We start from the raw sequence: 72,089 nt of genomic DNA, 5'->3' as shown, positions 1-72,089 counted from the left end.
CATGACAAAATAAAACATCCTTAGTTTAAATTGATATCCAATTCTAATAGTATTACTTTATCAGACTCAGGAATGATCAAGTATGAAATAAAGAAACAGAATTGGGAAACTGAGTCAGAAAGCTCTCACTTGGAGCAAAAGTTCCAACTCTTATCCTATTAGACTCCTACTTGTTCAGGGTCATATTTGTCTGAGTAGCTTATGAAATTTCTCTCAAGTAATAGGTTACTATCTTAATGATCAAGCAATCAAATTCAAAACTCAGAAATGATATATCAGTTGCTGTCCCAAGAGGTTTCATCTCCCATATCAAATTCTACTAACTGAAACTTAAGACCAGATAAATTATCTCTTTTATCAAAGTTCACCAAAAGTTTACCAGACATAAACACATAAAAGATTGTTTAAGTTGTTTCATATGTTAAACTCATTTGGGTGTAAAGGATTGTTCATTAAATGAACTTACAGAATGTTTGTTGTAATTTTTCTATTAATTTTCTAGCAGCAGTGAAACATATCAAATTCCTTAGTTTACATTTACAAAATAATTTGAGATAGGATGAACAAAATTAAATAGAGTTTTCACCTTCTTGATAATTGCCACATCTATTCAGTCTCGAAATTGCTGAGCTGACAAGTTCTCAGAGATGATTTTCATTGCTTACATACTTTTACTTTTTTGTTTAGAGAGAAGACAAGGCAATGTATGTCTATATATGTAGATACATACTCGTACACACACACATGCATATATATGCATACATATATTTTTGTTTAGCTAAAACAGATTTTTGAGATTTATATAACTTTAATTCATGAAATTTCCTAAATATTAATCAAAGGTTCTGGACAAACTGAATATCCATTCTGAATATTTTCCAATTTTACACAAATCATTTTTCCTTGGTGAGCCAGGAAAGTTATGATGTAATTTTTTTGTGTTTGGACCCTGTGAAGTCTGATTTTAGACAACTCAAAACCAGATTGATTTTTTTTGCCAGTTTTTAAGCTGTGAACTGCTTTTCTGTTTTCCTAAATTTAATGCAAATAGATTATAATTTATATATTCTTATGATGGTCTTTGATTAAATTTCCTTTAAACCACTTTTATCATCATATCTCAAATAACAAATTATATTTTCTTTCTCTTCATTTTATCCTTTCTTCAGGTCAGAGAAGAAAAAAGGAAAGAGAAAGAGATTCCATACACTATTTTCCTAGGCCTAGTGAGGCCTAGTTGAATTTGTTTAATGTAATTTACACACCCCCAAAATTATATCTTTCAACATTAGCTTTGCATATTGCTCACATCTAAAAACCCATAGAGTTATCAAAGTATGAAGCAATTGAACATTCATATGTCATTTGTTTTATGTTAAGCAACAATCAACATTAGTTATCTTTACAAATCAGAAAACTGGTCAGATATAAATAAATTTGCCATAGATTACATAGCTAGTCCATTTCTGTAATTGAAATAAAGAAGTTTGTTTACAAAAAAAGAAACGATGTTGAATGTCTTACACCCTCCATGCGGCCATGCTGAGTGCCCCCAGGGGCATCCAGATTCTTCTCAAGCAACTGCTGGACAGAGGCTGATGAAGCTGGAGTGGCTGGAAACAGGATTCTGAGAATGGTGGAGTTTGATCCCCACCCCAACTGCATTCCTCCAAGCTTGGTTGGGCAGGAATTTTTGGCAAGCTTTTTTTTGAGCTTTTTTGAGCTTTTTTACAATACTCTAACACATCAGAGAAGTTAGGAAATAATGATAAGGATGACAACAATCCCATTTGCAATCTCTCCAGAATCCAACTCCCACCTGGAGTGGGAGATTACTCCAGACAAGATAAAATTCAAAGAAAAGTTAGTAAAAACTGCTATTTTCTTAATTGTTGTGTCTGACTAATTTCCAAATTCTATAACCAATTTCTCAAAATTTTGAGACTGTTACTAAGGCATTTTGCTCACAAAACTTTTGAGAATCTGTGAGATACTATTTTAATTTTATTTTCTAATCACTTTTTCTGTGCATTTTTTCAACCTTTGACCAGAGGTTTTAAATCCACAGGAAAAAGATTAGGCCCTATTTTTCAGGAAATTTTTCATCATACAAACTACAGCAGAGAGGTTTTTTCCCCTGGCTAGTTGCCTATGACTCTTTCCAAAACCTAGCTTACACACACATATGACATGGACATTATGTGCAGAAACAAACATAGACCCAAACAAAAATGACATGGAAGAGAATTGTCCCAACTTTGTATAATGCCATAAACTTGAAAAACATAAAATATGTTATCATTATTATCACTTGTGCAAGCATCAATCATTCTTTTACATACTTGCATACAAAAACTACTGTTAAAAAATCTTCTTTTAACCAGCAGAACATTCAGGACTTGGGCTGTTTCAAAAAACAGAAAATTTGCTATCTAAAAAATATTAAGATCTTGAGTGGTATACAGTGTAGTAATAATTGCATATAACTCGTACTGTGTATTTTCAAGTGAAGTATTAAAAAACATATTTAGTAATAGTGTTTAAAGACAAGGGTAGGGAGACAGAGATCTTGAATAAGTTTTCATTGTATTTTTATGCTAAGGAGGATTTTTACAGAAAAAGAGACAAAGGTCTTTGTGGATAAGCAAAAGGTTTGGTATTGCGGTGTCATCTTAAGTTTAAGGCTTTTTTCAAGCCTCTCCTCTCAAACCCATTTTTCCAGGGATTTAAGGCCCAATCTACAATCCAGATAAATGGAATACACATACAAAGGGTTAACTTTTGTTAGTCAGTTATGGAAATATCCTTTGATGTTTGGTCACAACCTTGTATTTGGTCATTTGTAATTTGGTCACTTGTAATTTGGTCACAACAATTGTAAAATTAGTAGCTAAAAATATTATCAATTGGACTTAAGTACCTATTCAATAGAACTTGCCAATCATTAAAGCTCCTTGAATCAATATCACCACCATCTGAGGGCAAACAGAAAAAGCCCTTCTGAGCCTCGTTAGCAAATACACCCATGCTGTCCAAGTAACAAGAATTTATTGCTTCTCCTACTGCTTGCAACTGATTCCAGTTTACTTGTCAATTCATGTGTTTCCAATTTCAAATACAGTTATATTCAATTAATATCCCTCACTAATTCCTGATAATCATTTGGAGTAACCAAATTATCCCCTCCAGTTTCCCTTTTAGAATTGGCCTAAAATCAGTGACAGCTTGCATCCAAAATATCTCCTTTCCTGTGTTCCCAAAACCCTTCATCTCCCCCAATTTTTTTTATTTTTTATATATGTATTTTAAATTTTTTTATTTTTTTTGCTTTTCCTATTATTTGTAAGGTATTAATAATACTGTACTATTTTTCTCCCCCTGTGTATTTAAGAAAAATTACCATGATGAGAAGTGATATAGCAAAGAATATATATTTTCTTAAAAATTCAAAATAACCTACTTGGCAATGCTTGTAAACTGCATCCTAAAATAAGACCTAGCATATCAGAAGTCAGTGGGCTCGAGTGGCTCTCTAGTGAGAAGAAAATGTATTTCATGTTAAGTTTTTCTGAATTTTAAGCAGTTCCTTGAAAGGTGGAAGTAAGATATTTTGATTTTCCCACAGCTAATGCCTCCTTAAATTAGCATTATCATTTTTAGAGACAGGTTGTTTCAATCAAATTTTAAATTGCCTCCCTTTACTAATAATTAAAAAAAACTGGCTATGGTATTTTAATTTAAATTGGATTATTTAGATCAGGAGCTAGAAAGACTTTGTATTTTGAAAGGAATAGCTCCCTCTCCCTCCCTCTCCCTCCCTCTCCCTCCCTCTCCCTCCCTCTCCTTCCCTCTCCCTCCCTCTCCCTCCCTCTCACTCTCTCTCCCTCTCCCTCCCTCTCCTTCCCTCTCCCTCCCTCTCCCTCCCTCTCCCTCTCTCTCCTCTCTCTCTCTCTCTCTCCTCTTTTAAAGTGTTTCCTGAACTAGTTTCCTAGGTAAAAGAATTTGACTTTTCTTCAGGTCTGTGTCTCTGAGAGAGATTCAAATAGCAAGCCTGGGGAGGGGAGAAGATGCTACTTCTTCTCCTTTCCCATCAGATTTCAATCTCTGCCCTACTGTCTTCCTCCAAGGTACTGATAAAAAAAATTTATTTTAAGGATTTAAGGGAACTATCTCTTGAGTGTTGGAGAAATATATCAAAATAGGGAATACAGAAATTGGAAGATCTCTCAGTCTTTTTCCTTTTAATTAATTAATACTTTCAGATACTATTCTCAGTCCCTGTTATGTGATTGATTTTGCCTTATTCCAAATTCAATGTATATACTGTATTGTATATAGCTGGACAATAACCATTCATAAATTTTATTTTATTATATATATTCTTATATGATATCTGATATGGATTCTTTCCCCCATGTCAACCTGGCGATAAACTATTTCTAATGCCAAATTATTTCCAGTGATAAAGTGCCTGTTGGTGATCACCTTTTTTCCTACTTTATCCTCACTTTTTGTTATTTAATTTCCCACTTACCTGAATTGTACATATGTGTGTAAGTGGGCACCCTTCCACAGAAGCTCTATCCATGTTCCATCCCTAGTTCGGCCACCACTATTAAGAGTCCAGCTCCTGTAGTGATGAAGGATGTGACATACCGGGCCAGGCGGAGAAGTCCTGGTTATGGACTCTTCAAAGTTTATTGATCAGAGACACAAATATATATATACCACAAATGCTCATAGGTTTGATACAAAGTACACTCTTTTAAAATTCCTATAGCCTAACAAAATCGACTAAGACATAAATGATTAATCCCCTTAAGCCGCAGATCTTGGTTACTGAGACAGAGATGTGAATAGTTGAGATACACATCAGAGTAAAGTTTATTATAACATTCTCTCATGTGTCTTTCTCCCAAATTCCTTTATTCTCCTTGTGGACATTCTTTCCTGTCCTAAATTCAAAGCTTTAACTTTTAATGCAAAGAGGAGTGTTTGCATTTTGATTCAGTCACTAGATTATTAATTTATTGTGTTGACAAGCAGTCTCTGCTGTTTCAATAAGGGAGTTTTGGTGAGCCAAATTACTGTAAGACTCAAAACCTGCAATGGAGTCCTACCTCCTGGCCTTCTACAGTGGAAGAAGGACAAAATTTACAACAAAAAGTAATGCGAGCATTAATGTTGGAAAAAATTACCCATGCATATGCTTTGTAAATAAAAAGCTTTAATAAAAAATAGAAAAGAGCCAAGTTCATCACAGTTGATCATTACATAATTGTATTGCTACTATGTACAATGTTTTCTTGGTTCTGCTAACTTACTCAGCATCAGTTCATTTAAGTCTTTCTAGGCAAAAGGCTCTTTTTCAATAAGGTGCTTTCAATTTACTTTCCAGAAAAATAATAAACACAATGACTTAAAAAATGGAAATGGTTATTTTTTATTACTAATATTTTTAGAATTTTATCACATAATAGCAAAGAGAGTGGACAGCCTTAATATACTTCTACATTTGCTGATAAACCTCATATATTCCCAATACATATGATGCTTGCTTTTTGTTTTATATAGATATTTTTATGACATCAAAAATGTTTTCTTTATGCTTATTAAAATAAGGGAATGAATGAATGAATAAATTAATAAATAAATAAGAATTAAAAAGTTCTCAGGGGCAGCTGAGTGGTGCAGTGGATAGAGCAACAGCTCTAAAGACAGGAGGACCTGAGTTCAAATCCCACATAGACACTTAACAATCCTAGCTGTGTGTCCCTGGGCAAGTCATGTGACCCCAATTCCCTTAGCCAAAAAAAAAAATCTTTTTAATTTATAGGATAAAACTAATATTTCCATAAAAGTACAATAAAAAACACAATTTTTACAGGAAACTACAAAACTGCCCTGCATAACCTTCTATTACTTTCAAATACACAAAATCACTGCATAATATTTTCCTTTTTTTTCCTTTCCTCTGACACTCCTGCCCTAAATATTGCTACCATCAGACACAAAAAGTCATGCATGTAATGTATGTAATATATGTAAAATTCTATAACTTTTTTTTATCAATTCTATCTTTATATATAGTGTCTTTCTTAATATGTCTTTTATGGTTAATCTTTATATAATTTATAATAATATGTGATATAATATAATAATATAATATAGTTTATATGTGTAATAATATAATTTATAATATTAACATAATATAATATAATATAATAAAAATAAGCAAAATCAATTATTTTCTCAAAGTCATTTAAAAATAATGTTGCTGTTCCTCTTGGTTCTGTTCATTTTGTTCATCATTTCATGCAAGTCCTTCCACATTTTTCTAAAATCATTGATTTCACCATTTCTTATAGCACAGTAGCATTCCATCAAAATCATATGTCACAATTTTTTCAGTCATTCCCCAATCGATGGATACAACTACAATGTGTAGTTCTTTGCCACCTCAAAGAGAACTGCTATAAACATTTTAGAACATTGAAGTTCCTTTCCTTTTTCCTTAATCTTTGGAAACAGACCAAGTAGTAATATTGTTGGGTCAATAGACATAGTTGGTTCAATAATTCTTTGGCCATAATTCCAGATTGCTTTATCTCCTGGAAAGGAGATCTTACCTGTTGTAGTAGAATTCAAATGAGCATTCATCAAGCACCTTCAGTTGCAAGGCATTTCTTTGGATACTAAAAAGAGATTATCTTGGTTGGTCCTCACCAGAGCCCTGTGAGATAGCTGCTGTTATGATCTCTGTTTTACTCTTGAAGACACTGATACTGAGATTGAAGGACTTGCCCAATCTCACAGAGACACTACGTGTTTGAGGCTGGAGTTTGCCTCAGGTCTTCCTGCTTCCATTGCTCTGTCCATTGTACCACCTAGCAGCCTCTTGGAACTAGGTAGAAGAACACTGCAATCAGAATGCATTGCCCAGGACAGAGAAATCCCATAATCAATTTTTGATTTTGGTGCAAAAGTTTAGGACTCTATAGGAGCTAGCGTTCCATTCTTCAGGATCTTCCAAATGAGGACACAAAACACCTTTAGGGACACATGGATAGACAGTGCATCAGGACCTTCCTTGTACCCCCACAGTCTTAAACACATTCATCATCACCCAGGCAGGAGCTCCCTTCTTCCATCATGTTCATGTTGCTGCACTTCCCAGACTGCCCAAGATAGTGCTGGAACAAAGTCTTGGGGGAGCGGGGGGAGGAGGGGGAAGGTGAGGCTTCAGAAGGCTGCCTCAAATGCTCCATTCTTGGATTTCTTAGTGAATACTTTTGTTAGTCACAAAAACCTCATTTTCATCTCTCAACTCTCAAATTACAGCAGGGATTTCTAGCCTATGTGGCCCCCGGGAGCATGCAGATACACACACTTCCACACATCCAGTAGAGGGAATCTCTGAATCTCACACTTCAGGACTTCAGGCACTTGGGATTTTGTCCTTGTGGCTCTTGCCTATCCTGAGCACAATTTGATGGCTGACTGATAAGTCTTAGAAGGAATGAAAATTCAACCCTCCCCCATCTTTCCATCCCCTTGTGGCCAACCAGGAATTAAGGCTGGCTTCACAAAGCTCAGGGAATCGTCAGTCAGTGTCACACAGTCAATTAGTGGATATTTCTTTGCCACATTGGGGGCAAGTCCAATACCTATACAATGATATCTTTTGTAGGGATACCCTGAGAACTCCCAGGGCAGTATCTAGGCTTTAATGAGATAGCAGCTTAGCAACCTTTTGTCAGATTTGGAGATAATTAGTCACATTTATAAACACAGTTCTACCCTCATGTGAACCCAGACATATGCACAAGAGAACTCAGGGAAGAGTATCCAATTTGATAATTAACCAAGTTGTGTCATAAAAGTCTTTGAAAGAGAATTCTAAGGAAAGCCTTTGAAAATTTGGCCAAAGAAAAGACAAATTGGAGACAATTCTTAAGAAATATTTAGAGGAGAGCAAAAAGAATTTCATCAATATCTGGAATTCATTGGTTGGAGTAAATATAAATATCCAGTCAAATGAAGAGAAACTACTGTCTTATTAAGAGCTGGAGAGGAATCATGCTGTGTTTAGAGCCAAAATATGAAAAATAATTATATGTCATTAAACTAATTAATATTAACTGTTAAAATATATTCTTGACAAGCTTCTATTTTATTTAAACATAAAATGAGGTTTTCTATTGGCAAGCAGGTAAATGGCAGAGTGGATAGGGTTTGGCACTGGAAGTCAGGAATCCCTGAATTCAGATACTTATTGGGTGGTTCAAATGTTTATTTTCTGTGGAAGTCACTCTACTATCCAAGTGTCAGTGTCTTTATATGTAAAATAGAGAAAATAAATAGTTTTCATGCTTGGTATAAGTAATAAATGAGATAAAAGATATAAAATAATTTCAAAATTTGATGTGCTAACCAAATATTTATTGTTGTTATTATTCTTACTCTTAGTATTAGGCAAGGGATCATAACAGCGGCTATCTCACAGGGCTCTGGTGAGGACCAACCAAGAAAATCTCTTTTCAGTAGCCAGGGAAATGCCTGGCAGCTGTAGATGCTTGATGAATGCTTATTTCTTTTGTAGGAGCAAGAAACTGGAAACTGAGTGGATGCCCATCAGCTGGAGTATGCCTTTTCCTTGAGAAATTAGAACTATGCCTTAACCTATACTTGGATAAGGAGGATAGCATTGGATATAAAACTGAATTAAATTGCAAATTGGACATAGATGACTTGGAATCTCTTGAACCATTCTTTGAAGATGGTGAATTAGTAATGAGATAATTCTGTCACTCAAATATCTGTTGGAGATCTATTTGCCTGATTCACACTCACATCCATAGAATGGGTACCCAGAAGTTGGCTGTTACTTCATGTTATAGGAATATTCTTAAATGGGGCTGCTCCTATGGTATACTTCCCTTTAAGAATGAACAAGTAGATTTACATTGCTTTTAGCAAAAGTATTTAGGAGGAAGACTCTCTCCACAGCAAAGTATGGTGACATATTCTCCCACCAATAGGCACAGCATCCATGGAAAAAGTGGGCTCAAATTTAGCATATTATGGTAGTGGGTGATAGTCTCATCTATACTCTGCAGGCTTGATCTGTTGTATAGGAGACTGGGTGGAGGATTTGGTGAGTGGAGGGAGAAAACCAGTTACTCCTGGCTGGATTCGCATCGTGTTTTGCACTCACTTCGTATTGCCGTTCTGTTCACCTCCACAAAGAATAAAGATCAAGGACTTTTGCTGATCCTGACTCCAGCTGATTCTAAAGTATCCAGATTGCTAATGCGGTCATCACAATATAAATTGTCCAGATAAACAGAACAAGAAATAGAATAATGAAATAACCCTCTCTTAGGGAAAGAAATTGAACATTGGACTGGAGGTTCTCCACATCCCATTTCAGAGATGGTGGAAGTTGCCTTTTGCTGAGACAGGTGGAAGTGGTTGTTCTTGGACTGGGGGATCATGCTAGTCATGGACCCTTGCACTCTTCTCTCAGGAGATATCATATACCTCCGAAGGAAATGAAAGTAGTTATGGCTACTCTTTTCACCTGAGGAGACTGGCATTGAGATGACAACAGGAAATAGTTTATTCCCTTTATAGGGATTGTGGGGGGAGGTAGATGTCAGATGTCCAATCCCTTGAAACCTTCCTTCAGGATACACATTGTCCAAAGAATGGTTGGTTCAAAAGTCTCCAATGGGTTCAGAGCTCCAGTTATTCTGCTTTGTTTACTCCTTCCAAAATCAATGTTAATCCCTGTTTCCAAAGCAAAGGGAAGCTTTGCAAGAGGGTCTGGAGAAGGCATGTAACTCATTAAAAGAGAGAGTGGAAAAAGAAAACAACTCCCTGAACAACAGAATTTGTGAATTGGAAAAAGAAAATAACTCCTTCAAAACTAAAATTGGCAAAATGGAAAAAATTCCTCAAAACAACTCATTTAAAAACTCAATTTGACAAATACAAAACGAAATAAAAAATGTAAATGAAGAAAATAATTCCTTAAAAATCAGAAGTGAATAAATAGAAAAGAATGACTTGAAGAGACACCAAGAATCAGTCAAGCAAAACCAAAAAAGAAAAAAATAGAAAAAAATTTTAAATACTACTTAGGAAAACAATAGTCCTGGAAAATAGATCTAGTAGAGATAATCTAAGGATGATTGGACTGCCTGAAAATCATGATAAAAAAAGAGGTTAGACACTATTTCAGAAAATCATCAAAGAGAACTGCTCACATGTCATAGAATCAGAAGGTAAAAAAATAGACATTGAAAAAATTCATCAATCACTTAATGAAAGAGATCCCAAAATTAAAACTCCAAGAAATAAATTCCAGAACTATCAGACCAAGGAAAAAATAATACAAGCAGCCAGAAAAAAATTCAGATAGTGAGGCTACACAATAAGGATTACTCAGGATCTAGTAGCATCCACATTAAAGGAATCAAAGGGCCTAGAATCTGATATTCCAAAAGGCTAAGGAACTTGGTATGTAGCCAAGAATAACTTACCCAGCCAAATTGAGCATTTTCTCCCAGGGAAGAAGATAGTCATTCACTGAAATTGGTGAATTCCATTTATTTTTGATGAAAAAAAACAGAGGTAAACAAAAAGTTTGACCTCCAAATATAGGACTCAATTGAAGCATAAAAAGGTAAAAAGAACTGTTAAGAACTATATTTCTGTTATGGGTATATATAAAGAGTACATGTAAAATTTGGTTTTACTATTATAATATTAAAAAAACGATCTAGAGGTGGAAAGGAAATTGTACCAGAAAAAGTGAAAAGTAGAGGCATTATATCTCATGAAGAGGCAAAGGAAACCTATTATATCTGAGGGGGAAAAAGGAGGGGAATGAACACAGTGAGAATCTTACTCTCATCACGATTGGCTCAAAGGGAAAGTATTAGACATAGTCAGTGTATAGAGAAACTTCTCTGACCTCATTGAAAAGTGGGAGGGGAAAAGTGAAAAGGGAAGGGGTGGGCCAAATAGAAGGGAATACAGAAATTGTAAGGGAAAGGTTTAAGAAAAAGGGAGAGGCTCTAAGGGTAAGGGAGGGATTCTAAAGAGGGAGGGGTGTGTGAAGCAAGTGGTGCTCATAATTTTAATACTGGGGAAGGGGGGAAAGAGAAAAGGAAAGAGAAAAGCATAATCTGGGGCTAACAAAATGTCAGGATAAACAGAATTAGTAGTTTTAACCAAAAAATAGTACTGTTAAACATAAAATTAGTAGTTTTAATGATAAATAAATATAGTATTAGTAGTTTTAACCATAAATAACCATAGTAAAAACCATAAAAGTAGTTTCAACCATAAAGTTCAATGGGGTAAACTCCCCCATAAAGCAAGACAAATAGCAGACTGGATTAAAAGCCAGAATCCTACAATATGTTGTTTATGAAAAACACACTTGTAGCAGGGCAATATATACAGAATAAAGGTAAAACCTGGAGCAGACTCTACTATGCTTCAGGTGAAATCAACAAAGCAGGGGTAGCCATCCTGATTTCAGATCAAGCAAAAGTAAAAATTGATCTAATTAAAAGAGATAAGGAAGGAAACTATATCTTGTTAAAGGGTAGCATAGATAATGAAGCAATATCAATACGAAACATAAATGTACCATGTGATATAGCATCTCAATTCCTAAAAGAGAAGTTAAGAGAGCTGCAAGAAGAAATAGACAGCTAAATTATAATAGCGGGAAATCTCAACCTTGCACTCTCAGAACTAGATAAATCAAGCCACAAAATAAATAAGAAAGAAGTTAAAAAGGTAAATAGAACATTAGAAAAGTTAGGTATGATAGATCTTTGGAGAAAATTAAATGGAGACAGAAAGGAGTATACCTATACAAACATTGAGCATATATTAGGACATAAAGACCTCAAATTCAAATGCAGAAAGACAGAAATAGTAAATGCATCTTTTTCAGATCACAATACAATAAAAATTACATGCAATAAAAAGCCAGGGGAAAATAGTCCAAAAAGTAATTGGAAACTAAATAATCTCATCCTAAAGAATGAAAGGGTGAAACAGCAAATCATAGACACAATCAATAATTTCACCCAAGAGAATGACAATAATGAAACAGTATACCAAAATGTATGGGATGCAGCCAAAGCAGTAAGGAGGGCAAATATTATATTGCTAGCGAGACTTGCATAAAATAGAAAAAGAGAAAATGAATTAGGCTTGCAACTAAAAAAGCTAGAGAAAGAACAAATTAAAACCCCCCAATCAAACACTAAACTTGAAATTTTATAAATAAAAGGAGAGATTAATAAAATTGAAAGTTAAAAAAAATATTGAATTAATAAATACAACTAAGAGTTGATTCTATGAAAATACCAACAAACTAATTAACCCCTTGGTAAATTTGATTAGAAAAAGGAAAGAAGAAAATCAGATTGTTAGTTTTAATCACTGCCCCCAGCAAACCATGTCCTTAATCTTTTCTCTTCCAATGTTCTATGCTGCATGCTATACCATGCCACAGTGACTATCTCACCATTTCCCCCACACACCCATACTTTGAGTTTCCCAATGTGAGTTGTTTCCCACTCTATTAGAAAACGTCCTTTTCCTTTCTGCTTCTCTGTGAATTCCCAGCACATATCAGAATGCCTAGGACCTAATAAGTACTCAATGGGTATTTGTAAATAACAATAACAAGATACTAATTGCATGCTTATTTGATTTTGTCCTCTGGAAAGATGCAGGCTTCTCCACAATAGGCATATGTTCTAGCCTTCATGTCACTGAGGTGGGCAGGCATTGAAGTGACCTGTTGGATGTTGTTGTGTCGATGGTCTGTTGCATATGTTGTTTCTGGATCTTTTTCCTTTTCCATATGCATTATCCTAAGATGATTCCTGGGATGTTGCTTCTTAAACTAATAATCTTTTCTGTTATTTGGCATTATAGAATAAAATTCCAATTTCCATCTGATTTTGGAAAGGATTGTCAAGTTCTAAAGCTGAGGAAGAGTGTGATGATCTTAGCTGGACACAGACTGTGAGTTTTCTAGTTCTAAGCTTGAGAAGAAAAAAAAGTTGAAGCCATATCCATCTCCATAAGTTATAGCCAAGATTTCTCACTTATGGAGAAAGGAAGGTTTTGAGAGATTCTTGGGTTAGACTGAGGAGAGAAAGGAGAGTCTCATGCAGTAGTGAGACTGTGGCCACCAGTGTCATTGAAATCTGTAGCTCCTGTGATCAAGATCATGAGAGGTTATGGGTAAATGATACAGCTTAGAGTTATGTGGCTTTCTTAAATAAAGGCACTGCTAAGAAGAGTAGGAGGTTCCATGTCAGGACCACCCTCACAGGATGGAACTCTCAGAAGATCAGATGTGTGAAATGCCTTTAAAAGCCTTTATTGATATACAAATGCCAGCTAGATAGCATTGAGAAGATGAGATGCACCACAGGGATGAGAACAAGTCCAAGGAGCAATGTCAAAAAAAGGACAGGAGTAAAAAAGCTTTGAGGAAGTCCATGAAAGGGAGGGAAGCTGACTTGGTCCTTTGGTAAGCCTGATTTACAGCAGGTGGTATTCCTGCAATGTCAGGGAGTGTGCTGGGGGACCACCTGTGACTGATTTACAGGAGGCCCTGCCATGAGTTATACGGAATAAGCAGGCTTGGAGGGGCTGCAATCTGTAGCAGGGGAGGAAATAACCAAAGTGATGAGGTCACAGATGCACATGATTTTAGACTAAGAAAAGATTTTCCTCTTATTCATGGGGGTGATATGCTAATTGCAATCACACCACTAATTAGCTTCTCACACCCAGCCTTCTGGACCTGGAGTCGAGAGCTCTCTACTCCCCACTCCCTACTTCCCACTGGGAGAGAGCATCCTTCACTAATATTGATGAATCAACCTCGGGGTCCTGTAACCTTCCTCATATGCACTAGGATTTCTTTTATTCAAGCCCATCTCATGAGAATCCCATTGGAGAGGGAGGATTGGGAGGATTGGGAGGCTCACTGAGACCCACTGTCCACCACAGATGAATAGCCTCAGGCAGGGTGGCTCCCCACTGCTCAGTGCTCAGCTCTTGGCCATGTCAGGAGCTGACAACACATCTCCCAAGTCTCCAGCTGCTGGCTGAGCACTGTCATTACTCAGCCTAATTGCTGATCAGGATTGGCTCCAGGGGCCAATGTTCCTCACACACCCAAGAGACATCATTGACTCCCTACTCAAATGGTGCCATATCTGTCATTGACATGATAACCACAGCTCTAAGGGGAGATGAAGTCAGACTTCAGAACCTATAACAGTAGCCGGGACTGTCTCCTTTGTGCTCCGATAGATGAAACCCAGGTATCTTCAAGCCTTTTTGGGGTTCTTTCTAAACCCTTTTGATGGCCTTGTGCAGGGAGAGTCTGACACTGCCGGCCTGATTTCCTCCTTGTCAAGGTAAGACCCCCCCCCATTTTTTTCTCCCTCATTCCTATAGCTGCAACACCCCAACCAACTAGGAGAAGGCTTGTCTGGGTCATCATGAGCTCCACATAAAGCAAATAATCCTTGACTTGGGATGCCCATTCTTGGAAATTCTTGTGACTTTAGACAAAGTTCCTAGGCAACCTTTGCCACCCTTCCACCTTCTCTGGGATGCCAGAGGAGACAAAATGCTATAGGATGGATTTTGGCAAAGAAAATTTAAAGGTGACACTGTCCTCTTTCATGTCACTTTTATCTGTTTGCATCTCTGTGCAGAACATCTGTGTCATGTTTGTTCTCTAAGCTAGATTTTGTTACCTGGAAAAATTTAAAATGTAACCAGCAAGAAAATAACTTCTATGCTGTAATTAGAATGCTGAAAAGATTTCTTAACATCCTTGATTCCCATCTGAAAAAAAGAAAAAGCCTAACTTTTTCCTGGGGACCTCAACTCTGGACAATCTGGGGGCTACAGAAATAAAGTTAGCTAATTAAAATCAATTTATGCCATGCTGAAAGAAAAGAAAAGAAAAGAAAAGAAAAAAACAGACTAGTTAATAGCAACTTTTTGCTAACTCTTCCTTGACTTCTGTCTCATCCAGAGTCCCCTTCTACTCCTTTGAGAAAGCACTGCAGCAGTATTAAGGAATCCTCTCCTCTTCACTCCCCAGACTCCTGAGTGTATCTCAGTCCTGGAGACTGCTAACAAGATGGAGATAGCCCAGGTCTCTCTGTTTGCTAAGCCATCTTATATTAGATCAGATTAAGAGAAGAGAATGCTAAGGAATTGTAGGAGAACTTGATTTATACCTCATCTGTAGAAACAGGGGAAACAGCAACAGGCATGGGGACCCCACATAACCTTGCCCAAACAACTCCCAAACCCAGCTTGTGGGAAGAGGGATGAAGTCGGGGTCAGGCTCCATGGTCAGCATTTCCTGAGTCCTGGCACGTAAATCTACCCTTACAGGGAGATTGAGGCAACAGACCCCAGACTTCCACAGGTTCTGTCCAGCAACTGCCTGGGAAGAATTGGGGTGCCTGTGGCAGCACCCAGCATGGCAGTGTGAGGGGAGAAATACAATCAGATTCTGCATTTGGTAAGCCCACCATTCTCTGTTTTAGATGCAGAAATGCATTACTTATGTAATTTATGGCAAATTATTTTATCTCTGCCCAGTTTTCTGATTTGTAAAGAGAAATAATTGTTGTGAAGATCGCATGATTGCAAAAGTGCTTAGCATAAAACATGCTAGGTGAATGTTAACGCTCTTTTGGATATAATTGCTTCCTATTTGATAATTTTATGAATTGTTAAATGTGATCAACATCCAATGTCAGTGTTGAGATATATGATTTCTATGTGTGTGTGTAAACTAGGAGGATAGTACATTGAGAAAAGAAAGTCTCTTTCTTCCCCCTTGCCTCCTTCCCTGACTGAAGCAAGGATACATGGACTTAGGTGAGAGGGAAAGAATCAAAATACACCCCATTCAGTGAAATTTGTTATTTGAGATATGATGGTAAAAGCAATTTTGAAGGAGTCCTTTAAAGCGATATGTAAATGATAGTGTTTTTGCACAGATCTTTAACAGAAAATTTAAGAGTGTAGGAACTTTAGGAAAACAGAAAAGCAATTTGCTGCTACTTTAAAGACTCTGGCAACAAACAGCCTGCTTCTGAGTTATCTAGAGTCAGATTTCTCAGGATCCTATCAATAAATAAATATATATAAATATAGATGTAGATAGATAGATAGATAGGCATTTTAACCCTTTGTTGGCTCTCAAAAGAGAAATGGTTTGCATGAATTGGAAAATAACTAAATGGAAATTCAGTTTGATGAGCATTTAATTAGAATTTAGGGAATCTCATTAGTTAAAGTAAAGTTAAATGAATTTTAAAATCTGTTCAAACGCAGTCTTAAGAATTGTCTTGTTTTCAATGTTAAAAAAAAGGGAAAGTTATTTAAGATAATATGTAATATTCTTCTCTAAAATAGATTGCTCTCTGGAAGCAGGTTTCTTGGGGGGCTTCTGGAGGCAGCCTTCATTTCAGTTCAGTGTAATAATCACCTCAAATGCAGCCAGGAGTAAAGTCCAAATCCTTTATTGTATCCTTCCTTGGGCCCGGTTAGCTTTCTGAGAGGCCTCTCTCCTTGGTTCCAAGAGCTCCTGCTGCTAGTCCTTTGCCTCTGCCAGCTTCTGCCTCTAGCTCCCTCCAAATGTCTCCAGCCAGCACAAGGGTGGAAGATGGAACGAATCTGTCTCCACCTCCCAGAGCTATAGTAAGTACTAAGTACATGTAAATGAGAATCATTATCTCATCAATTCCACTGACTTAGCTCCTTGTAAGAATTCTAATAGGAATAGAAAGTACAGCTAAGGCTATTTGGTATTACTTAGGAAAATTCTAAAATTGTTAACTATTATTTGGAGTTATTGTCATCATGTTAAGTCTTATCAGTTCACTTCCAAGTATGAGATGTGCAACTCTTCTTTCCCCTTTCCAGAGTTGGAGAGGAATCAAACAGCATCACTCATGAAAACATTGAGAATAGTTGGGGGGCAGGGAAGAAGTAGCTCAGCCCTTTCTCTGGGGTCTCTGTCAACTCCCCTTAATTTGTAAGCTTGCCATTTTTCTTGAAACCAATAGGGTAAACAAGGTCATCAGGCCTGAGAAACGAGCCTGTTTAAAATGTATAGTTCCTAAACAAAAACTGTGTTTACTAAAAATTGATAAGCTTGTTTAATGATTGTTCCTTTTCACCAGGATAAGTTTAAACATACAAAACATGTTAAACAAAATCTCCCCTGTATATAAGTTGTGGCAAACTTTTAAAAATAAAGTATCTGGCCCTAAGAATCTGCTATTAGAGATAAAATCTCTTGGAACGGCAAGTGATATTTTTTTTTCTCCTGACTTTGATTGCCTGATCATTAAGTCAGTAACCCACCATTCCAGAGAGATGCCATAAGTTACTCAGGGGAATTTTTTCCTAAACTATTGTCATAGGTGAATATCTTATCTTGGCAAGAATTGGGAGGACAACCTTAAGTTCTGCTCAGGGTCAGACTGACTCAGTTTCCATTCTAACTCTATTTCCCAGCTCTGTTTTTTTTTTTTTTTGTTTTGTTTTGTTTTGTTTTTCAATCTGATTATTTCTGAGTCTGGCTATGAGTTGGAATTGTTACTGAATGATCAATTGTCAAACAGAGCTAAGGATGCTATTATTATGTCTGTGCTCTCAGGCCGAAGCCCAAAGAACCTGTTCTGACACTATTATAGTAATACGACCATAATCTTATGGCAAATTTCTATAATCAGAGCAGATGGTCAGTAGAAGCCATGAGCCCAGTACGAGTATCCCAGGGGACATAATGGTTTTCTACCTGAGATCTTAAAGATGCTGTCTTTGCCATACCATTGCATAAAGACTCAATTTCTTTTTGTCTTTGAAGGGGCAAATCCAGGGGAATATAATTAACCCACAATTAACCCACTAATTATCATGGGCAGTCATGTCATAATATGGAGGAAGCTCTAACAATCGGTCAATGTTTCTAAAGACTTCTGGCCTTAGGATAGTTCTGCAAACATTGCTGATTGTCAGATAGTTAATCTGCTGGACAGTGATGATCAAATTCCTGAGACCACACTTCAGTTCCACCTTTAGGCCACAAAATTAGCATATCGGTGACATGAAGAGACTTCTGAACTTTCCTTGCACCAGATCCATGAGACTGGAGACAATGGGAGTGGGCTGTGACAGGTTAAGTTGAATCCACTAGACATTGGGTTCAGTGGGTGGTGGCTGGAATTACATGGGTAGATGATGGCAGAGAGGAGATACAAATTCCAAGAAGAACATTGAGAGTCAAATGGTCTAGATGCTACCCGAGTAAGGGGTGCAAGTAATTACAAGACAAAAGCTTCATCTTTGGGGAAATTTCTTCTGAGCCTAAGTGAAGGTTAGATTCATCCAGCATGGAGGGTATTAAACCTGTGCTTAAGTGGGATCAAAATCAATTTATAATTTTACAAAACCCAGGAGCCTCTGTCAGATCTATAACTGAGACCTGAGAAGTACCCAAGTTTCCCAAGAGAAAGGTTCCCTTTGATGACTTTAGATCATGAGGTTGGAGATGAGTTCAGCACCCTGAATGTGTCAGTGTTGTGGATCTGAGTAAGACATCTGGACTCCTGGTTCCTGAAGTCAACTTCTTCAGGAACTATATCACAGTATATCCCAATATGTGCTCATAGAGCAGGAAGGCCCTAGCCTTGTGGTAACCCATTTCTCTAACTATAGTTCTACCCAATTCAAAGAAAAAACACTTCTGGTGACAAAATAAGCAAAAACACATTAGCCTTTAAAAAAACCAGAATTCTGTGTTTCATCTGATGCTTTTGTGCTTCTCCCATATGAAATGAACTGGTCATCAGAAGGGATCATGAGTCAGGCAACTTCATTGGCCAGTTTCTACAGAGCTCCTCTAAAGATTTTTTGAACAATGAACACAAAAGAAGTTTTAGGGGCATAGACCTACAAGCAGTTGTTAAATGGAAGTTACAAGGAATTTTCTAATCTTAAATCACATAGTTGTTTGGACTTATTGTCCTAGCTCACTATCCAACAAAAACAAATAAAAGAATAGATTTAATCTTTTCCTAGACATGTCCTGCTTGTGTTTTAAAACTCTTCCTGGCTCAATGTGCTGACTCATATCCTCTCTATGCAGTAAAACAACTCAGATTTACCTTGTCATGGAGAGGCATTATAGCTACTAAACTTTAGTAGATGTGAGCATCTAGGTGAGCACAGGGCACGGAAGAGTTGAGACCAGTAAAAGAAGAGCTTACAGAGAATCCCAACAGATACAAGGTAACAGGCAACAGAGAATAATAAATCAATGATGACAGAAATCATTCTGCATCCTATGAGAAATGGAGATTCAGGATTCAAGAGAGAAAACTGTGACCATAAACCAAGGGTTAATGTGATTTTTAAAAAAAGAAGCAAATCACTAATATCAAAAATGACAAGGGTGAATATACCATTAATGAAAACAGGTTTTTGTGGGTTCTGTTGCTCCTGAATTCAAGACTTGATTTAAAGTTGTTTCAAGGGAAACTGGGGAAAACTCAGGCAAATTTCTGTCATTTCTTTGCCATCCTGGCTCCATCTTGTGACACTTAATGGGAAGTAACATGTTACAATATTGCAAGGTAGAGAGGAGCCAGTTTGTGGCTGAATCTCAACACAAAACAGAAAATTTTCTATTTTACCTTCATGTAATAGTGTCTTGAGTAAGGTTGAAATAGCATTTATCTCCAAGGATTGTATTGGTGATCAGATAAGATCATATTTGAAAAGTGCTTTGCAAATCTTAAGAGCTATCATCCTTATTATCTTATGCACAATTCCCTTTACACATACTACATCCCAATCATGCTGTTAAATTTTATTTATCCTGTTACTAAATAGCATTTTTAGCATTTTTTTTTTTTTGCTCTCTTCTCTGGTATCCAAGATTGCGCCAAATCAAATATTTCAAGATCTTCTGAATTTGAAGGGTTCTTCCATCATTCACTATCTCTATTGACTTTTACCTTTGGTATGTTTTCCCCCAGGCTTCATGAAGGATCAAGCTGTGGAGGTAATGTGTTCCAACCCATTATTTGTAGAATTCGATTTCTGTTCTAAACAGAAATATTGAATTATTAATTAAATATTAAATCTACAAAATGGAATAGTTAGAATCAAAGCTGACCTTCCATTGATGCAAGTTGTGTTTTGGAAAACCAAAAAATCATTTTATTGATCCTAACAAGATCGTCTGGGAATTCAAAAGTGATTTTGATTTATCCCAGGTATTCATAGTTCTCTCATTCATTCCTTGGTTGGTTGGTACTTTCATCAAATGTTTCTTGTAGATTGATTGGAATATTATGTCATTTGTGCTCTACTTCCTAGGAAAGTAATGAAGATACATTTTCAATTTTCATAGTCATGTGCACCAATGTACTTTAAAAAGAGATAGTCCCATGTGCATAACAGCTCAATGTGTGACGTAGTCCTGTCCCTCATCTGTGGCATGGAGGAGTGTGGCTCAAAGGGATCTTTAGCTTCTTTGCCCCCCACTCCATCATGTTCCAAGAGGGACTTTAATTCTTCTCAAGATGAGATGCAGGAAAATGGGACCAGAAGTCACTACTCTATTCTCCTTAGAAAGGAGCTATCAGCCTATCTGCTCCCTTAAATATCATTAGTCTAGAAGATATGCATAAATTCAATCCAAATTCTTATTCTTTTCATTATTTGGAGGAAAGGGGATAGCAAAGCACCAAATCAAAGGCTTGCCCTCTGTCCCACCTAATACCAATTCCTCTTTGATGACACATAGGGAATGGCAAGAGAGTCTCTACCAGAGAGAGTCCTAGATCTCATCCAAGTGGAAATTCCTAGCAAACAAGAAAAAGCAAATGATGGAGCTTGCTGGCTCCTCTTAGATCTTAGTCTTTTCTTTCAGCAAACTGAAGTAGAATGGTCTATCTTTCATTTAGAAATTATAAATCTGAAGTGCCCAACGTAGTTTAAAGTTTAAAATATCTGACGGTTTACTAAAGAAGTCTGGACTTTTGCTCTTGCCAACAAATTAAAGTTAAAATAAGTTCCAGTTATGATGCTCTATATAGATAGATCATTTAAGACAGGCCACTCCATAGTTCTATAACTACTTGGGACATTCAGGTCAAGTCGTTGTCCTTAGAAAGTAATTCTCTTCTTGCTACCATCCTGTATAAATTGTTATCCCTTCAAGGTAGAAGGGATAATAACCGTTTCAAGACAGAAATTGGGTGGACATTTTTCTTTCACCAATTTTTTTCCCAACATGATCACTGCTCTTGTCACTATTTGGTCCTGTCCATAGAACAGTTTTCACATGGACACATTTTAAGTAGATGATTTCAGGGTTTCATTCTGTTACATGCTCCAAGATCTCAAAAACAGAATCTTTTAGGAGTCTTATATTGTCTCTGTCAGAGACTTACTATCCTTGAAACCAATCTGTTGCATGCCAAGCTCAGTCCTTTCTACAGATTTCAACAGGGGAATCTGGGATCTTCCCAGAATTTTTTCTTTCCTGGGCTTATCATTGCTTTCTGGAATAATATGCATATTTTGCAATTTATCTCCAGTAGAACCTTCTCTGTGCATTTCAAGACACCATCTAAAGTTCTGGTAAGGTAAGTCTGATCACCATTTTGTAACAATTGTTGAGTCTTTCCAGAGCTAAACTGCCATTTAAATTATGCAAGCTTACTTTCAGAGAATGGACCCTAGCCCTATAAATATTTTACCTAATGTTATTACTCTGATCTTTATGAAGTTTATAGTTGTAATCATTAAACTCACACTGTTGTATGTGTCAGTAGCCCATTATTAATATAATCCTTCATAAAATAAAATCTTTTTCAAATATTATTGTTATATGCTCACAACTCTGTTCCATATTGCCAAAATGTACTTGTCCATCAAATACTTTGGTTGATTCCAAGAACTCAAATGAAAAACAGTATTAAAAAGATCAACCAAAGTTATCAGGATATTATAATTATTATAAAACATTAATTGTCCTATTAGACATCAACCAAAGCTAAGATTTTTATAATAAGAAACCCTAAAAATAATACTTAAAATCCAATGTCTCAAACAACAACATAGTAAGTCCTACTTAAAAGGCAACCTGGCTAAATATCAACAAAACAAATTTAATCTTTTTAGGACAATATTTAAACTCATGCAAAAAATACATACGTGTGTATACATATATACCTATGTGTGTATGCACAATATCTATGTTGAAATTACCAATCTGAACATTTCAGTAAATGATCAGCTTATTTTAAGCTTAGGGAATCAACTAATTGACTCCTAATACCTATGTGGTTTATTCTCTTCAGACAGAGGAGACTTATTTTAGATGAAAGTCATGAATTCAGGCAAAATCACTATGTACCCATACTTGGCCAATATTCCTTACACCTACATAGAGACTGGTTTCTCTGTGTAACATTGCTATTATATATTCTAATTAATTTCTGAACTCTTTGTGTTTCAGACAATTCCAATGAACTAGAAATCTTTGGATAACAAAACGAAGATTCTATTATAGTTTCTGCAGATGGATAAGCACAGAGAGGGGAAATTGGAGAAATAATTAATTTTGGGGGAAAAGTCCCTTAATTTAGATTCTCCCTGCCATGATGCCCCCAGAAGCAAGGACAATTCTTGGCTCTCTCTTCTCTGCTATAACCCAGTCCTCCCTTTATTTCATTTTCACTTCAAATTTTAGAATCTAGACAATGAGAGTCTTTTCTCAGATGGTTTTTCCTTTGTTATAAAAAGTGACTAGAGTGCAAGAGAATCTCTCACAGAATATCTTTGAAAGAGTTGGGAAGCATTTAGGGTTAGAGTTGATTCAAAGAATTATACAGATCCTGCTCATATTGAGGTCTAGTTATTGGACTCCATTTAAAAAAGTTTTTAATGTAATCAAGACATGAAAAATAAATGAGATGATCTTGACATCCCTACACATGTATGTTCAGATGGGTTATTTAAATATTGCAATGTGACTCATAGGCAGCATGCTTAGAAAGCATTACATCTAACTCACTTCCCTCCAAGGTTATCTTTACTCTATTGATTGCAAGTCAACAGACTGTAGATTCAAAGTTTTCACCCCTCCTACCAAACCAAAACATTAAAAATATTAAATAGTGAGTAAATCTGTTCAAGTAAATGTGAATCTGTGAAAAACAGTTTGAAATTAAGCTTTTATGGACTCAATTCCCAAGGAAACATGTATGTATCCCTCTTGGATGGCACAGTTAAGTTCCTGGTTTTTGCCTCTCATTCATAACTTTTTATTAGGCAATTTTAAAACTATCTTTCTATTACTGGTCCCCATGGATGATAAAATCATGATCTACTCTTTGTAGCCTGTTCTTTCTTTAAAAATCTATTTAAATTTCAGGTCTCAATGGTTATGAGACTGCAACTGGAATTTTAATAGTCACACATTATTTTGAGGGAATCAGCTTTTTAAATGAAGGAGAAAGAACTACTCAGCCAAAAGAAAAGAGAAGACCTATTTTCATCAAAGGAGAAATTCTCCAAAGGCTCTAGGGTGTCATGTTGGAAACAGACATGTTAAGAAATCATTTCCTAAATATTTGCAGTATCCTTTATCTGTTACCCCAGAAAGAAATGTCCTTTTGCTAATTCAAAGATTTTTATTCAAAGATATTTTATTTTCTTGGAGAGGCAATTGGAATTGTGCCTTGTTTAGGGTCATTAAAGCTAAAAAGCATTAAGTGTCTAGAGGCAGATTTGAACTCCTGACTTTTGGGTGGATGATCTGTCCACTGTGCCATCTAGCTGCCCCTATTTCAAAGCTTTAACACAGAGTTTTTATCATTAACTAAGAGTCAATTCTCCCTCCACAAATATTGAATTATCCAAAAGATACCTGAGCTGTGGTTGGAAGCCCAGTTATACATTACTTCACTACTAGTGTCAATGTGTCACATGGAATATTTGGAAAGCCATAAAGAATATGGGGAGAATAAGAAGGTTGTTAAAGAGCCCTCAAAAGGAGAATGAAAGAGTAAGAAAGAGGGATACACTGAGAAAAAGGGGTAAGTAGAAGAAGAATGGGGGGAAATTATCTCATTATTTGGACACACAATGGAAGAGTTCATGCAATAAATAAAAGAATGGGGAAAGAGCAAGTAATACTTAAACTGTTAATTGTATTAGTTCCAGAATGGAAGACTAAAGATACATATACAATTGGGTACAAAAATTCCTCTTATTCAGCAGGAAAGTAGTACTGAAAGGATTAAAAGAAAGAGGGAATATAAGTATATAAGTTGTGGTAAACTTTTAAAAATAAAGTATCTGGTCCCAAAGTGTGATTAGTATAATTTGCTATTAGAGATAAAATCTCTTGGAACAGCAATTGATATTCTTTTGAGTCCTGAATTTGATTGCCTGATCATTAAGTCAGTAACCCACCATTCCAGAGAGATGCCATAAGTTACTCAGGGGAATTTCTTCCTATACTATTGTCATAGGTGAATGTCTTATCTTGACAAGAACTGGGAGGACAACCTTAACCTCTGCTCAGGGTCAGACTGACTCAGTTTCCCAGCTGTTTTTTTTATTTTATTTTCCATCTGATTATTCCTGAGTCTGGCTATGAGTTGGAATTGTTACTTCATGATCAATTGTCAAACAGAGCTAAGGATGTTATTATTATGTCTGTGCTCTTAGGCCGAAGGCTGAAGGACCTGTTCTGACACTATTATAATCATATGGCCATAATCTTATGGCGAATTTCTATAATCAGAGCAGATGGTCGGTAGAAGCCATGAGCCCAGTACCAGAATCTCAGAGGACACAATGGTTTTCTACCTGAGATCTTATAAATGCTTTCTTTGCCATACCACTGCATAAAGATTCACAATTTCTTTTTGTCCTTGAAGAGGCAAATCCAGGGGAATATAATTAAGCCCTAATTAACCCACCAATTACCACAGGCAGTCATGTCATAACATGGAGATAGCTCTAACAATCTGTCAATAATTCTAAAGACTTCTGGCCTTAGGATAGTTCTACAAACATTGCTAACTGATCGATAGTTTATCTGCTGGACAGTGATGACCAAATTCCTGAGACCACACCTCAGTTCCACCTTTAGGCCACAAAATTAGCATATCGGTGACATGAAGAACTGGACAATTTGTCTCCTTGCTTCTGGAACTTTGCTAAACTCTGTTGGAACTTAGCCTGCTTCAATTGGCATTACACTTACAATAAACTTTGTTCCTTGGCTTAGAGAAGGTTCAAACCTGCAAATTCTTTTGAGATACCATGTGACACCAATCTGTGATACCCAACCTTTTGGGGTCCCTTCTGAACCCCCACAAGATCAATTACTACTAAGCAATAGTCCAGTTATAAAGTAATGAGGATCAAACCATGATGTGGACATGTTAGAGGGGAGAAGACTATATATTCAAGACATGACAAAATGGTGAAGTTGATAGACATTGGCAAGATATTCGATTTGAGAAGATGGTAATAAAAGCTTGAGGAGTCCAGGGTGACAAGACTGGAAAGGGGCTGATGTCCTCAAAAGTAATAATGAAGCTTGGAAGGGTCAGGGGAATATTTAGAGGGAAAGAGAATGAGTTCAGTTTTAGACAATGCATTTAAGATGTCTACAAGCCACACACTTCAAGATGTCTGAAAGGCAGTTGGAAGTGCAAGACTGGAGGTGAACAAAAAGACTGCGGTAGAATAGGTACATATGAGAGTCATCCATGTAATTAAATCAATAGAAGCTAATGAGACCATCAAATAAAGAGTCACATATTGTCACTGTCAGAGAACTACTATCCTTGAAAGCAATCTGTTGCATGCCAGGCTCAGTCCTTTCTACAGATTTCAACAGGGGAATGTGGGATCTTCCCAGAACTTTTTTCTTAGCTGGGCTTATCATTGCTTTCTGGACTAATAGGCACAATTTGCAATTTATCTCCAGTAGAACCTTCTTTATACATTTCAAGACCTGAAGTTCTGGTAAGGTAAGTCTGACCACGATTTTGTAACAATTGTTGAGTCTTTCCAGAGCCAAACTGCCATTTGAATTGTGCAAGTTTACTTTCTAAGAATGGTCTCTACCTTTATTAAATATTTTCCCTAATGTTATTATTCTGATCTTCATGAAGTTTATGGTTGTAATCGTTAAACTCACGCTATTTTATGTATCAGTAGCCCATTATTGATATGAACCTTCATGAAATAAAATCTTTTCCAAATACTGTTATTATATCCTCATAACCTTGTTCCATATTACCAAAATGTGCTTGTCCACAGAATTCTTTGGTTGATTCCAAGAAGTCAAATGAAAAACAGTAATAAAAAGACCAACCAAAGTTATCAGTATATTATAGTTATTATAAAATATTAATTGTTCTATTAGACATCAACCAAGTTAAGATTTTTATAATAAAAAACCCTAAAAATAATACTTAAAATGCAATGTGTCAAACAATAACATAGTAAGTCCTATTTAAAAGGCAACCTGGCTATATCAACAAAACAAATTTAATCATTTTAGCAAAATATTTAAATTTGTGCAAAAAAACCCACACACATGTGTGAATACATATGTGTGTGTGTGTGTGTGTGCGCAATATCTATGTGGAAATTCCCAATTTGACCATTTCAGTAAATGATCAGCTTATTTTAAGCTTAGGGAATCAACTAATTAATTCCTAATACCTATGTGATTTATTCTCTTTAGATAGAGGAGACTTATTTTAGATGAGAATTCTGAATTCAGACAAAATGTTGCCAATATTCCTTACACCTGCATAGAGGTCAGACTTGCTGTTATGAATTCCAATTAATTTCTGAACTCTTTGTGTTTCAGACAATTCCAATGAACTAGAAACCTTTGGACAACAAAACAGAAGATTCTATTATAGTTTCTGCAGATGGAAAAGCACATAGAGGGGGAATTGAAGAAATAATCAATTTTTGGGAAGATGTCCCTTAATTTAGATCCTCCCTGCCATGGTGCCCCCAGGAACAAGGATAATTCTTGGCTCTCTTCTCTGTTGTAACCCAGTCCTCCCTGGACTCCATTTTCGCTCCAAATTTTCTAATTTAGACAATAAGAGTGTTTTTTCAGATGGTTTTTCCTTATAAAAATTGACTAGAGTGCAAGAGAATCTCTCACAAATGTCTTTGACTGAAGAGTTGGGAGACATTTAGGAGTAGGGTTGATTCAAACAATTATACAGATCCTGCTCACACTGAAGTCTGGTTATTGTATTCCATTAAAAAAATTTTTTTAATGTAATCAAGACATGAAAAATAAGTGTGAGTCTGTGAAAAACAGTTTGAAGTTAAACTTTTATGGACTCAGTCCCCAAGGAAACATGTATCCCTTTTGGATGGTACACTTAAGTTCCTGGGTATCTGCCTCTCGTTCATCACTTCTTAGGAAATTTAAAAAATATCCTTCTCTTACTGGTCCCCATACATGAGAAAATCTTTATCTGCTCTTTCCAGCCTGCTCCTTCTTTAAAAATCTATATAAATTTCAGCTCCGAACAGTTATGGAACTGCAATCCACTTAATTGTCACACATTATTTTGAATGAATGAGTTCTTTAAGTGAAGGAGAGAAAAAGTCTCAGCTGAAAGAAAAGAAAAGATGTATTTTCATCCAAGGAGAAATTCTCCAAAGCCTTTAGGGAGTCACTTTGGAAACAGACATTTAAGAAACTCATTTCCCCAAATCTCTATGATATCCTTTATCTGTTACCCAAGAACTAAATGCTCTTTTTACTAATTCAAAGTATTTTATTCAAATATATTTTATTTTCTTAAAGAAGCAATTGGAGTTGTTTAGGGTCATTAAAGCTAAAAAGCATTAAGTGTCTAGAGGCAGAGTTGAACTCAGGTCCTCCTGACTTTTGGCTGGGTGCTCTGTCCCCTGTGCCAACTAGATGCCCTGAGTTCAAAGCTTTAACACAGAGTTTTTATCATCAATTAAGAGTCAATTCTCCCTCCACGAATATTGAATCATCCAAAAGATTCCTGAGCTTTGGTTGGAAGCCCAGTTATACATGACTTCACCACTAGGTGTCAATGTGGCAAATGGAATATTTGGAAAGCCCATGAAGGATAAGGGGAGAACAAGAGGGTTATATGCCCCCAAACATATATGTATATAGGACTGTGTGGTTGGGAAAAAGGGTCTGCTTCTCTGTGTATAGGAGGGTTTGATACGATCTCACCTGGGAAATTTTGAAGGCATTTGTCCATCAGCTGCCACTTCCTCACAAGCTTCCATCACTACGGCCACAGGTAGATTATGGGCCTTCATTGTGCTCAACAAGAAAGATTTTTGAATATTCTTTCTTCTCTTTCATGATACCTCAGTCTACGTCTTCTTAATGCTCCAAGAACATGTCTCTATACAACACAATATTGGGGATCATTTTCTTTTTTCAGACTGGAGTTGGGGTCCTTGGTAACTCCTTCTTCTTCTGTTTTTATGGCTTCCCTTCATTGAGCAGCCACAGATCAAGGCCAATGGACCCCATTCTGGTCCAACTTTCTTTGGCCAATACCATAATGCTCCTCCTCCACGGGTGCCCATTAGCAATCTTCTTTTTAGGGAAAGGACCCTTCCTGGGAAATGCAGGTTGTAAAATGGTATTTTACCTTCGCCGTGTCAATTGGGGCTTTTCCATTGGTAGCACCTGCCTCCTGAGTGTCTTCCAGGCAGTCACCATTACTCCTTGCAGTTTTAGATGGGTCAAACTCAAGGTCAGAATTCTGAAATCTGTCAAGCCCTCATGTCTTGTCTGTTGGATCTTCTCCCTAATCATAGAAGTTTATGTGCCGATATATATAACAGAATTGAAGAGCGATAACAGCAGCCTCAGAGATGGATTGGATCTCTTTTATTGCTACTGGGTACAGACATTTAAGGAACTTTCTATCCTGCCCACACTGAGAGACATCTTCTTTGTCGTGGGCATGATCTGCACCAGTGGCTACATGGTGTTCCTCCTGTGCAGACATCACCAGAGTGTGCGGCACATTCACAGCACCTGCCTCTCCCCAAGGCCATTCCCTGAGGTCAAGGCCACCCAAAGCATCCTGCTGCTGGTGGAAATCTTTGTTTCGACTTACTTTGTGAGTTGTGGCTTAACATTGTACAAAGTGTACATGACTGGCTCTGATGCCTGGACAATGATTGTGAGCACTTTTATTGGATTGTGTTTCCCTGCCATCAGCCCCTTTTTGCTGATTTATAGGAACACCGAGACTTCCCAGGCCTGGTGTGATCCCTGGCAAAGTTCACGTCTCTATTCTATAATAACTGACAGGATTTGTGAGTCAACTCATCTTCTCTGTGCAAGATTCCTTTGAAGATTTCTGTCTCACCTATTCCGGGCCCAGAAAATAAGTCCAAATGCACCAGGATCTGTGGCTGTGGGAGACAGCAACTTTGCCCAACCTTAAGGATACAGGAGAGAGCAACCAGAATGAGGGGTCGGGACCACTAGGGGTTTATACTTGGCTTCTCTGTTAGCTTGTCCCCACCTGATCCAAACTCTCTTTCCAAGATCATCAGATGTCTCTCTTCCTCCAGCACTCTGCATTCCACCCTAATCTTTTCCCTCTTTGTTCCTTATGCACATTTCCTCTCAATCTTGATGTTTTTCTGCTGACTTTCCTTTTTCCCAAGGAAAGTTTCATTACCTCTCCCTTTCATAAGGTCTCTCTTTCTTTAGAATGTAGTGAGATACTATCAGACTGCTTTATAGTACTGTGTAATATCTGGCATTTGGAGAGCATGTTCCTTCACATTTTGTTTCATTAATTTTCTAGAAATCTTTGATTTTTGGCTTTTCTAGACAATTTTTTAAAAAGTTTTTCTAGCTCCCCAAGAAAAGTTTTTTGGTAGTTTAATTGGTAGGGCATTGAATGAGTAAATTAATTTAGAAAGAATTATTATTTTTATTATATTGAAACAACTTACACAAAATTTATAGTTTTACAGCTGTTCCAACTTGATTGTGTGTGTTTTGTATAAAGTGTTTTGTAATTGTGCCCATATAATTTGTGAGTTTTCTTAATAGGCAAACTGCCCAGTGTGTTCTATTATCTACAATTAATTTAAATGAAATTCCTCTTTTTATCTCTTTAGCAAATTTTTTTTATCTCTTTACTGAATTTATATACAGAAATACTAATGATTTGTTTCAGTTTATTTTAAAGTTCAAATTATTTCAAATAGGGTTTTTTTTTTTTTGTTGTTGATTCTTTGGATTTCTCTAAATATACCATCACATCATCTTCAAAAAGCCAATAGCTTTGTTATGGCAAAATCAAACCAGAAGTGACGTTCAACCTAATCTCGCGCTAGCAACGCACACTTCTGGCACTGGGCTGAGACAGCAGAGACAGAGTGTGAGGCGATACCAACGTCAGGAGAGTTCCCAGGCTGGGGCATGTGGTGTGGCTAAGGGAGAGAGATGCAGAAGATGGAGAACTGACGGCCCATGGCCTTGTACAGTAACGGCAGCCACCACAACAGACAGGAGCAGGGGGTGTACAGTGCATGCTGCGCATGTCACGGCCGCTGCAGGGGGAATTTACTGCAGAAGTGAAGATCGGAAGCAGGAGCACGAAGAGCGGGAGAGCGAGTGTGGGAAACGGAGGCATCACAGCGCAGAGGCAGCTTGGAGGAAGTTGGGCATTGCAGTCTGTACCTCTCTCTGTGGGCAAAGTTATTGCTGGTATACTGTTTTTGTAGCACTGTATATATATATATATATAGGTATTTTACTGATAGCAATTTGGAATCCCTAGTAAATAATGATGTCAAGAAAAAGAAAAATTGACTCAGAGTGTAGGATATTTGAAGAACAGTGGACTTATGATTACTTGTTCATGCAGTGTCGGGGGCCAAGACCTAGTCGCAGGGAACCTTAACAGAGACTGCCTCTTCCAGCTTCCCCGAGCCAGACGGGGCTTCGGATGTCTCCGGTCCTCCTCGTGGAGATGGGAGGAGGGAATCACCAGACAGAGAGCCGAGGTGGATAGAACGCAGTGATGTTTATTGATGTTACAAGTCAGCGGTGTCTCCCGCAAACCGTCCCGTGTCCATTCTTTTTATAGTTCTTTTCCCTCCACCTGTCCTTCATCAATCGGGGTAGAGACTCCTCCCCAATCCCTCCCCGAAGGAGGAGCTCATCCTTTCTGTGCCTCCCCCACACCCGACCAGGTTCCGCCATGTCAGCATTGTTAGCGTGGTAATCCAGGAATCCTGGGTCAGGGTAGGTCCTGACACAAAGGAGTCCTCAACTCACTCCAGGAGGTTCAGGTCCAGAGCCTCTTACAATGCAGTACAAGGAAAGAGCGTATATCTGATATTCCAGAATATAGTATCTATGTTCAAAGAATATAATTTGCGTGGACACTATGAAATTCAACATAAAGATAAATATGATTGTTTGGTTGGAGAAGTGAGAAAAGAGAAAATATTAAAACTGAAAAATATATTGACAACTCAGCAAAATACTTTTGTGAAGCAGAAGCAGCTAAATATTTCATCACTGCGAGCAAGTTTTCAAACTGCCAAGCTAATAGCACGCACTGGCAGACCATTTGTGGAGAGAGAATTTGTTAAAGAATGCCTTCTTTCTGTTGCCAAAGAGATGTGTCCAGAGAAGGCCGATTTATTTAGTATAGTGAGTCTTTCAGGACCTACAATTACATGGAGGATTGAAGAAATGGGAGACAATCTGTATCAGCATTTGCAAAACTTCATAAAAAGATTTCATATTGTTCCTTGGCACTCGACAAAAGCAATGATTCAACTGATTGAAGCACAACTTCTAATTTTTATTCATGGGAGGAATGATTATTTTGAAGTCATAGAAGAGCTTGCTGCACTGCAAAACATCAAAGGAACAACTACAGGAGAGGATATCTATGGAAAGGTTTGCCAAACTATGAATGGTTTGGAATGGAATGAATGGAACTGGGCTAAACTAGCCAGTGTGACAATTGATGGTGCTCCTAGCATGGCGGGATCTAAGAAAGGAGTAATTGCTCGCATTAACCAAGAGATGGACCAACATAACCATTCTCATCCAATAGCCATACACTGCCTCATCCACCAACAAGTGCTGTGTAGTAAATCACTGAAGTGGGACTCTGTTATGAAAACTGTGGTATCTTGTGTTAACTTCATTAGAGCTAATGTACTAAATCACAGACAATTTCAGGAATTCTGTCTGAGCTAAATGTTGAGTATGAAGATGTTCTATATCACACAGAAGTCCATTGGCTGAGTCGAGGGAGAGTTTTGAAGTGTTTCTATGACATACTTCCACAGATTACAACTTTTCTGCTTTCAAAAAACAAAGAAGTACCAGAGCTCAATGAAGCAGAATGGAAACGGCACCTTGACTTTCTGACATGTAACAGAGCTACTCAACAATTTCAATATGCAACTTCAAGGAAAGGGGAAGCTCATCTGTGATATGCAATCACATGCCAAAGCATTTGAAGTAAAATTAGGCCTCCTCATCAAACAAGTGAAGGAGGAAAACTTCTGCAATCTCCCCACAACTCAAAATCTGTTAGCGGAAAAACTGCTGATTGCATTCCCAAACAAAACATGTGTGGATTCACTGGAAAAATTGCAAAAGGAGTTCCAATTTAGATTTAAAGAGCTTCATCTCCATGAACAGGACATACAGCTTTTCCATAACCCATTTTCTATTGACACTGAAAATGTAGATACAATTTACCAAATGGAACTGGCTGAACTGCAGAATTGTGACTCTCTGAAAGACGCATTCAACTCAAGCAGCCTTCATAATTTCTATGCATCTCTCTCCTCTGAGACATATCCTCATCTCAGGAACCATGCACTCAAAATGGCAACCATCTTTGGCAGCCCTTATGTCTGTGAACAGACTTTTTCTAGAATGAAACATTTGAAATCTCCAACCAGATCAAGACTAACGGATGCACACAAGCATCACTTGTTATAACTAGCAGTGACAAATATGGAACCAGACACTGACCATCTCATTAGCCAAAAGCAGGCCCATAGTTCTCATTGAAATACTGGTAACTTTGTTGATTTAACTTTACTTCATTTTAAATATTGTATTTGTTTTGTTTCTTCACTTCAAAATAAGATATATGCAGCATGCATAGAAATTTGTTCATAATTTTTGTTTTTACTATAGTCCAGCCAGCCCTCCAACAGTCTGAGGGACAGTGAACTGGCCCCCTATTTTAAAAGTTTGAGGATCTCTGTTCTAGTTCATTCTCACTATAGGTAAAGCTTGTTGATGGTTTTTAAGATGACAAATACTTATCATTTTAAAGAAAGTTCCATCTATTCCTATGCTAACTGGTGTATTGGATATTGTATTTTGTTAAAGGTTTTTTCTGTATCTGTTGAGATAATCGTAGAATTGTTGTTGTTGCTGTTGCTATGGTCAATTGTACTGACAATTTTCATAACACTGAACCAGCCCTGCATTCCTGGTATAAATCACATCCATTCATAGTATATGATCTTTATGACATATTGTTATAGTCTTCTTGTTACTGTTTAATTTAAAATTTTTGTATCAATGTATACATATAAATTTCCCCCAAAATTTATTTTATTTAAAGAAATAGAATAAGAAAAAAGAAAAACAGAAAAGGAGTATAAAACAAAATGAATCAAAATAAAAAAGAACATTGTCATGTACCCAAAAGAACATCAGGGAGAAATCAAAATGTATAAGAATAATTATCAGTTCAAGAAATCATATATATTAGTAGAAGAAATTATATTGATGAATATCCATCTTTTCTTTACTTCCTTGTAAATTGTTCCTTTGTTCTCTGCTGTTCACTTTTTATACTTCATTTTTTCCCCTTTCATACCTCCACCAAGCAGGCTATAGTTAAGAAAGGATGTATTTATATATGCATAATGCATGTATATATCTGTATATACACACAAACATGCACTCACACATTTCCCCACACATACACATATACATATCTTTCTTATCCTTCCTGACCCTTTGCTTCAACTTTGCTGATAAGTTGTCTTGATATTATTTAACTGCTCCCCACCTTTGGATCTTTTTTTTTCTTCTTCTTTTTGTTTCCCTGTCCTCTCATTCCTCCCCCTGCCTTATTTCTTTGTAGATTTTGAAGAGTACTATACCCTTTATGGTATGTATGTAGTGTTGTTTATTTAACCCACTTATTTAAACTCACATTCCCTATGTGAGTAGGTTTTTAGAACCACAAGCCCTCTTCCTTTTCTAATGCCTCTATGTCTGCTCTTCCTCTTCACCTCATTTGTATGACACAATTACTACTTTTTACCTTAATTCTGTCCCAATTTTTATTTTCAGCTGTCATATAGTTCATGTCAGTCTTAAAATATAGGCTATAAATTTCCATGGTGGGGAAAAAACACAAACAATTTGAGTTCCTTAAAACTGATCTTTGATATGGGATCTTCTATGTCAAATTTTCTATTGTTTTCGTTTAGTTGATGGAAAGTCCTGAAAATCTGCAATATTATTGAATGTCCATTTGTCATCATTCAATATTATAAATAATTTGTTGGATATGATATTTTTGGCCACAGACCTAGTCCTTTTGATTGTTGTTAGACATGATTCCAGCACCAGCGGTCTTTTATTGTAGCTGCTGATAAGTCCTGTACAGTTGTAAAAGTGGCACCATCATATTTAAATTGATTTTTCTTGTTTGTTGCCAAATGTTCTCTTTGATCTGGGGTTTTTGAAAATTGGTAATAATCTTGTTATGTATTTTCCACAAAGGATCTCACTGAGGTGATGACAAGTGGATTCTTTTCTATTTCTACTTTCCTCCTCATACTCTATCTCTCACTCCAGGACTTTTTTTTTTTTTTTTTTTGGTTTATTTCTTACATTATTGCATCAAGGTTTTTTTTTATCACAACTTTCAGACAGTCCATTTATTCTTAAATATTTTTCTTCTTGATTTGTTCGCCACATCTTTTGTTTCACATTCTTATGTTTCACATTCTGTTCTATTTTTTCATTCTTTATAATCTGTTTTGTTATTTCGTGGTCTCTCATGGCTTCTCTGGCTTCCTCTTGCCCAATTCTGATTTTCAAAGAGTTATTTTTGTCTTTGGGACTCTGTATATTCTTTTCTAATAGGTTTTTTTTTTTTTTTTGCATAATCTTGTTTTTCTTGGATAGTTTTTTTATTATTTTATTCTTTTCTCAATGTCTCTCATTTGATTTTTTAAATATTTTTTGAGTTCTTTTCTAAATTGTCTCTGGGCAGGGAGCCATTTCATGTTATTCTTTGAGGTAGAATTTTTTATTACTTTATTGTCCTCCTCTGAAGATGATCCCAGGCCTTCCTATTCCCATAGTATTTTTCTATAGCAGGGTTCTTTCTTCTTGTCTTGCTTATTTGTTTTTTTTTTTTTTTTAAGAGCTATTAGTGTAAGCACTACCTCTGTCAGTCATATAGGCTTAGTGATTATCGCTGCCCTCATACAATCCCCTCTCAGCTTTATAGGAGCAATAGTACTAATAATCGCCCATGGACTTACCTCTTCTATACTATTCTGCCCAGCCAGGTTAATGTGGATAATAATTGCTATTCAGCCTATATGAGCAATGGATGAGTAAGCTAGGATTTTTTGTAGGTGGGTTTGGTTGAGTCCTTCTCATCCTCCTAGGATAATAATTGATAAGATTGCAAGAGTAATGAGGATTTTTATATTTAAGCATGGGGCAATTTGGAATAGGATAGATGTGGGAGCAATCTCTCTGACTTCCATTCAGCTCTCTGCTCTGACCTGGAACCCCAGACAAAGACCTCCCACTTCTTGTAAGTGTTCATAGCCAGTAGCATCTTTGCCCCACTGTCTCTGCACTCCTAGTGTACTGTTTCCTTCTTGCCCAAAGCTATATCCCTGTAGTTCATCTGGGCTTGGGGATATTAATCAGCTGAGGTTCTCTCAGTCTGCTTGGTCTCAGACTGTGATTTCACAAGCAACATGGGAGGTTCACATCTTTGGGGTTCCTGCTTTGGCTGCAGTCACACCCAGCTACTCCCAGGGCTCCCCACATGGCGTTTCTACTGAGTTAGCACTGGTTTGCACTTCTCTTGGATTAATCCTGGTAGCCTTGAAGTCTCCTAGGATTGTAGCAAGAGAACCCCTCTTTTACCCCAAGTCTTTTTTATTTTTAAACAGTCTATGGTCGCCCAGAAGAGCAAATTTGTTCTATTTGTGGAGGAAATTGGGGGAGCTTGAAATTTACCAACCTATTCCACCATTTCCCTCCAAAATGTTTCTTTTGTTTTTGCTCTTTGTGATTTAGCTATCAGAATCATATCTGATACAAATATGATGCTGATAATTAATTTTTTGTCCTATTTTGCCTTTTTTTTTTCAAAATAATTTATCTAGTTTTGGGCTTAATTGTTTTTTAAATCTTTAGTAGAGTTTATTCCTGAATCTATCTGAAACTATAAATTTTTTTTTTTTAATTCTTGAGGGCAGCTAGGTGGTGCAGTGATAAAGGCCTCATTTCTAAAATATAGAGAGAATTGACTCAATTTTCTAATAGTTCAAGTCAGTCTCCAATTGATAAATGGTCAAAGGATATGAACAGACAATTTTCACATGAAGAAATCGAAAGTATTTGTAGCCACATAAAAAGGTGCTCCAAGTCACCATTGATGAGAGAAATGCAAATTAAGACAACTCTGAGATATTACTAAACACCTGCCAAATTGGCTAAAATGACATGAAAAGATAATGATTAAATGTTAGGGGATGTGGGAAAACTGGGACACTGCTACATTGTTGGTGGAACTGTGCATGGATCCAACCATTCTGAAGCGCAATTTGGAACTATGCTCAAAAAGTTTTCAAACTATGCATATCCTTTGATCCAGCAGCGTTCCTACTAGGATTATATCCCAAAGAGATCTTAAAGGAGCATAAGGGACCCACATGTGCAAAGGTGTATGTAGCAGCCTTCTTTGTAATGGCAAGAAACTGGAAACTGAGTGGATGCCCATTAATTGGAAAATGGCTGAATAAATTATGGTGTATGAATGACATGGAATATTATTAAATAATCACCAAAAAAATTAAATCAAATTATTCTTGAAAGAAAACTTCAATGGGATATGGATAGTAAAACTATACTAGAGGCAGCCAAGCCCTGAAGTCAGGAGGACTCAAGTTAATATCTGGTCTCAGACACTTAGCCCTTTCTAGCTGTGTGACCCTGGGCAAGTCACTTAACCCCAACTGCCAAATTAAAAAAAAAAAAAAAGAACTATACTAAGGCAGGATTTCAATTTACCCCGCTTAAACTTATAAAAATCTAAACATTTAATAAACAAGGAAGAAGGTAAGAAGATGAATAGTATCTGAAAAAAGATAATTATGATAGATCTCTGGAGAATACTGAGTAGGAATTAAAAGAAAATATTTACTTCTTGAATGTGGCAAATTTATGTTTACAAAATATTACCATATATTAAAACAAAAAAAACTCTCAAATGTAGAAAATCAGAACTATTACCTACATCTTTTTCTATTCAAAATACAACAAAATTGCATTTTAAAAAAGCCTTTGAAGCATATGAATTAAAAGCTAAGTCAATCTTAAAGTATAAGTGAATTAAAGAGCAAATCTTAGAATTGATCATTAATTCCATTAAAGATAAAATCAAAATTGAAAAAAAAATGTGAAAATATGTGGGATTTAACCAAAACGTTGCTTTAAGGAAGATTTACGTCAATAAATGCTTACATCAATAAAAGAGAAAAAGAACAAAGTAGTGCATTGGGCTTGCACCTAAAAGAATATCTTGGAAAAATAAGTTAAATATCCAAATAGAAACGCTGAAAACAAAATTGAAAGATGAATACAATTCCAAGTATAAATATTAAACTAATAACTAAAATGAAGAGAAAATTTTAAACCAATAAAACAGATAAATCATTGGTGAATTGTATTTTTTTTAAGTAGGAAATCAAGTTACCAAGATCAAACTTGAAAAAAAAATCAAATTTACAATCAATAAAGACAAAATAAAAGGAATTATTAGCAGCAATTTTGCTCAATTATATTCAAATAAAACTGGCAATCCCTTAAATAAAATAAACGAACATTTACCAACATATAAATTGTCCAGATAAACAGAACAGGAAATAGAATAATGAAATAACCCTGTCTTAGGAAATAAATTATGTATTGAGCTGGAGATTCTCCATATCCTATTTCAGAGATGGTGGAAGTTGCCTTTTCCTGACAGGTGGAAGTGATTGTTCTGGGACTGAGGGATCATGCTTGTCATGGATCCTTGCACCCTTCTCTCAGGAGATATCGATACCCTGAAGGAAATGGAAGTAGTTATGGCTTCTCTTTTCACCTGAGGAGACTGGCATTGAAATGACAGCAGGAAATAGTTAATTTCCCATATAGGGAGTTTTGGGGGACAGATGTCAAATGTCCAACCCGGTCCCTTGAAACCTTCCTTCAGGATACACATTATCCAAAGAATGGATGCCTCAAACGTCTCTAATGGGCTCGGAGCTCAAGTTATTCTGCTTTCTTTACTCCTTCTGGAAACGATGTTAATCCCTGTTCCCAAAAGAAAGGGAAGTTTTGCAAAAGAGTTTGGAGAAGGCATATAACTCATTGAAAGATAGAGTGGAAAAAGAAAACAACTCCCTGAACAATTGAATTTGTGAATTGGAAAAAGAAAATAACTACTTAAAAACTGAAATTGGCAAAATGGAAAAAAAAATTCCACAAAACAACTCATTTAAAAACTCAATTGGACAAATACAAAAAGAAATAAAAAATGTAAATGAAGAAAATAATTCTTTAAAAATCAGAATTGAGTAAGTGGAAATGAATGACTTGAGGAGACACCAAGAATCAGCTAAGCAAAATTAAAAGAAACAAAAAAATAGAAAAAAAATGTTCAATACCTACTTTGGAAAACAACAGTCCTGGAAAACAGATCTAGGAGAGATAATCTAAGGATTATTGGATTCCTTGAAAATCATGATGAAAAAAGAGGCTAGACACTATTTCAGGAAGTCATCAAAGAGAACTGCTCACATGTCATAGAATCAGAAGGTAAAATAAATATTGAAAGAATGCATTGATCACCTGCTGAAAGAGATCCCAAAATTAAAACTCCTAGAAATGTTGTGGCTAAATTCCAGAACTATCAGACCAGGGAAAAAAATACTACAAGTAGCCAGAAAAAAACCAATTCAAATATCAAGGAGCCACAATAAGGATTATTCAGGATCTAGCATTGTCCACCTTAAATGAAATGAAGGTCCTGAAATCTGATATTCCAAAAGGCTATGGAATTTGGTGTGCAGCCAAGAATAACTTACCCAGCCAAACTGAGCATTTTGTTCCAGAGCAGAATATGGACATCACTGAAATAGGTGAATTCCATTTATATCTGATGAAAAAACTAGATTTAAACACAAAGTTTGACCTCCAAATATAGGGCTCAAGTAAAGCATAAAAAGGTAAAAAGAACTGTTAAGAATTATATTTCTGTTATTGGTATATATAAAGAGTACATGTATTATTTGATTTTACTATTATAATATAAAAAAGGATCTAGAGGTGAAAAGGAAATTTTAACCAGAAAAATAGAAAAGTGGAGATAATACATCTCACAAAGAGGCAAAGGAAAACGATTACATCTGAGGGAAAGAAGAGAGCAGAATAAACATACTGTGAATCTTACTCTCATCAGAAGTGGCTCAATGAGAAAATATTAGACATATTCAGTTTACAAAGAAACTTCTCCCACTTCATTGAAAAGTGGTAGTGGAAAAGTGAAAAGAGAAGGGGTGGGCTAATACAGAAATTGTAAGGGAAAGGTTTAAGAAAAGGGGAGAGACTCTAAGGAGGAGGGAGAGGTTCTAAAGAGGGAGGGCAGTTTGTGCCAAGTGGTGCACATAAGTTTAATACTGGGGAGGGAGGTAAGGGGGAAAGGAAAGAGAAAAGTATAATCTGGAGATAACAAGATGGCAAGAAATACAGAATTAGTAGTTTTAACCATAAAATTAGGAGTTTTAACCATAAATAAATACAGAATTAACCCCCCCAATCAAACACTAAATTTGAAATTCTAAATAAAAGGAGAGATTAATAAAATTGAAAGTAAAAAAAAAACTATTGAATTAATAAATACAATTAAGAGTTGATCCTATGAAAATACCAACAAAATAGTTAACTCCTTGGTAAATTTGATTAGAAAAAGAAAAGAGGAAAATCAGATTTTTAGTCTTAATCACTGCCCTTATCAAACCATTTCCTCAATCTTCCCTTTTCCAGTGTTCTATGCTGTACTCTATACCATGCCACAGTGACTATCTCTCCATTTCTCCCACATACTCATATTTTGAGTTTCCCATTGTGAGTTGTTTCCCACTCTATTAGAAAATGTCCTTTTTCTTTCTGCTTCTTTGTGAATTCCCAGCACATATCAGAATGCCTAAGACCTAATAAGTACTCAATGGGTATTTGTAAATAACAATAACAAGATACTAATTGCATGTTTATTTGATGTTGTCCTCTGGAAATATGCAGGCTTCTGCACAATAGGCATATGTTCTATCCTTCATGTCACTGAGGTAGGCAGACATTGAAGTGACTTGTTGGATGTTGTTCTGTACATGGTCTGTTGCATAGGTTGTTCCTGGATCTTTTTCCTTTTCCATATGCATTATCCTGAGATGATTCCTGGGATGCTGCTTCTTAAACTAATAATTTTTTCTGTTATTCAGCATTATGGAATAAAAGTCCAATTTCCATCTGATTTTGGAAAGGATTGTCAAGTTCTAAAGCTGAGGAAGAATGTGATGATTTTAGCTGGACACAGACTGTGAGTTTTCTAGTTCTAAGTTTGAGAAGAAAGAAAACTGAAGGCATATCCATACTCATAAGTTATGGCCAAGATTTCTCATCTTTTGAAAAAGGAAGGTTTTGAGAGATTCTCAGGTTAGAATGAGGAGAGAAGGGAGAATCTCATGCAGCAATGAGACTGTGGCCATCAGGGTCTTTGAAATCTGCAGCTCCTGTCATCATGATCATGAGAGGTTATGGGTAAATGATACAGCTTAGAGTTATGTGGCTTTCCTAAATAAAGGCACTGCTAAGAAGAGTAGGAGGGCCATGTCAAGCTTGTATCCCAAAGAAATCTTAAAGAAGGGAAAGGGACCTGTATGTGCATGGCTGTTTGTGGCAAGTCTCTTTGTAGTGGCCAGAAACTGGAAACTGAGTAGGTGCCCATCAATTGGAGAATGATATAATTGTGGTAAATGAATATTATGGAATATTATTGCTCTGTAAGAAATGACCAGCAAGATGATTTCAGAAAGGCCTGGAGAGACTTATATGAACTGATACTGAGGGAAATGAGCAGGACCAAGAGATCATTATATACTTTAACAATACTATATCATGATTAATTCTGGTGGATGTGGCCATCTCCAGCAATGAGATGAACCAAATCAGTTCCAATAGAGCAGTAATGAACTGAACCAGTTACACCTAGTGAAAGAACTCTGGGAGATGACTATGAATCATTACATAACCCTAACCCAATCTGTTGGAATCTTTACAAACTGCTAACTCATTAGAGTTTATAGATTATTGATCTGATCTTACAAGAAGATGTTTTGGGCCAGAACCTGAAACAAGGCACTAAGTAGAACTAATTGATATAATGCTTGTGTTTATACCTTTACTCACTGGAGTTCACAAGTATGAGAGATTCACAAAGTAAACTTTGTAACTTTGTGAATTCCCACCTCCCTTGAAGTTCTTAGGGCCAGAGAGCACTCTGGGAGAAAACCCATAATCCCATTCTCTCAGAAGAGTCATATATAAACCAGTGAAGAGTGATTCATTCGAATATTTTCCACTTGGCTGGCTGGTAGCAGAAGAGTTTTGAGAGGAAGAAGCTAGGAGTCGAGAGTTGAGCGGGAGATTGAGAAGGCTCTCTGTGGTGCCTGGGCTCCTGCACTTCCCCCACTGAGACCAAGCTGGTCTGAAAGACTCCCCAGAAAGCTAGCCAAGCCCCAAATGAAGGAGACAAGAGATTCATTCCATCTTTGTGCTGGCTGGAGGCTGAAGAAAGCAGAGGCAGAGGCTGAAGGACAAAACCTTTGGATTTGGAGACATTCCGAGGGAGCTCTTAGAACCAAGCAGAGAGATAGGCCTCTAAGAATCTAGCTATCCGGGCCCAAGGAAAGAGACAAGACTTGGAAGGAGAAATAAACGTTTGTATTTTTACCAGCTGGCTGCATTTGGGGTAATTATTGATCCGAACTGATACTAAGGCTGCCTCCAAGAAAACCTCCCCAAGAAACCTGCTCTTTCTCCCAGAGAGAACCATCATCCTATATTATTATTTTAAAGAAGAAAAAGAAAACCAACCACAATCCTTCTATTTTTGTCCACCTGCATTTTTGATTTCCTTCACAGGCTAATATTACACGATTTCAATGACCGATTCTTTTTATACAGCAAAATAACTGTTAGGACATGTATACTTACATTGTATTTAATTTATACTTTAACATATTTAACATGTATTGGTCAACCTGCCATCGGGGAGAGGGGATGGGGGGAAGGAGGGAAAAAATTGGAACAAAAGGTTTGGCAATTGTCAATGCTGTAAAATTACCTACGCATATATCTTGTAAATAAAAAACTATAATAATAAAAAAGCCTTTATTATATACAAATGCCAGCTAGATAGCATTGAGAAGATGAGGTGCACCACAAGGATGAGCACAGGACCAAGGAGCAATGCCAGAAAAAAGATAGGAGTAAAAAAGCTTTTTGGAAGTTCATGAAAGGGAAGGAGACTGACTTGGGCCTTTGGTAAGCCTGATTTACAGCAGGTGGTATTCCTGTCAGGGGAAGCATGCTGGGGGACCACTTTTGGCTGACTTATAGGAGACCCTGCCATGAGTTATACAGAATAAGCAGGCTTGGAGGGGCTGCAATTTGCAGCAGGGGAGGAAATAACCAAAGTGATGAGGTCACAGATGCACATGATTTTAGGCTAAGAAAAGATTTTCCTCTTATTAATGGGGGTGATATGCTTATTGCATAGAGTGATACACTAATGTTTAGAGAGGAAGAATGGATGCCCCAAATCACACCACTAATTAGCTTCTCACACCCAGTCTTCTGGACCTGGAGTCCAAAGCTCTCTACTCTCCACTCCCTGCTTCCCACTGGGAGAGAGCATCCTTCACTAATATTGATGAATCAACCTTAGAGTCCTGTATCCTTCCTCATATGCCCTAGGACTTCTTTCATTCAAGCCCATCTCATAAGAAGCCCATTGGAGAGGGAGGATTGGGAGGCTCACTGAGACCCACTGTCCAGCACAGATGAATAGCCTCAAGCAGGGTGGCTCCCCACTGCTCAGTGCTCAGCTCTTGGCCATGTCAGGAGCTGACAACACATCTCCCAAGTCTCCAGCTGCTGGCTGAGCACTCTCATTACTCAGCCCTAATTGCTGATCAGGATTGGCTCCAGGGGCCAATGTTCCTCACACACCCAGGAGACATCACTGACTCCCTACTCAAATGGTGCCATTTCTGTCATTGACATGATAACCACAGCTCTAAGGGGAGATGAGCTTAGACTTCAGAACTTATAACAGCCGGGACTGTCTCCTTTGTGCTCTGATAGATGAAACCCAGGTATCTTCAGCTACCCAGCAGGCAGCCAGGTGAGTGTGATGTCTGTCTCAGGCTTGCATCCAGGGAGTGGGGGGTACAGGGAATGGCTCTTTTCTTCAGCCTGTGGGTCAGGCAGGTGAGGATGGAATCCTGGTCAGTTCTCTGTGTGTGCAGAAATGGGCAGAGAAGTCTCAACCAGGGACCCCAATCGGCAGGAGAGTTTTCTTCATGTCAGAGAATTTTCTCAGCCTCTGTGCTGAGATCATGGTTCTGCCATTAGTTATATGTTGACATTGAGAGATCTCTAGTTTGTGAGACTTCACTTAAAAGAGGACACCCTAATCACAGTTTTCTGTCTTGGGCAAAGGAGTCAGTTGAAGCAAGGACTTGCCACTGACCTTGTCCCCTTTGATTTCAGGGAGTCATTTCCCAAAATCAGGAGTAAGAGATAAAGGAAGAATTATGCAGTTAAGTGGATTTGGAAGAGGGAGAATGATGGGGCCCAAAGAGTCTCCAAAAAACAGTGGATGATAAGTTGGATTCAGGTTTTCAATCTGTAATATATTTCCAATATTAATAAGAACATGCAGTTAGTTGTCTAGAAAGAGGATGTTGTCAGAGAGAGAACTATGGAGACTGAATGGGGATCAAAGTAGAGTGTTTTCACCTTTTTTATTGTTTGTTGGTTTTTTTTCTCATGAATCTGATTTTTTAAATTTTTTGATTTGATGTGATTTTTCTTGTACAACATGGCAAATAGGGAAATATATTTAGAAAAATTTAGAAAATGTTTAACCTATATCAGATTGCTTGCTTTTGGGGAGAGGTAGAAGGGGAGAGGGAGGAAGAAAAATTTGAAACACAAAGTTTTGCAAGGAAGAATGTTGAAAAGTATCTTTGCTTGTATTTGGAAAAATAAAATACTATTGAAAAAAGTCCCCCACCCCAGAAGAATATTGCTTAATCATATTTGGTTGCGTCTGTGAGCTGTTTCACATAATAAATGGCAAAGTTTTGTGACCTGTTAAAAAAGAAAAGAAAAGAAAAGAAAGAAGATGTTAGAACTCAGTAACTTTTCCCTGATTCCAAGACCAATGCTCTCTCCATTAAACAAATATACCTCATGGAGTAGAGCAACAGCCTGCTTCTCTCTGCTTCCAAAAGCAGAACAATTACTTTATGGGTCAGATAATAAGCACCTATTAAGTTCTTACTATAACATTTAGTAGGTGCTGGGTTAAATACTAGGGATAAAAATAAAAGTCAATAAAAATTGGCATTTCAACCCTTTGCTGGCTCTCAAAAGAGAAATGGTTTGTGTGAATTGGAAAATAACCCAATGACAATTCAATTTGTCTAGAGCAGGGGTCCTCTAACTATGGCCCGCGGGCTAGATGTGGCAGCTGAGGAAGATTATCCCCTTCACCCAGGGCTATGAAGTTTCTTTATTTAAAGGCCCACAAAACAAAGTTTTTGTTTTTATTATAGTTCAGCCCTCCAACAGTCTGAAGGACAATGAACTGGCCCCCTATTTAAAAAGTTTGAGGATCCCTGGGACTCTAGAGCATTTAATTAGAATTTAGGGAATCTCATTAATTAAAGTTAAGTGAATTTTAAAATTTGTTCAATCTCAGTCTTAAGAATTGTCTTGTTTTCTCCCTAAAAAAAGAGAAAGTTATTTAAGGGAATAGAAAGGGCAGCTAAGACTATTTGGCTATTACTTAGCAAAATTCTAAAATTGTTAACTGTTACTTGGAGTTATTGTCATCATATTAAACCTTATCAGTTCACTTCCAAGTATGAGATGTGCAACTTCTTTTTTCTCTTCACAGAGTGGGGAAGAGATCAAACAGATCACTCATGAAAACATTGAGAATAGTGGGGTGGGCAACATCTCAGCCCTTTCTCTGGGGTCTCTTGTCAACTCCCCTTAATTTCTAACTTGCCATTTTTCTTGAAACCATTAGGGTAAGCAAGGTCATCAGGCCTGAAAAACGAGCCTGTTTAAAATGTATAGTTCCACAATGTTGTAAAAAATTACCCTGGCATGGATTTTGTCAATAAAAAGTTATTTTAAAAAAGAAAGAAAGAAAGAAAGAAAATCCCTAAATCATTAAAAAAAAGTATAGTTTCTAAACAAAAACTCTGTTTACTAAAAATTGATAAGCTTATTTAATGATTGCTCCTTTGCACCAGGATAAGTTTAAACATATAAAACATGTTAAACAAAATCTCCCCTGTATATAAGTTGTGGTAACCTTAAAAATAAAGTATCTGGCCCCAAGGTGTGATTAGTAGAATTTTCTATTTGAAATAAAATCTCTTGGAACAGCAACTGATATTCTTTTGAGTCCTGAATTTGTCTGATCATTAAGTCAGTAACTCATCATTCTAGAGAAATAGCTTAAGTTACTCAGGGGAGTTTCTTGCTTAAACTATTGTCATAGATGAATGTCTTACTTGACAAGAACTGGGAGGACAACCTTAACCTCTGCTCAGGGTCAGACTGACTCAGTTTCCATCCTGACTCTGTTTCCCAGCTCTGTTTTTTTTTTTTTTTTTGGTTTGTTTTGTTTTCCATCTGATTATTTCTGAGTCTGACTATGAGTTGGAAGTGTTACTGCATGATCAATTGTCAAAGAGAGCTGAGAATGCTGTTATTATGTCTGTGCTCTTAGGCACAGACATAATCCTTCCCACAATTCTCTGTATACATCAAAAGATTGGATCAGCACAGAATAGTGGGGAGGGCCATTTTTCAAGCATATGCTAAGAGCATATTGTCCAATCAGTAGTTAATCTTAAGTGATTAGTTGTCCTGACCTCAGTGCATCAACTCAAGAATTTCAGCCCTTTATAGTCAATGATTCTGAAGACTTCTGGCCTGAGTATAGTTCTACAAACATTGCTGACTGTCATTAATCTGCTAGACAGTGATAACCAAATTCCTGAGACTACACCTCAGTTCCACCTTTGGGCCACAAAATTAGCTAATCAGTGGCATGAAAAACTGGACAATTTGTGTCCTTGCTTCTGGAACTTTGCTAAACTCTGCTGGAACTTAGCCTGCTTCAATTGGCATTACACTTACAATAAACTTTGCTCTTTTACTTGGAGATGGGTTCAAACCTGCAAATTCTTTTGAGATACCATGTGACACCAATTGGTAGCACCCAACCTTTTGGGGTCCCTTCTGCACCCTCACAAGATCAATTACTACTAAGCAGTAGTCCAGTTGTAAAGTAATGAGGGTCGAACCATGATGTGGAAATGTCAGAGGGGAGAAGAGCATATATTCAAGAGATGACAAAATGGTGAAGTTGAGAGACATTGGCAAGATATTCAATTTGAGAGGGTAGGAAAAAAGCCTGAGGAGTGCAGGGTGACAAGACCGAAAAGGGGCTGGTGCCCTCAAAAGTAATAGGGAAGTTTGGAAAGATCAGGGGAATATCAAGAGGGAAAGATAATGAGTTCAGTTTTAGACATAATGCATTTAAGATGTCTACAAGCCATACACTTTAAGATGTCTGAAAGGCAATTGGAAGTGCAAGACTGGAGGTGAGCAAAGAGACTGGGGTGGAATAGGTACATATGAGAATCATCCATGTAATTAAATCCATGGAAGCTAGCAAGACCATCAAATAAAGCATTTATATTGTCACTATCAGAGACCTACTATCCTTTTTTTTTTTTAAATTTTATTTTATTTAATAATAACTTTGTATTGACAGAATCCATGCCAGGATAATTTTTACACGACATTATCCCTTGCAATCACTTATGTTTCGTTTTTTCCCCTCCCTCCCTCCTCCCCCCCCCAAGATGGCAAGCAGTCCTATATATGTTAAATATGTTGCAGTATATCCTAGATACAATACATATTTGCAGAACCGAACAGTTCTCCCGCTGCACAGGGAGAATTGGATTCAGAAGGTAAAAATAACTCAGGAAGAAAATCAAAAGTGCAAATAGTTCACATTCATTTCCCAGTATTCCTTCTTTGGGTGTAGCTGTTTCTGTCCATCATTTCTCCAATGAAACTCAGTTAAGTCTCTTTGTCAGAGAAATCCACTTCCATCAGAATACATCCTCATACAATATCGTTGTCGAAGTGTATAATGATCTCCTGGTTCTGCTCATCTCACTTAGCATCAGTCCATGTAGGTCTCTCCAAGCCTCTCTGTATTCATCCTGCTGGTCATTCCTTACAGAGCAATAATATTCCATAACATTCATATACCACAATTTACCCAGCCATTCTCCAATTGATGGGCATCCATTCATTTTCCAGTTTCTAGCCACTACAAACAGGGCTGCTACAAACATTTTGGCACATACAGGTCCCCTTCCCTTCTTTAGTATCTCTTTGGGGTATAAGCCCAATAGAAACACTGCTGGATCAAAGGGTATGCACAGTTTGATAACTTTTTGGGCATAATTCCAGATCGCTCTCCAGAATGGCTGGATTCGTTCACAACTCCACCAACAATGCATCAGTGTCCCCGTTTTCCCGCATCCCCTCCAACATTCATCATTATTTTTTCCTGTCATCTTAGCCAATCTGACAGGTGTGTAGTGGTATCTCAGAGTTGTCTTAATTTGCATTTCTCTGATCAATAGTGATTTGGAACACTCTTTCATGTGAGTGGTAATAGTTTCAATTTCTTCATCTGAAAATTGTCTGTTCATATCCTTTGACCATTTATCAATTGGAGAATGGCTTGATTTTTTATAAATTTGAGTCAGTTCTCTATATATTTTGGAAATGAGGCCTTTATCAGAACCTTTAATTGTAAAGATGTTTTCCCAGTTTGTTACTTCCCTACTAATCTTGTTTGCATTCGTTCTGTTTGTACAAAGGCGAGACCTACTATCCTTGAAACCAATCTGTTGCATGCCAAGCTCAGTTCTTTCTACAGATTTCAACAGGGGAATCTGGGATCTTCCCAGAACTTTTTTGTTAGCTGGGCTTATCATTGCTTTCTGGAGTAACATGCACAATTTGCGATTTATCTTCAGTAGAACCTTCTCTGTACATTTCAAGACACCATCTGAAGTTCTGGTAAGGTAAGTCTGTCTACCATTTTGTAATAATTGTTGAGTCTTTCCAGAGCCAAATTGCCATTTGAATTGTGCAAGCTTACTTTCTAAAAATGGTCCCTACCTCTATAAAGATTTTCCTTAATGTATTACTCTGATCTTCATGAAGTTTATGGTTGTAATCATTAAACTCACACTATTCTATTTATCAGTAGCCCATTATTAATATGAACCTTCCTAAAATAAAATCTTTTTCAAGTACTATTCTTATATCCTCATAACCCTGTTCCATAATTCCACAATGTACTTGTCAATCAAATGCTTTGTTTGATTCCAAAAACTCAAAGGAAAAACAGTAATAAAAAGATTAAACAAAGTTATCAGCATATTATAATTATTATAAAACATTAATTGTCCTATTAGATATCAACCAAAGCTAAGATTTTTATAAAAAGAAACCTTAAAAATGATACTTAAAATACAATGTCTCAAACAATAACATAGTAAGTCCTACTTAAAAGGCAATCTGGCTAAATATCAACAAAACAAATTTAATCATTTTAGCATAATATTTGAACATACAAAAAAACCCCACACACATGTATAAATACACATATATCGATGTGTGCATGCACAATGTGTATGTTGAAATTCCCAATTTGAACATTTCAGTAAATGATCAGCTTATTTTAATGTTAGGGAATCAACTAATTGATTCCTAATACCTATGTGATTTATTCTCTTCAGACATAAGAGACTTATTTTAGATGAAAGTCCTGAATTCAGGCAAAATCACTATGTACCCATACTTGGCCAATATTCCTTACACCTACATAGAGATTGGTTTCTCTGTGTAACATTGCTATTATATATTCTAATTAATTTCTGAACTCTTTGTGTTTCAGACATTTCCTATAAACTAGAAAACTTTGGATAACAAAACAGAAGATTCTATTATAATTTCTTTGGATGGATAAGCACAGAGAGGGGAAATTGGAGAAATAATCAATTTTTGGGAAGATGTCCCTTCAGTTAGATCTTCCCTGCCATGCTGCTCCCAGAACCAAGGACTATTCTTGGCTCTCTCTCCTTTTCTACAGCCCAGTCTTCCCTTTACTCCATTTTCCCTCTAAATTTTAGAATCTACTAAATGAGAGTATTTTCTCAGAAGGTTTTTCCTTTGTTTTACAACTAACTAGAGTGCAAGAGAATCTCTCACAAAAGGTCTTTGACTGAAAGAGTTGGGAGGCATTTAGAGGTAGGGTTGATTCAAAGAATTATACAGCTCTTGCTCACATTGAAGTCTAGTTATTGGATTCCATTTTTTAAAGTTTTTAATGTAATCAAGGCATGAAAAATAAATGAGGTGATTTTGACATCCCTACACATATATGTTCAGATGGGTTATTTAAATATTGCAATGTGCCTCATGGGCAGCATGCCCAGAAAGATTACATCTAACTTCCTCCCCTCCAAGGTTATCGTGACTCTGTTAATTACAAGTCAGCAGATTGAAGATTTTAAATCCTAGTCCATCCTACCAAACCAAAGCATTAAAAATATTAAATAGGGAGTAATCTGTTCAAGTAAGTGCGAGTCTGTGAAAAACAGTTTGAAGTTAAACTTTTATGGACTCAGTCCACAAGGAAACATGTATCCCTTTTGGATGGAACGCTTAAGTTCCTGGGTTTCTGCCTCTCATTCATCACTTCTTAGGAAATTTTTAAAATATCCTTCTCTTACTGGTGCCCATACATGAGAAAATCATTATCTGTTCTTTTCAGCCTGCTCCTTCTTTAAAAATCTATATAAATTTCAGCTCTAAACAGTTATGAGGCTGCAATTGGAGTTCTGATAGTCACACATTGTTTTGAGTAAATGACTTCTTTAAGTGGAGAGAAAAAGTCTCAGCTGAAAGAATAGAAAAGATGTATTTTCATCCTAGGAGAAATTCTCCAAAGGCTCAAGGGAGTCACTTTGGAAACAGACATGTTAAGAAATTCATTTCTCCAAATTTTTGTGGTATCTGTTACCCAAGAACTAAATGCCCTTTTTGCCAATTCAAAGTATTTTACTCAAATATATTTTATTTTCTTGATGAAGCAATTAGAGTTGTGCTTTGTTTAGTGTCATTAACGCTAAAAAGCATTAAGTGTCTAGAGGCAGATTTGAATTCTGGTCTTCCTGACTTTTGGGTGGGTACTCTGTCTACTCTGCCATCTAGATACCCCGAGTTCAAAGCTTTAACTCAGAGTTTTTGTCATCAATTAAGAGTCAATTCTCCCTCCACGAATATTGAACCATCCAAAAGACTCTGGAGCTTTGGTTGGAAGCCCAATTAAACATTACTTCCACTACTAGGTATCAATGTGGCAAATGGAATATTTGGAAAGCCCATAAAAGATATGGGGAGAATAAGAAGGATATATGCCCCCAAATATATATATATATATATATATGGGACTGTGTGGTTGGGAAGAAGGGTCTGCTTCTGTTTATGTTTCTGTGTGTATAGGAGGGTTTGATACGATCTCACCTGGGAAATTTTGAAGGCATTTGTCCATCAGCTGCTACTTCCTCACAAGCTTCCATCACTATTGCCACAGGTGGATTATGGGCCTTCATTGTGCTCAACAAGAGAAATTTCTGAATATTCTTTCTTCTCTTTCATGATACCTCAGTCTACATCTTCTTAATGCTCCAAGAACATGTATCTATACAACACAATATTGGGGATCATTTTCTTTTTTCAGACTGGAGTTGGGGTCCTTGGTAACTCCTTCTTCTTCTGTTTTTATGGCTTCCCTACATTGAGCAGCCACAGATCAAGGCCAATGGACCCCATTCTGTTCCAACTTACTTTGGCCAATACCATAATGCTCCTCCTCCACGGGTGCCCATTAGCAATCTTCTTTTTAGGGAAAGGACCCTTTCTGGGAAATGCAGGCTGTAAAATATTATTTTACCTTCGCCGTATCAGTCGGGGCTTTTCCATCTGTAGCACTTGTCTCCTGAGTGTCTTCCAGGCAGTCACCATTACTCCTTGCAGCTCTAGATTGGTCAAACTCAAGGTCAGAATTCTGAAGTCTGTTAAGCCCTCATGTCTTGTCTGTTGGATGGTCTCCCTAATCACAGAAGTTTATGTGCCGATATATATAACAGAATTGAAGAGCGATAACAGCAGCCTCAGAGATGGATTGGATCTCTTTTATTGCTACTGGGTACAGACATTTAAGGAACTTTCTATCCTGCCCACGCTGAGAGACATCTTCTTTGTCATGGGCATGGTCTATACCAGTGGCTATATGGTGTTCCTCCTGTGTAGACATCACCAGAGTGTCCGGCACATTCATAGCACCTGCCTCTCCCCAAGGCCATTCCCTGAGGTCAAGGCCACCCAAAGCATCCTGCTGCTGGTGGGAATCTTTGTTTCTACTTACTTTGTGAGTTGTGGGTTCTCTTTGTACAAAGTGTACATGACTGGCTCTGATGCCTGGATGATGATTGTGAACCTATTTATTGGATTGTGCTTCCCTGCTATCAGCCCCTTTTTGCTGATTCACAGGAACACTCTCACCTCCCAAGCATGGTGTGTTCCCTGGCAGAGTCCATGTCTCTATTTTATAATAACTGACAGGATTTGTGAGTCAGTTCATCTTCTCTGTGCAAGATTCCTTTGAAGATTTCTGTCTCACCCACTCCTGGCCCAGAAAAGTACGTCCAAATGCACCAGAATCTGTGACTGTGGGAGCAAGAAACTTTATCCAGCCCTAAAAATACACGAGAGAGAAACCTGAATGTGGGCTTGGGACCACTAGGGGTTTATGCTTGGCTTCTCTATTAGCTTGTCCCCACTTGATCCAAACTCTCTTTCCAAGACCATCAAATGTCTCTCTTCCTCTAGCACTCTGCATTCTACCCTAATCGTTTCCCTCTTTGTTCCTCATGCACATTTCATCTTCAATCTTAATGTTTTTCCACTGACTTTTCCTTTCCCCCAAAAAAAGTCTCATTACCTCTCCATTTCATAAGATCTCTCTTTCTTTAGAATGCAGTTAGATACTACGAGACTGCTTTATAGTACAGTGTAAGATCTGGCATTTGGAGAGCATTTCCCTTCACATTTTGTTTCATTGCTTCCCTTAATATCTTCGATTTTTGGTTTTTCTAGATTAACTTTTTCATTTTTTCTAGCTCCACAAGAAAACTTTTTTAGTGATTTGATTGGTATAGTACTGAATAAATAAATTAATTTAGAAAGAATTATTTTTATTACACTGACACAACTTACTCATGAAAAAGTAATTGTATTACAACTGTCCAAATCTGATTGTGTGCATTTTGTGTGAAATGTTTTGTAATTGTGCCCATAGATTTCTTGAGTTTGTCTTGACAGGCAAACTCCCAAATGTTTTCTATTATCTACAATTATTTTAATGAAATTTCTCATTTTGTCTCTTTACTGATTTTTTTTATCTCTTTAGCAAATTTATATACAGAAATACTAATTTTTTACGGTTTATTTTAAAGTTTAAATTATTTCAAATAGATTTTTTTGGTTGATTATCTGGGTTTCTTTAGCCATACCATCACATCATCTGCAAAAAGCCAATAGTTTTGTTTCTTCATGCCTATTTTTATTCTTCTATCTTTTTCTTATATTATTTCTATAGCTAGCATTTCCAGTATAATATTAAATAAGTAGTTTTGATAAGGGGCATCTTTGCTTCGCTTCTGATCTTCTAGTTCATTCTCACTATAAATAAAGCTTGTTGATGGGTTTTAGATGAATAATACTTATCATTTTAAAGGAAGTTCCATATATTTCTATGTACGCTAGTGTTTTGGGTATTGTATTTTGTCAAAGGCTTTTTCTGTATCTGCTGAGATAATCATATAATTTCTGTTGTTGTTGTTGCTATAGCCAATTGAACTGACAATTTTCCTAACACTGAACCAGTCCTGCATTCCTGGTATAAATCACATCCATTCATAGTGTATGATCTTTATGACATATTGTTGCAGTCTTCTTGTTACTGTTTTATTTAAAATTTTTGTATCAATGTATATTGTAAAAAAAATTTCTCCAAAATTTATTTTATTTAAAGAAACAGAATAAGAAAAAAGAAAAACAGAAAAGGAGTACAAAACAAAATGAATCAAAATAAAAAGAACATTGTCATGTTCCCAGAAGAACATCAGGGATGATTCAAAATGTATAAGAACAAATACCAGTTCAAGAAATTATATATATATATTTGTAGAAAAATTATATTTATCAATTTCCATCTTTCTTTTACTTCCTTGTAAATAATTTCCTTTGTTCTCTGCTATGTACCTTATATACTTCATTTTTTACCCCTTTAATATTCCCACTAAGCAGGTTATACTTAAGAAAGGATGTATTTATATATGCATAATCCACATATATATATTCATATATATACACACACACACACACACACACACACACACACACACACCCAGAAACATGTACCCACATCTTTCCCCACATATACACATACACATACATTTCTTATCTTTGCTGACCCTTTGCTTCAGTTTTGCTCATACGTTGACTTGATATTATTTAATCTCCCTATCCATGGATCTTTTCCTTTTTGTTCTTTTTGTTTCCCTGTCCTCCCATTCCTCCCCCCTTATTTCTTTATAGATTTTGAAACATGATATACCCTGCATAGTATATATATATAATGTTGCTTATTTAACTCACATTCCCTATGTGAGTAGGTTTTTAGAACTATAAGCCTCTTCCCCTTTCTAATGCCTCTATGTCTTATCTTTGTCTTCACCTCATTTGTATGACACAAATACTATTTTTTACCTTAATTCTGCTCTAATATTTATTTTCAGGTGTCATATTGTTCATGACAATCTTAAAACATAGGCTATAAATTTCCTATGGGGGAAAAAAACCCATAAACAATTTATGTTGAGTTCCTTAAAACTGATTTTGATATTGGATCTTCTATTCAAATTTTCTATTGTTTTCATTTAGTTGGTGGAAAGTGCTGAAAATCTGCAAAATTATTGAATTTTTTTATCATTCAATATTATAAATAATTTTTCTGGATGTTATTTTTGTCCACAGACCTAGTTCTTTTGATTGTTGGTAGACATGCTTCCAGCACCTGTGATCTTTTATGGTAGCTGCTGATAAGTCCTGTACAATTGTAATTGTGGCACCATAATATTTGAATTAATTTTTTTCTTGTTTGTTGCCAAATGTTCTCTTTGATCTGAGGGTTTTTGAAATTTGGCAATAATGTTTCTATGTGTTTTCCACAAAGGTAATGATCAGTGGATGTAATGGGCTGAGGCTTGAGTTGATGCACTGAGGTCCCAAGCACATGAGGCTAAATAGTAATTGGACCATACTCTATTAATAGATAAGCTTGGAGAGAGAATGGCCCCCACCCACTCTTTGTGCAAGTCCTGATGTGTTGTATAGGAAATGACGATTTTGGTGGGTGGAGGCAGGGGAGTGGAAAAGAGAAGGGGAGGAGATGGCTCAGTGGATAGAGCACTAGCCTTGAAGTCAAGAGGACCTGAGTTCAAATCCAGCCTCAGACACTTAACAAACAGAAAAAGTGAGTGGAGGCAACCGTGGCAATGGCAGTCCCAAAAGTCTCTCCTCCCCTTCCCTTTTCCACTCCCCTGCCTCCACCCACCAAAATCGTCATTTCCTATACAACACATCAGGACTTGCACAAAGAGTGGGTGGGGGCCATTCTCTCTCCAAGCTTATCTATTAATAGAGTATGGTCCAATTACTATTTAGCCTCATGTGCTTGGGACCTCAGTGCATCAACTCAAGCCTCAGCCCATTACATCTACACCAATACACAAATTAATGTGTGTTGTGAGACCATCCCAGAGTGGCAAATTTTATTAGCCATGGCTCCTAATTTTATACATGGGTCTCCATTAAAGATAACCAGACTTTTACATAATTGGCGATGGATTCTTGAAGAAAAAGTTTCTAAAGTTCCTCTTAAAGGACCAACTATCTTTACAGATGCATCCAAACACAATATTTGTGCTGTATACTCTCATGATTTAACCATAAAGAGAGTAGTCAGAACTCCTTTTCAGTCCACTCAGCAGAACGAATTGTATGCGATCATGTTAGCTCTCACTTATTACCCAGGAGACATAAATATAATATCTGATTCAGCCTATTCAGTAGGTGTGGTACAAAGAATTGCCACAGCCCAAATAAAATTTGCAGCTTCTAATATATATCAGCTCTTTAAGGAACTTCAGGAGCAAGTGAGAAAACAGGTAAGATTTATATCTTGCATGTCCACTCACATAGTGGACTCCCAGGCCCTATTTTTGATGGGAATTCAAAGGCAGATAGCCTTTTAACTATGTTAGCCAGTACACCTTTATTTCAGGAGGCCCAGGAATCCCATTCTAAGTATCATCAGGCTGCTCGAGCTTTGCGTTTACAATTTGGGATTACAAAAGAGGAAGCTAGGAGCATAGTAAAAAGCTGTACAGCTTGCCTTCCTTTCCATGCTCCTACACTGCCTCCAGAGAAGAACCCTCGTGGTTTGAGACCCAATGAAATCTGGCAAATGGATGTGACCCATTATAAATCTTTCGGTCGTCTGTCTTTTATCCATGTTGTGGTAGACACCTTTTCAGGATTCACTTTTGCCATACCAGCAGCAAAAGAGACAGCCCGAGTGGTCACTGAATTCCTCATGCAAGCATTTGCCATTATGGGTGTGCCACAAGCAATAAAAACAGACAATGGTCCTGCATACACCTCCAAACATTTTGCACACTTTTGTGCACAGTATAAGATTTTACACACCACTGGCATACCCTTTAATCCTCAAAGACAGGCAATAGTAGAGAGGAGAAACAGAGATATTAAGACGCTGCTCCAAAAACAAAAGAAAGGGGGAGCCACAGGTAACCCTAGAGAGCTTCTAAATCTAGCACTTTATACTATTAACTTCTTGATTTTTGACAAAGATGCACTGGCTCCGGCAGACAGGTTTTATAACCCACCGGAAGGGCAGTGTCCAGTGCGAGCAGCTCCACTATCTTTAGATAATCGCCAGGTGATGTGGAGAGACCCAGAAAGTGGTGAATGGAAGGGACCAGATAGGCTAACTGCTTGGGGGAGAGGGTTTGCTTGTATCTCTACAGGTGGAGAAGGAATCAGATGGGTGCCAACGAGCCGTATTCGCCTTGTCCATCGCAGAGAGACGGAGCAGACCCTTGAAACGAAGAAGACCCAAGAAACATCGGGTGGTTCTGTTGCTGATTGTGCCCACCACTGAAAGAGCGTGGCAGTTATGGCGTTTGACTTATGGACATAGAAAATCATTGGACTTTAAAACCCTCAGAAATCATTGGATTCTCTGAGACATAAGATTGTTGTAGGACTTTAAATCCCTCAGGAATCATTGGATTTTCTGAGAAATGATAAGACTATTACAGGACTTCAAAATTTGCTGGAATCATTGGATTCCCTAAGACATAAAAAGACTTTTGCTGGACTTCAAAAACTTGGGGGGATCATTGGATTCCCTGATATGTGAAGCAATGGACAATAGACTGGTTTTGGACTATCTCTTGGCTGCTGAAGAGGTGTATGTGTGACTGCTGTTTACATACTCTCCTTCTAGGACTTTTGGCAATCTTTTACAACACAATGTTGATTTATATTGTTTGTTATACCGTTAATTGGGTGTATAATTCATGTTTGTTACACCACATCAAGCCTGCACTGACTGTGGGGAGAGACATCACTAATAGTCTCTGCGTTGTTGCTATGTGCTATGTGCTATGTGTTCCCATGCTGATGGGTTTGTGCATAATAAGACCCTTGAGCCCAGAAACCTGCTAGCAACCCCCACTTCCCTTTGGTGCTTTTCATCTCCCTTCCTGAGATGTCAGGGAGGGCGTGATTATCTCCTTTTTAGTGCTTTCACCTCCCTTCCTGAGAAGTCAGGGGGGTCGTGATCACTTCCTTTTCGGTGCTTTCACCTCCTTTCCTGAGAAATCAGGGAGGGTGTGATCACCTCCCCTTGGGGGCTCTGACCTCCCTGAAGAGTCAGGGATGGCATGATCACCTGTGTTCTAAAACAAAAGAAAGCGGGAGATGTAATGGGCTGAGGCTTGAGTTGATGCACTGAGGTCCCAAGCACATGAGGCTAAATAGTAATTGGACCATACTCTATTAATAGATAAGCTTGGAGAGAGAATGGCCCCCACCCACTCTTTGTGCAAGTCTTGATGTGTTGTATAGGAAATGACGATTTTGGTGGGTGGAGGCAGGGGAAAAAAAAAAGTGAGTGGAGGCAACCGTGGCAATGGCAGTCCCAAAAGTCTCTCCTCCCCTTCCCTTTTCCACTCCCCTGCCTCCACCCACCAAAATCGTCATTTCCTATACAACACATCAGGACTTGCACAAAGAGTGAGTGGGGGCCATTCTCTCTCCAAGCTTATCTATTAATAGAGTATGGTCCAATTACTATTTAGCCTCATGTGCTTGGGACCTCAGTGCATCAACTCAAGCCTCAGCCCATTACAAGTGGATTTTTTTTTTCTATTTCTACTTTCCTCCTCACAATCTATCTCTCACTCCAGGACAATTTTCTTGGTTTATTTCTTGCATTATTGTGTCAAGGGTTTTTTTTTTTTAATTACAACTTTCAGGCAGTCCAACTATTCTTAAATATTTTTCTTCATAATCTGTTCTCCAAATCTTATGTTTCATATTCGGTTCTTTTTTTTTTCATTCTTTATAATCTGTTTTGTTATTTCTTAGTTGCTCCTAGCTTCGCTGGTTTCCTCTTGCCCAATTCAGATTTTCAAAGAGTTATTTTTCTCTTTGAGACACTGTATATTCTTTTCTAGTTGGTTATTTATTTTATTTTATTTTTTTGCATAATCTTGTTTTTCTTGGATAGTCTTTTTTTATTTTATTTTTTCTCAATGTCTCTCATTTGATTTTTAAAATCTTTTTTGAGTCTTCTATAAATTGTCTCTGGGCAGGAGCCATTTTATGCTACTCTTTGGGGTAGAAGCTTTTTTTACTTTAGTGTCCACCTCCTCTGAAGATGAGCCCAGGCCTTCTTTGTTCCCATAGTATGTTTCTATAGAGGTTCTTTCTTCTTGTCTGGCTCATTTTTTTTAAACAAGAAGTATTAGTGTAAGCACTTATACTTATTGGATGGGGGTGTGAGCTAACTTCCCTTCAGCTCTCCTTTCTGACCTGGAATCCCAGACAAAGGGCTCTCCCCCTTTCTGTAAGTGTCCATATGCAGCAGCATCTTTGCCCTACTGCTTCTGCACTTCCAATGTACTGGTTCCTTCTTGCCCAAGGCTGTGTCCCTGTAGTTCACCTGGGTTTGGCAATCCTAATCACCTGAAGTTCTCTCAGTCTGCTTGGTCTCAGACTGTGATTCCACAAGCAGTGTGGGAGGTTCACATCTTTGTGATTCCTTCTGAGGCTGCAGCCACAACCACCTACCCCCCAAGGCTCCCCATATGGTGTTTCTACTGAGCTAGTCCTGGTTTGCATTTCTCTTGGGTTAATCCTGGTGCTCTTCAAATCTCCTAGGATTGTATCAGGAGGACCCCTGTTTTACCCCAAGTCTTCTTGATTTTTAAACAGTCTTTGGTCACCCAGAGGAACAAATTTGTTCTATTTGTGTAGGAAATTGGGGGAGCTTGAAATTTACCAACCTACTCTACCATCTTCTCCCAAAATATTTCTTCCATTTTTGCTCTTCCTGGTTCAGTTATCAATCATATATGATACAAATATGTTGCTGATAACTAATTTTTGTCCTATTTTTTCCAAAATAATTTATATAATTTGGGGATTAATTGTTCTTTCAATATTTAGTAGAATTTATTTCTGAATCTATTTGAAATTATAGATTTTTTTTCTTTAAAAAAATTCTCAGTTGGCAGGGTCTTCTGGTCAGTAAGGCAGAGAGGACATACACATCTATCTAAACTCTTCCTTGCCCTCGGATGACTTTTTTTCATGATATGGCCTCAGAATTAGTGCTTGGTTGAAAAAACCCACAAATATATTACCAACAGAAGATATTCTTGAAATTCACCAGAAAAGGTCTGTTTTTACTCACAAGAGGGGATGGTTAGACCAGGCACAGACCGCACGGAGGCAGAGAGAGCATGGAAGGCAGCTCACACTGAGCAGACTGGAGGAAGGCAGGGTAAAGTCTGAGCCTTGGAAAATTTGCAGGGAGAACAGCAGGGAGAAGCTGTAAACACAGGGGGTAAAGACTTCAATCCGAAAGCACTGGGGTTTCTCAGGACCTGACCACACCCACCCAGCACCCAGAGTAACTCAGCACACTCTCAGAATCTCAAAGAGTGGTCACTGTGTAGGCAGCACAGCCATTACTATTCCACTGCTACTTCCTATATAGTCTGTAGAGGAAGCATGGTAAAACCACAGTGCCCAAAAAGCAGACTGCATTTGCTTTTTTGTTTGTTTGTTTGTTTTCTTTGATTCTTTTTTGTCAAAGTGAGTAAAAAATTAAAGGGTGCTCTGACTATTGATAGCTTCTATATAGATAGAGAGCAGACTTCAAACCCTGAAGAGACAAAAACAGATTGAATCCAAATGAATCCCCAAAGAGGGATATGATCTGGTCCCCACCACACAAGACTCTCAGAGAAGAAATTAAAAAGGATCTTACAAAAGAGCTAGAAGAAAAATGGGGAAAGAAAAGGGAAACTTGACAAGAAGGTCTGGATAAATCATTCCACTCATTTAAAGATAGAGTGGATAAAGAAATCAAGTCCTTAAAAAACAGAATTAGTGAATTGGAAAAGGTAAACAACTCCAAGACAAATAGAATTAGTGAATTGGAAAAAGAAAATAGCTCTCTAAAAAAAATTAAAGTGACGAAATGAAAAAAAATCCATAGAACAAAACAACTCATTAAAAAAAAACTCAATTGGACAACTACAAAAAGAAATAAAGAAGTAAATGAACATAATTCACTAAAAATCAGAATTGAACAAGTGGAAATGAATGACTCAAGGAAACACCAAGAATCAGTCAAGTAAAACCAAAAAAAAAAAAAAAATGAAACAATGGAAAAAATGTTAAACACCTATTTGGGAAAACAACAGACCTGGAAAATAGATCTAGGAGAGATAATCTGAGAATTATTGGACTTCCTGAAAATTATGATAAAAAAGGAACCTAGATACTATTTTTCAGGAAATCATCAAAGAGAACTGCCCAGATATTATAGAAACAAGGATAAACTAGACATTGAAAGAATTCATTGCTCCCCTACTGAAAGAAATCCCAAAATCAAAACTCCAAGAAATATTGTGGCTAAATACCAGACGTATCAGACCAAGGGAAAAATACTACAAGCAGCTAGAATAAAACAATTCAAATACTGAGGAGCCACAATAAGGATTACTCAGGATCTAGCAGTGTCTACATTAAAGGAATTAAAAGGCCTGGAATCTGATATTCCAAAGGCTAAGGAAGTTAGTATGCAGCCAAGAAAAACTTACCCAGCCAAACTGAGCATTTTCTTCCAGGGAAGAAGATAGGCATTCAATTAAATAGGTGAATTTCATCTATTTCTGATGAAAAAAAAAAAGGAACTAAACTGAAAGTTTGATTTTTAAATATAGGACTCGAGAAACATAAAAAGGTAAAAAGAAATCTTGGGAACTATATTTCTGTTATGAATATACATAAAGAACACATGTATAATTTGGTTTTACAGTTATAATATAAAAAAGAAACTTGAGGTGGAAAGGAAATTGTACAGAAAAAAGGTAAAGTTGGGGTACTACATCTCATGAAGAGACAAAGGAAACCTATTATATCTGAGGGAAAGAAGAGAGGAGGATGAACATAGTGTATATATTACTCTCATCAGAATTGGCATGAAGAGAAAAATATTAGATATATTCGATTTACAGAGAAACTTCTCCCACCTCATAGAAAAGTGGGAAGGAAAAAGTGAAAAATTGTGAGGAAAAGGGGTAAGAAAAGGGGAGGAACTGTAAGGTGGGGGAGGGATCCTAAAAAGGGAGGGCTGTGAGAGGCAAGTGGTGCTCACAAGTTTAATACTGGGGAGGGGAGTAAGAGGGAAGGAAAAGAGAAAAGCATAAGCAGGGGTTAACAAGATGGCAAGAAATACAGAATTAGTAATTTTAACCATAAATGTAAATGGGGTAAACTCCCCCATAAAGCAGAGGCAGATAGCAGATTGGATTACAGGAAACACTCCTGAAGCAGGGCAATACATTCAGAGTAAAGGTAAAAGGCTGGAGCAGAATCTATTATGCTTCAGGTAAAGTCAAAAAAGCAGGGGTAGCCATCCTGATCTCAGATCAAGCAAAAGCAAAAATTGATCTAATTAAAAGAGATAAGGAAAGAAACTATATCTTATTAAAGGGTAGCATAGACAATGAAACAATATACACATATGCACCAAGTGGTATAGCATCTAAATTCTTAAAAGAGAAATTAAGAGAGCTGCAAGAAGAAATAGATGGCAAAATTATAATAGTGAGAGATCTCAACCTTGCACTCTTAGAATTAGATAAATCAAACCACAAAATAAAGAAGAAAGAAGTCAGAGAGTTAAATAGAATACCAGAAAAGTTAGGTATGATAGATCTTTGGCGAAAACTCAATGGAGACAGAAAGGAGTACACTTTCTTCTCAGCAGTTCATGGAACCTATACAAAAACTGACCATATATTAGGACATAAAAACCTCAAATTCAAATACAAAAAGTCAGAAATAGTAAGTGTATCCTTTTCAGATCATGATGCAATGAAAATTATATTCAATAAAAAGGCAGAAAAAATAGATTTTAAAAAATTGAAACTAAATAATCTCACCCTAAAGAATGATTGGATGAAACAGCAAGTCATAGACATAATTAATAACCTCACCCAAGAAAATGACAATAATGAGACATCATTCCAAAATGTGTGGGATGCAGCCAAAATAATAATAAGGGAAATTTTTATATCTCTAGAGGCCTATTTGCACAAAATAGAGAAAGAGAAGGTCAATGAATTGGGCTTGCAACTAAAAAAGCTAGAAAAGGAACAAATGAAAAAACCCCAGTCAAACACTAAACTTGAAATTCTAAAAATAAAAGCAGAGATTAATAAAATTGAAAGTAAAAAAAAAAAACTATTGAATTAATAAATGAAACTGAGTTGATTTTATGAAAAAAAAAACATATAGATAAACCCTTAGTAAATATGATTAAAAAAGGAAAGAGGAAAATCAAATTGTTAGTCTTAAAAATGAAAAGGGAGAACTCGCCACTAATGAAGAGGAAATTAGACCAATAATTAGTAGTTACTTTGCCCAACTTTATTCCAATAAATTCAATAACTTAAATGAAATGGAAGAATACCTTCAAAAATATAGCTTGCCCAGATTAACAGAGGAAGAAGTAAATTTGTTAAACAGTCCCATTTTAGAAAAAGAAATAGAACAATGTATTAACCAACTCCCTAAGAAAAAATCCCCAGGACCAGATGGATTTACATGTGAATTCTACCAAACATTTAAAGAACAATTAGCCCCAATGCTATATAAACTATTTGAAAAAAATAGGGATTGAAGGAGTCCTACCAAATTCCTTTTATGATACAGACATGGTACTGATACCTAAACCAGGTAGGTTAAAAGCAGAGAAAGAAAATTATATACCAATCTCCCTAATGAATATTGATTCTAAAATCTTAAATAAAATATTAGCAAAAAGATTACAGAAAATCATCTCCAGGATAATTCACCATGACCAAGTAGGATTTATACCCAGAATGCAGGGCTGATTCAATTTTAGGAAAACTATTAGCATAATTGACTCTATCAATAGTCAAATTAACAAAAATGACATGATCATCTCAATAGATGCAAAAAAACATTTGATAAAATCCAACATCCATTCCTAATAAAAACACTTGAGAGTATAGGAACAAATGAACTTTTCCCTAAAATAGGAGCATCTATTTAAAACTGTCAGTAAGCATCATATGTAATGGGGATAAACTGGAAACATTCCCAATAAGATCAGGAGTGAAAAAAGATTGCCCACTATCACCATTACTATTCAACATTGTATTAGAAACACTAGCTCTGGCAGTAAGAGTTGAGAAAGAGATTAAAGGAATTAAGAGTAGGCAATGAGGAAACCAAATTATCACTCTTTGCAGATAATATGATGGTATACTTAGAGAACCCATGAGATTCTACTAAAAAGCTATTAGAAATAATTCATAATTTTAGCAAAGTTGCAGGATTCAAAATAAATTCACAAAAATACTCAGCATTTTTATACATCACCAACAAAATCCAACAGCAAGGGATACAAAGAGAAATTCCATTCAAAATAACTGTTGACAGCATAAAATATTTCGAATCTATCTACCAAAGGAAAGTCAGGAACTATATGAGCAAAATTAAAAAAAAAACTTTCCACACAAATAAATTCAGACTTAAATAATTGGAAAAATGTTAAGTGCTCTTGGATAGGCTGAGCGAATATAATAAAGATGACAATACTCCCTAAACTAATCTATTTATTTATTGTTATACCAATCAGATTTCCAAAAAAATATTTTAATGATCTAGAAAAAAAAATAACAACAAAATTCATATGGAAGAACAAAAGATCGAGAATCTCAAGGGAATTAACGAAAAAAAAAAAATCAAATGAAGGGGGCCTAACTGTACCTGATCTAAAACTATATTATAAAGCAGCAGTCACCAAAACCATTTGGTATTGGATAAGAAATAGATTAGTTGATCAGTGGAATAGGTTAGGTTCACAAGACAAAATAGTCAACTATAGCAATCTAGTGTTTGACAAACCCAAAGATTCTAACTTTTGGGATAAGAATTCATTATTTAACAAAAACTGCTGGGATAACTGGCAATTAGTATGGCAGAAATTAGGCATGGACCCACACTTAACACCATATACCAAGATAAGCTCAAAACGGGTCCATGACCTAGGCATAAAGAACGAGATTATAAATAAATTAGAGAAACATAGGATAGTTTATCTCTCAGACTTGTGGAGGAGGAATAAATTTGTGACCAAAGATGAACTAGAGACCATTATTTGTTGGGAGTTCAAATGTTGGAGTTCTTGTTCTTCTCAAAACACAGCCGGTTTAGAGGCTTAGAGCCCTCCGAATATCTCCAAATCCAAAGGTTCTGTCCTTCAGCCTCTGCCTCTGCTTTCTTCAGCCTCCAACCAACACAGAGATGGAATGTCTCACTTGTCTCCGTCTGGGGAGCCCAGCCACCAACTACAGTGGTGTGAGATGAAGATGAATCTGGTTGTCCACTGAACTCTCCACTCGTAGCTTTATCCTCTGAAAACTCTTCGTCTGCCACCAGAGTCGCTCCTCTCGAGTCCAGCTGAACTCCCCTCTGCGACCAGCCAGCCAAGAGGAAAAATGTATTCTTGAATAGCTCTCTCTCCTTATATGCGAATCTTCTGAGAGAATGCAGAGAGCACTTTGACGGATTTCAGCGGAATTACGCTCCCTAAACTAAACCAGCTGTGTTTGGAGAAGAACAAGAATTCCAACATTTGAACTCATAACATTTGGCGCCCAAGCGTGGGAATCAAGGACCCTACTTTCACTGAAGAAGTCTTCAGTGACCAGGAACTGAGTGAGTACAACCTTTTTTGGCTGAAATGGGACAGATCCTAGGTAAAGATTCTCCATCCCCCACCCCAACCCCACAAACCCCAGCCCCACCCAGGAGTGGTGCTATATAAAGCCTGCTTAAGCTGATAGAAGATCAAGGGCTACTTGTAACTTGGGGACAGGCAGCTAGACTTCTGGCTACATTAAAACGCACCTCCCCTTGGTTCTTAGAGGAAGAGCAAATCTCTCTAAATAACTGGGCATTGGTTGGTCAACAGATCTCCGCATATAACAATGAAAACGGTCCTCATTCAGTTTCCATTGAAGTATTCTATTTATACAATACAATACAGTTGGCCTTAAAATACTGTATTAGTTCTAGGAGAAAAGGAAAAAACTCTAGGAATAGCCAAAGGGGGAAGACTGAGATAAAGGAGGAAGACAAAGAACAGATTAATGGCCATATCCCCACAGGGCAGGGAGACTTAAGTGAGGCTCAAGGGTGGGGTGAATCTGAGGCAGCCTCAGCCCCACCTGAGGAGCAGGTAATTGACTCTCCTCCATCAACTCCACCCTCCGGGATGGAGGGAGGAGGGGGGGCAGTGACAGCACCAGCACCTCCCCCCCAGCATCCAGCACCTCCCCCCCAGCATCCAGCACCTCCTCCCCAGCATCCAGCTGCTCCTATGAGTAGATTGCAAAAGGGACTAATTAAGGCCAGAGAAGAAGGGAAAAATGTATCAGAATTTCAACACCACATTTTTCCTGTAATTCAACAGTTTAATTCTTCAGGTGAAGAAAGTAGAAGATACTCACCTTTTGATATAGAAATCCTCAAAGACCTGAAAAAAGCTTGCACTCTTTATGGGGCTACATCAGCTTATGTTAAGATGCTATTACAAAATTTGTCTTTTGAAATCTTGACCCCTAATGACTGGAAATCTATAGCAAGAATATGCCTAGAACCTGGACAGAACTACTTGTGGCTTTCTGAATATAGTGAGCTCTGTAGGATATAAGCCCAACAAAATAGTCAAAGTGGAGTTCATACTGCAATCACCTGTGACCTACTAACAGGTGTAGGTCCTTATGCAGATGTCGCAGCACAAATTAGTTATTCTGTAGCAGCATATCAGCAAATTGCTGATAATGCTATCAAAGCATGGGCTTCTCTTCACAATAAAGATGACAAGGGCGGGGGGGCTTCACAAAAATAACACAAGGGCCAAATGAACCCTTTGCTGACTTTGTGGGACGTTTGCAGACAGCTATCACAAGAACAAATGGAGAAAATGCAATAACAGACATTTTGATAAGGCAACTTGCTAAGGAAAATGCTAATGAGGTTTGCAGAAGAATTATACTAGGACTGCACAAGGATGCTCCTTTGGAGGAGATCATAAGACGCTGTGCCACAGTGGGCACAAATGCTTATTATATCCAAACTATGATGAACATGGAAAGACAAGGTCCTTCTTGGCAAAGGAATTCTAGAGAAACTCGTCGATGTTTTCAGTGTGGAAAAGTTGGACATCTAAGAGCCCAATGTAGAAATGGAGATAAAGTGAGAAGACAGGGTGAGAGAAAACCCAAAACCCCATGTCCAAAATGTAATCAAGGCTTTCACTGGGCCTCTAAATGTATATTGACCCAGAGGAATGAGAGGCAGGGCCCAGCTCCAAAGTATCAATCAAAGGACAGGTGGGGCATGATAGCAGCTGAGGTTACACCCAGAGAGACTTCAGAAATTCAGGACTCTCATGTCATCAACCAACAGAAAAGCAATCAGGATTACAGTTGGGAAGAATACAGGCCTTTTAAAACAACAAGGAAATATCCAGTGCAAATGGCTCCAATGTAATTACCAGATGATGAGGAGAAATCCCAAATTTGGTAAATAGAAGGGAATTAGATAGGTTAACTGCTTGGGGAAGAGGATCTGCTTATATTTCTACAGATGGAGAAAGAATCAGATAGCTGACAATGAGACTGTTAAAAGGACTCTTAAAATCTTCAGAAATCATTGGATTTCCTAACACAAGATGAAACTGTTTTAGTTCTTGAAAAACCAGCAAGAATCATTGGATTCCTTGAGATGAAAAATTGTTGATGAGACTTGCAGTACATCAGCGCTTACAGGAACTATTGGATTCCTGGCACACGAACTAATGGACAATGGAATCTTTTTGGACTATTTCTAGGACTTATGGACATTTGTAAATTTTCAGGATGATTCATGTTATTTGTTACATTACTACTAGCCTGTGTCATATTGCTATGTGCTTATGTAAATGATGTATAATGGCTCTCATATTGATGGATTTATGTATACCATGTATATCTGTTTCGAAGTTCTGGCCCATATTGATGGATTTATGTGTACCCCTTCAGAAACCCACTAATCTGATTTGATTTCCTATTTCCTTTGGTGTTTTCATCTCCCTTCCTGAGATGTCAGGGAAGGTGTGATCACCTTTTAGGTGAGGTTCTCATTGAGAACCTTGAGAAATCAGGGAGGTCATGACCACCCTATGTTCTAAAACAAAAGAAAGGGGGAGATGTTGGAATCCTTACAAACTGCTAACTAATTAGAGTTGATCTAATCTTACAAGAAGATGTTTTGGGCAGAACCTGAAACAAGGTACTAAGTAGGACTAATTAATACAAGGCTTGTGTTTATACCTTTACTCATTGGAGTTCACAAGTATGCCAGCTTCACAAAGTAAACTTTGTACCTTTATAAGTTCACACCTCCCTTGAAGCTCTTTGGGCCAGAGAGCACTATGGGAGAAAACCCATAATCCCTCTCTCTCATATCCCACAATTCCTCCCTCTTGGATAAAAGAAACAGACAGAAGTTCTCGGTCAGATTTCAGTGGAGTTACGCCAGAAGCCCTCTCTCCGCGGCAAGGCAAGAGAGAATACATTTTTTCCTCCTGGCTGGCTGGTGGCAGACGAAGAGTTTTCAGAAGATAAAGCTACGAGTGGAGAGTTCAGTGGACAACCAGATTCATCTTCATCTCACACCACTGTAGTTGGTGGCTGGGCTCCCCAGAAGGAGACAAGAGAGACATTCTATCTCTGTGTTGGTTGGAGGCTGAAGAAAGCAGAGGCAGAGGCTGAAGGACAGAACCTTTGGATTTGGAGATATTCGGAGGGCCCTAAGCTAAACCGGCTGTGTTTGGAGAAGAACAAGAATTCCAACATTTGAACTCATAACAATTATTGATCACAAAATAAAAAATTTTGATTACATCAAATTAAAAAGCCTTTGTACAAACAAAACGAATGCAAACAAGATTAGAAGAGAAGCAACAAACTGGGAAAATACCTTTACAGTTAAAGGTTCTGATACAGGCCATATTTCCAAAATATATAGATGTTGGAATCTTTACAAACTGCTAACTAATTAGATTTGATTTAATCTTACAAGAAGATGTTTTGGGCAGAACCTGAAACAAGGTACTAAGTAGAACTAATTAGTACAATGCTTGTGTTTACACCTTTACTCATCGGAGTTCACAAGTATGCCAGATTCACAAAGTAAACTTTGTAACATGGTGAATTCACACCTCCCTTAAAGCTCTTTGGGCCAGAGAGCACTATGGGAGAAAACCCATAATCCCTCTCTCTCATATCCCACAATTCCTCCCTCTTGTATAAAAGAAACAGACAGAGGCTCTTGGTCAGATTTCACCGGAATGACATGAAGAGTGGAGCTGGCTGGAGGCTGAAGAAAACAGAGGCAGAGGCTGAAGGACAAAACCCTTGGATTTAGCGACATTCAGAGGGAGCTCTTGGAACCAAGCAGAAAGATAGACCTCTAAGCTAACCGGGCTATATTGGAAATAATAAAAGATTGGAACTTTTATCATCTGGCTGTGTTTTGAGAAGAACAAGAACTCCAACTTTTGAACTCACCACATATAGAGAATTCTCTAATTTATAAGAAATCAAGCCACGCTCCAATTGATAAATGATCAAAGGATATGAACAGACAATTTTCAGATGATGAAATTGAAACTATTTCCATTCATATGAAAGAGTGTTCCAAATCATTGTTCATCAGAGAAATGCAAATTAAGACAACTCTGAGAAACCACTACACACCTGTCAGAAAAAATAATGATGAATTTTGGAGGGGATGCGGGCAAACTTGGTCACTGATGCATTGTTGGTGGAGTTATGAATGAATCCAGACATTCTGGAGAGCATTCTGGAATTATGCCCAAAAAGTTATCAAACTGTGCATACCCTTTGATCCAGCAGTGCTACTACTGGGCTTATACCCCAAAGAGATACTAAAGGAGGGAAACAGACCTGTCAACCTGCCATCTGGGGCATCGGGTGGGTAGAAGGAGGGGAAAAATTATAACAAAAGGTTTTACAATTTTCAATGCTGAAAAATTACTCATACATATATCTTATAAATAAAAAAGTATAATAAAAATAAATTTTATTCATATATATTTTTTTTAAAAATTGGGGAATCTATCTGCCAAAGGAAAGTCAGGAATCATATGGGGAAAACTACAAAATGCTTTCCACACAAATAAAGTCAGATTTAAATAACTGGAAAAATATTAAGTGCTCTTGGATAAGCTAAGCAAATATAATAAAGATGACAATACTACCTAAACTATTTATTTTGTGCTATACCAATCAGACTCCCAAGAAACTATTTTAATGACTTAGAAAAAATAATAACAAAATTCATATGGAAGAAAAAAAGGTCAAGAATTTCAAGGGAACTAATGAAAAAAATCAAATGAAGGTGGCCGATCTGTACCTGATTATTTTATATAATTATATAATAAAATTATATTATAAAGCAGTGGTCACCAAAACCATTTGGTATTGGCTAAGAAATAGACTAGTTGATCAGTGGAAAAGGTTAGGTTCACAGGACAAAACAGTCAATAACTATAGCAATCTAGTGTTTGACAAATCCAAAGATCCCAACTTTTGGGATAAGAATTCACTATTTGACAAAAACTGCTGGGAAAATTGGAAATTAGTATGGCAGAAACTAGGCATGGACCCACACTTACCACTGTACACCAAGATAAGATCAAAATGGTTCATGATTTAGGTATAAATAATGAGATTATAAATCAATTAGAGGAACATGGGATAGTTTACCTCTCAGACTTGTAGAGGAGGAAGAAATTTGTGACCAAAGATGAACTATTATTGATCACAAAATAGAAAATTTTGATTACAGCAAATTAAAAAGCCTTTGTACAAAAAAAACTAATGTAAACAAGATTAGAAGCAAAGCAATAAACTGGAAAACATCTTCACAGTTAAAGGTTCTGATAAAGGCCTCATTTCCAAAATATATAGAGAATTGACTCATCAAGGCATTCTCCAATTGATAAATGGCCAAAGGATATGAACAGACAATTTTCATATGATGAAATTGAAACTATTTTTACTCATATGAAAGGGTGTTTCAAATCATTATTGATCAGAGAAATGCAAATTAAGACAACTGCGATATGACTACACACCTGTCAAATTGGCTAAGATGACAGGAAAAGATAATGACGAATGTTGGAGGAGATGCAGGAAAACTGGGACACTGATGCATTGTTAGTGCATGTGGATACATTCTGATGGATGTATTCTGATGGAAGTGGAAATCTTCAACAAAGAGAAGATCCAATTCAGTTGGTGCATATGCAAAAATTCTTGTGGCAGCCCTCTTTGTAGTGGCAAGAAACTATAAACTGAGTGGATGCCCATAAATTGGAGAGTGGCTGAATAAATTATGGTATATGAATGTTGGAATCCTTACTAACTGCTAAGTAATTAGAGTTGATCTAATCTTACAAGAAGATGTTTTGGCCAGAACCTGAAACAAGGTACTAAGTAGAACTAATTAAGACAAGGCTTGTGTTCACACCTTTACTCATTGGAGTCCACAAGTATGCTAGCTTCACAAAGTACACTTTCTAACTTCAAGAGAGTTCACACCTCCCTTAAAGTCATTGGGCCAGAGAGCACTATGGGAGAAAACCCATAATCCCATTCTCTCAGAAGAGGCAGATAAAAAGCCAGCGATGAGGGATCTATGGCAGAATACATTTTTTCCTCTTGGCTGGCTGATCGCGCTGGACTCGAGAGGAACGACTCTGGTGCAGAGAACACTTTAACGGATTTCAGTGGAGCTACGCCAGAAGCCCTCTCTCCGCGGCAAGTTGGTGGCAGTATCTGTTACAAAGTTCTGGCCCATATTGATGGATTTATGTGTACCCCCTCAGAAACCCCCTATGTTTTAAAACAAAAGAAAGGGGGAGATGTTGGAATCCTTACTAACTGCTAAGTAATTAGAGTTGATCTAATCTTACAAGAAGATGTTTTGGCCAGAACCTGAAACAAGATACTAAGTAGAACTAATTAAGACAAGGCTTGTGTTCACACCTTTACTCATTGGAGTCCAC

This window comes from Antechinus flavipes, chromosome 3, assembly GCF_016432865.1.
Source record: "Antechinus flavipes isolate AdamAnt ecotype Samford, QLD, Australia chromosome 3, AdamAnt_v2, whole genome shotgun sequence".
NCBI classification, from domain to species: Eukaryota; Metazoa; Chordata; class Mammalia; order Dasyuromorphia; family Dasyuridae; genus Antechinus; species Antechinus flavipes.
Note: the sequence above shows the minus strand (reverse complement) of the source record.